General features: G+C 45.4%; 2 protein-coding genes across 2 annotated transcripts; one reads left to right on the top strand and one right to left on the bottom strand.

The window, feature by feature from the left end:
• Nucleotides 1–25,327: 25,327 nt before the first annotated feature.
• Nucleotides 25,328–61,820, bottom strand: LOC141041488 (uncharacterized). The gene is made up of 2 exons (XM_073507740.1): nucleotides 58,211–61,820; nucleotides 25,328–25,695 (listed from the first exon to the last, which is right to left on the bottom strand). The coding sequence occupies exons 1-2, from the start codon at nucleotides 61,818–61,820 to the stop codon at nucleotides 25,553–25,555; spliced, it is 3,753 nt and encodes a 1,250-aa protein (XP_073363841.1). The 3' UTR covers nucleotides 25,328–25,552.
• Nucleotides 61,821–62,187: 367 nt separating this feature from the next.
• Nucleotides 62,188–66,302, top strand: LOC120967174 (uncharacterized). Its single transcript, XM_040393777.3, has 7 exons — nucleotides 62,188–62,781; nucleotides 62,875–62,937; nucleotides 63,031–63,093; nucleotides 63,191–63,253; nucleotides 63,335–63,571; nucleotides 63,706–63,812; nucleotides 65,836–66,302. Exons 1-7 carry the CDS (start codon nucleotides 62,302–62,304, stop codon nucleotides 66,032–66,034), a joined length of 1,212 nt encoding a protein of 403 aa, XP_040249711.1. The 5' UTR covers nucleotides 62,188–62,301; the 3' UTR covers nucleotides 66,035–66,302.
• Nucleotides 66,303–72,089: the final 5,787 nt, after the last annotated feature.

Below are 72,089 nucleotides of genomic sequence, written 5' to 3'. Positions count from 1 at the left end.
ATTTATCGATGCAACCCTTTCGGACGGGAGACGCCTAGGTTACGCCAGTTGACTTGAGAATGAAATCTAGTCACATGAAAAAGGAGGTGATGGATTTGTAGCTCACCCTCCGCTGTAGAGGAAGTAGTCGAACAGCAGAGGGATGCTCAGGGACCAACGCGTCGGACAACGGCCACTCCGGTGAAATGTGACACCACAAAGCCTGCAAATTCCACCGGAAAAACAACTTAGATCATCACATCTCAGTCAAGTGTCAAACTTTTGTCTTCTATTCTTTTAACAAGATCATCATGACTATCATTTTTTAGCAAGATCATCACATCTTAGTAAGTTTCAAAATTTTGTCTTCAATTATTTTATCAAGATCATTATGAGTATAAAAAAATAGCAACATCATCACATCGACACCACAAAGCCTGCAAATTCCATCGCGACAAAAATTTAGGACATCACAACTAATAGAGCATATTTAAAACATTTAAACATGCATTCATTTATTTTTGCATCATGTAGGCAAAAAACTGACAACATTAACAATATATTCATCATCGTCATCACGTATTCATCATCATCATTATCACCTATTCGTCATAATCATTGATTCATCTCATCGAACCAAATTTTTTTGCAAGATATGCAACATATAGCATCTCATCTAACCAATTTTTTTTACTACCTATCTCACTATCTATCTAACTATCTACCTATCTAACTATGTATACAACTATCTATCTAACTATGTATCTAACTATCTAAATATCTATCTAAATACCTATCTAACTAGCTACAAAATTACTAAAAAACACTAAAAAATACATAAAATTTTCACCTTCGAGAGGGCCGGCCGGAGTTGGGGCGGGGAGGCGCGGAGTCGGGGTGGGGAGGCCGGCGGGGGGTCGGGGCGGGGCGGCCGGCGTGGGGTCGGGGCGGGGAGGCCGGAGGGGGGTCGGGGCGGGGCGGCCGAAGGGGGGTCGGGGCGGGACGGCGCGGGGTCGGGGCAGGGAGGCCGGAGGGGGGCGGAGCGGGGCGGCCGGCGCGGGGCGCCGCGGAGTCGGGGCGGGGTGGCTCGGGGTCAGGGCTGGGAGGCACGGGCGGCGGCGGGCTCAGGGTGGGGCGGCGCGGGTCGGAGCGGGGAGGCGCGGGCGCCGGCGTGCTCAGGGCGGCGCGGGCGGTGGCGTGCTCAGGGCGGGCGGCGGAGGAGGTGGGCGCGGCGGTAGGGGTCGGGGTCGGGTGCCGTGAGCGAGGGAGAGCAATGAGTGGAGGAGGAGGGTGGTCGAGGGGATAAAGGTTGGCCCTATGCCGACGGCATGGCCGTCGGCATAGGCTTGGCCCACATGTCAGCAGCCCGAGGGGAGTGGATAACGTGGACATATGCCGACGGCCCGGCCGTCGGCATAGATGGGAGGCCTATGCCGACGGCTAAGCCGTCGGCATAGATGGCAACTACTTTTTTTAAAAAATAGTCCCACCTTGCCGAGGGAAAAGCAATTTGACCTGTTTAAATAGTTCACTAATCCATACGTTATAAGCTCTGGTATTCATTAGACTTATATGAAGAAAATGGACAATTGCTGTGAACTTTTCAGTGCTCGGGCACCGGGCGTGCCCGGGCAGCCGGCCCGGTGCCCGAGCACTAAAAGGTTCACAGCAATTGTACATTTTCAATGATGAATACCGGAGTTTTTAATCAATTCAATTATTACATTTTTAGATTCTTAGTTTACCGTCTGTATGGGACCCGGTACCCGGCACCTGGAGGGGGGAAACGGACGCGTCGGGTCTACACGGAGGGGATCTTGCCGTGGGTCTGGCCCGGATGTTGCTCCAAAGTGTTCCTATGGGCTGACCTACCACAACCGGGTGGATAGGTCCACTGCTCAAAGCCCGTCCGTGCAAAGTCAAAGGGCTAGATCCCGTGGTCAAACGCTACAGGGTTAGGCGGGACGGGGGCCCTGGGGGTAGCAATGCCACCCGAGCGTCGCACCGGGCCCTCATACATGCGGGGTGGTGTGGTGGCATGTCCCAAGAGGCGGCACGCGTCTCCGGGGTGTGCCCCCCCCTCACGGACGGCGCCGTCGCCGGCACCTGGAGGGGGGAAACGGGCGCGTCGGGTCTACACGGAGGGGATCTTGCCGTGGGTCTGGCCCGGATGTTGCTCCAAAGTGTTCCTATGGACTGACCTAACACAACCGGGTGGATAGGTCCACTGCTCAAAGCCCGTCCGTGCAAAGTCAGAGGGCTAGATCCCGTGGTCAAACGCTACAGGGTTAGGCGGGACGGGGGCCCTGGGGGTAGCAATGCCACCCGAGCGTCGCACCGGGCCCTCATACATGCGGGGTGGTGTGCTGGCATGTCCCAAGAGGCGGCACGCGTCTCCGGGGTGTGCCCCCCCTCACGGACGGCGCCGCTGCCGGCACCTGGAGGGGGGAAATGGGGGCGTCGGGTCTACACGGAGGGGATCTTGCCGTGGGTCTGGCCCAGATGTTGCTCCAAAGTGTTCCTATGGACTGACCTACCACAACCGGATGGATAGGTCCACTGCTCAAAGCCCGTCCGTGCAAAGTCAAAGGGCTAGATCCCGTGGTCAAACGCTACAGGGTTAGGCGGGACGGGGGCCCTAGGGGGTAGCAATGCCACCCGAGCGTCGCACCGGGCCCTCATACATGCGGGGTGGTGTGGTGGCATGTCAGAAGAGGCGGCACGCGTCTGCGGGGTGTGCCCCCTCACGGACGGCGCCGCCGCCGGCACCTGGATGGGGGAAACGGGCGCGTCGGGTCTACACAGAGGGGATCTTGCCGTGGGTCTGGCCCGGATGTTGCTCCAAAGTGTTCCTATGGACTAACCTAACACAACCGGGTGGATAGGTCCACTGCTCAAAGCCCGTCCGTGCAAAGTCAAAGGGCTAGATCCCATGGTCAAACGCTACAGGGTTAGGCGGGACGGGGGCCCTGGGGGGTAGCAATGCCACCCGAGCGTCGCACCGGGCCCTCATACATGCGGGGTGGTGTGGTGGCATGTCCCAAGAGGCGGCACGCGTCTCCGGGGTGTGCCCCCCTCCAAGTGACGGCGGCACTGCCTTGCGTGCAGGGGGGCACACCGCGGAGCCCCAAGACGGGCGTCTACGCATGCCTGAACACTTTCACATATGCATCGGGACCCGTGCGATGTTTCGGTGACATAGCTACACCCCGAATCCCCCCACCAACTAGAATTCCCTCCGTGTCGACCGTTTCCCCCCTCCGTGACACGGCGATAGCGACGTTCGTAATGGGGGCAATCGATATACAATCAGGGTATGTTTTTTTAGATAAGGCATAATTATCTTATGCAAAAACAAAAACTAAAATAAAGTAAAAATGAGAAAATAAAGTAAAAATAAAAAATAGTATGCCGACGGCGAGGCCGTCGGCATATATGTGCACACACGGAGGTGCAGTCCCACGGATCGATGACGTGGCATGGCACACGGATCGATGACGTGGCAGAGGGGCCTATGCCGACGGCTATACCGTAGGCATATAATTGCCATAGGTAGTATAAAGCAAAATTTAAAATAAAACTAAATAAATGTATGCCGACGGCTAGGCCGTCGACATATCTGTGCACACACGGAGGTGCAGTCCCACGGATCGATGACGTGGCATAGCACACGGATCGATGACGTGGCAGAGGGGTATGGGCCAGGTCTATGCCGACGGCATAGGGCTGGCACGGATATGCCGACGGCCGCCGTTACCACCCGTCGGCGTAGGCTCAACGTCGTCAAACGGTCAGCGCTGACCTTGTATCTGGGCAAGGGCTATGCCGACGGCTGCTCCTATGCCGACAGGCCCCGTAGGCGTATCTCGAGCGGTCCCGACGGCCTCGTCTATGCCGACGGCCCCGTCGGCATATATGGATTTATGCCGACGGCTTTTCTACGCCTACGGCCTGACCTTGGCCGTCGGCATAGCTCCATTTATGCCGACGGGTGCCGTCGGCATAGATTTGGCCGTCGGCAAACCAAGTTTTTCTGGTAGTGATTGATCGCTTCCGTTGCGACGGCCAACTATGCCCCTTCAGAGTCTCCCAGTGCGTGTTATAAGCTCATCGTCACGCAGCGTAGGATGCTATATTTTTCTGTTGTAATAATGTGTGGATGGGCCTGATGTGACAGCCGCATGCACGCACTCCTTCTTTCTCATTGTTTCTCTCCCGTTCAGCACATATCACCATGTGAAGGAGTCGTGGGATGGCGCGACTTCACCGGATCACAGCGAGCAAGCCGGGAGGTTAGCTAGTTAGTTGTTTTCACTCAATGTAACTAAGACTAGTCGAATGTCCGTACGTCACCACGAAACAACAAACTTAGAGGCAGGGAACAACAAACTTAGAGCAACTCTAGCAGAGTCTGTCGTATTGACAACATCTATAACATGTATGGAGCGCACTCCATAATAATTAATACACCTTATATGTTTGAATGGAGTGAGTACATTTCAATTAATCATTACAGAAGAATAAACTTCACAACGTGATGCCGCATTTAGAGATTTGGGCAAGGTGTGTTCTATGTGGGCCTTTAGTTTTTTATTGAACCGCAAACTTTAAATACAAAACCGGTACATTCCTTTATGAAGGAAAAGGTATTATCTTCTACTGTGTAGTATTCTCAAATCCCAAACAGATATATGAGCACTTGTGTGCATATCAACTTGTGCATATTCGATTTTGCATTTGTCCTTAGATAATAAACACTGTCTGTTCATTTGCACATACATCCCTTTTGTACAGCTGGGGTAGAAATTGAGCTAATACCAACAAATATGTCATAGGTAAAATCTCCTTCTCTTGAAAACGGAAACCAAATCTGATAGGTCCATGCTCAGTATTGAATTCATGTAGACCAAACCATAGACAAATCTAAATGTAGCGCCAGACTCGACTGACTGGTTAACTTAAGTCACTATATCCCTTTTCCATGCTAGAATCTCAAACTTTGAGACTCTAAATTCATTTGAGATCGCCTCAACTTTTTTCACTGTTGTTTGAATCCTTGGATTTGTTTTCCGAACATAAGCACAACAGAAAATTTTAGCTCAATAATTGAAGTGGGTATACTATTCTAAAATGCTCTGAATCATTCTAGATGGCTACATGTTCACTAAATTCTTTTTCCAGTGCCTACAGCTTACAAGTCTGGTGTCAACTAATTTTAGCCTATTCTCATGTAGAAGTTGCATGTCCTCGGCTCATATGCTTAAAATGAGTAAACATTTAGGAGCAGTATAAAGGTAAGGGCAAATTATGGGCAGGACCTTGTACACATATGATACATATGAACTATATGCTAAAAGTGAGCAATCATTTACCTGTAGTAACAATTAAAGTAGGTATGGCAGGACTTGATCATATGATATATAAGTATATGCTAAAGATGAGCAAGTTTTTAGGGGCAGTAAAGCTAAAAGTAAAAAATGGCCAAGACCTAGCACTTACAAGAATATATGATCTATGAAGTAAAGTATGTAAATGCAGCTGAATGCTATGTGAATTATGTTGTGCATTAAGCACTTTGCTCCAAATTAAGTATCCATGATAGTGTAGGAATTAGGATAATAGAGAGTTTGTCGAGAACAAAAGAAAAGTATGAGCAGCCTTACATCATAGATAACCTTTGCTTTGACCCAACCTGTTCATAAAAAGCACTATCGGTAACAAGATCAAAGATAAATGAAGCAAGAAAAAGAACAACATGACATAAGAAACAACTATGATTACGTACTGAGCGCACATTATGTTACAAGGAGATGTACTGCAGGAAGATTGTACTTTCCTGCGAAACAGGCTAGTCTAGATAATGAGTGAACTTACTCAGTCAGTCAATCAATGACTCGCTGTGGAGAATAACTGCCTACTTGCCAATGCCTTAAATGACCAGTGGCAAAGTAAGTGCCGGTAAAAAGATATACTATTATATTTTACACTAAAAGTGAAGAATAAGTCTGTCAGAAGCATCATCAGCAATAATTTTTTTCTTCAACTTAAGTTGAAAGAAGCATGTGGGCAAAACACAAAATGTAGAGTTCATTGTTTTATTCACCCCAAAGCATAGATAATGAGATGTCCAATTCAAGCTTCCCCAATCGACATCACCTGCAAGACGATCACGCCAGGCTTGACCGCCGGATGGGCTTTGACTAGTGGACGCTTCGACCTGGTTGCATTAGGTCGGCCCACAGGAACACCCCCGAACACAGTCTGGACCTAACCCATCACTAGCTAGATTCCCTCCGGTTCTACCCGACGCGCATGATTCCCTCCTCCAAGTAACGATGGTAGTGCCGTCCGTGGAGGGGGGCCACACCCCGGAGTCCCAAGACGGGCGTCTACGCATGCCACATCACTTTCACACATGCATGAAGACCCGTGCGATGTTTCGGTCGCATAGCTACATCCCAAAGCCCCGTTGACCAGGAGATCTAGCCCTTTGACAATCGCGAGATGGGCTCTGGCTAGTGGACGCTTCCACCTGGTTGCGTTTGGTAGGCCCACAGGAACACCCCCGAACACGGTCTGGACCCAACCCACCACTAGATTCCCTCCGGTTCTACCCGACGCACACGATCCCCTTCCCCCTCCAAGTCACGGCGGCAGTGTCGTCCGTGGAGTGGGCCACACCCCAGAGCCCCAAGACGGGCGTCTACACATGCCACATCACTTTCACACATGCATGAGGACCCGTGCGATGTTCCGGTCGCATAGCTACACCCTGAAGCCCCGTTGACCAATGGACTCTGACTATCGCCGGATGGACTCTGACCAGTTGATGCTTCCACCTGGTTGCGTCAGGTCGGCCCATAGGAACACCCCCGAACACGGTCTGGAGCCAACCCACCACTAGATTCACTTTGGTTCTACCCGATGTGCATGATTCCCCCCTCCAAGTCACGGCGGCAGTGCCGTCTGTGGAGGGGGCCACACCCCGGAGCCCCAAGACGGGCGTCTACGCATGCCACATCACTTTCACACATGCATGAGGACCCGTGCGATGTTTCGGTCGCATAGCTACACCCCGAAGCCCCGTTGACCAGGAAATCTAGCCCTTTGACTATCGCCGGATGGGCTCTGACCAGTGGACGCTTCCACCTAGTTGCGTTAGCTCGGCCCACAGGAACACCCCTGAACACGGTCTGGACCCAACCCACCACTAGATTCCCTCCAGTTCTACCCGACGCGCATGTTTCCCCCCTCCAAGTCATGGCGGCAGTGCCGTCTGTGGAGGGGGGCCACGCCCCGGAGCCCCAAGACGGGCGTTTACGCATGCCACATCACTTTCACACATGCATGAGGACCTGTGTGATGTTTCGATCGCATAGATACACCCCGAAGCCCCGTTGACCAGGAGATGTTGTCCTTTGACTATCGTCGAATGGGCTTTGACTAGTGGACACTTCCACCTGATTGCTTTAGGTCGGCCCACAGGAACACCCCCGAACACGGTCTGATCCAACCCACCACTAGATTCCCTCCGGTTCTACCCGACGTGCACGATTCCCCCCTCCATGGAGGGGGGCACACCGGGTTGTCATAGCCCAGCCCATAGCTACACCCCCGAACATGGTCCGGGCCCAACCCCAACCCATCGCAAGATTCCCTCCGTGTCGGCCCGACGTGGCCGTTTCCCCCCTCCGTGAGACGGCGGCAGCGACGTCAGTGAGGGGGGTCACACCCAGAGCCGCGTGTCGGGTGCTTGCACCTGCCACCACGCTTCCACACGCGTAAGACGGCCCACCGCAAGACCTGGCGGCATAGCTCCCGCCCCCAAGTACCCCGTCCCGTCTAACCCTGACACAGTCGACCAGCGGATCTAGGCCTTTAACTTTCGCCAGACGGGGTTTGACTATGGACCTTTTCACCGGGTTGTCACAGCCCAGCCCATAGCTACACCTCCGAACATTGTCTGGGCCCAACCCACCACAAGATCCCCTCCGTATCGGCCCGACGTGGTCCTTTCCCCCCTCTGTGAGACAGTGGCAGCGACGTCCGTGAGGGGGGGGGCACCCCCCGGAGCCGCGTGCCGGGTGCTTGCACCTGCCACCACGCTTCCACACGTGTAAGACGGCCCACCACAAGACCTGGCGGCATAGCTACCCCCTCCCCCAAGTACCCCGTCCATCTAACCCTGACACAGTCGACCGACAGATTTAGGCCTTTGACTTTCGCTAGACGGGGTTTGACCGATGGACCTTTTCACCGGGTTGTCATAGCCCAGCCCATAGCTACACCCCCGCCATAGCTACACCCCCGAACACGGTCCGGGCCCAACCCACCGCAAGATTCCCTCCGTGTCGGCCCGCGTGGCCATTTCCCCCCTCCATGAGACAGCGGCAGCGACGTCCGTGAGAGGGGTCACACCCCGGAGCCGCGTGTCGGGTGCTTGCACCTGCCACCACGCTTCCACACGTGTAGGACGGCCCACCCACTACTAGGAAAAGGGCTATAGATGATATGGCCACTAATGGCGCACCAGACATGTGGTGCGCCATTACTATATACTAATGGCGCACCATGTGTTGGCGCGCCATTAGTGTGAAAATACTAATGGCGCACCACATCCACGGTGCGCCATTAGTAGTTGGCGCACCGTGGATGTGGTGCGCCATTAGTAGTTCAACTAGTAATGGCGCACCATCCCACGATGCGCCATTAGTAATTATGTTTCAAATTTTTTTTTCAAATTTTTTTTATTTTTATTTTTTAAACTACTAATGGCGCACCACACCCACGGTGCGCCATTACTAGTTGAACTACTAATGGCGCACCACCCCCACGGTGCGCCATTAGTAACTTGGCCCATTCCACCGAATGCACCCCCCCCGGACCGCCTTTTCAGTTTAAAAAAAATAAAAGAAAATGATGGAAATGTCAAAAAAAATAAAATAAAATAAGTTTCCCATGTGATATGTGGTCTAGTTGTTGGGAAAATTAACAAATATGAATTTCGACTTTATTTGCAAAATCTCTCTGGAATTTCTTAAAATGGGCATAACTTTTGCATACGAACTCGGATGAAAAAGTTTTTTATATGATCTGGAGAGGCAAAAAAATTCAAAAAAAATCAAACTTACTAATGGCGCACCTGCCCATGGTGCGCCATTACTATCTTCCCACCTTCAAAATTCAAAATAAATTAAAAAATAAAAAAAGTTACTAATGGCGCACCTGCCCATGGTGCGCCATTAGTATCTTCCCGCCTTCAAAATTCAAAATAAATCAAAAAAATAAAAAAAAAAGTTACTAATGGCGCACCTGCCCATGGTGCGCCATTAGTATCTTCCCGCCTTCAAAATTCAAAATAAATAAAAAAATAAAAAAAATAGTAATGGCGCACCTGCCCACGGTGCGCCATTACTATGCCGTATATATGGCTGGGCGTGTCCTCTCCTCCTTACCTCTTCATTCTTCTCCTCCACTCCACCTCTCCTCCACTTCATCTCCTTCTCCCTCCTCTCCGGTGAGCTCCTCCTCCCTCCTCTCCGGTGAGCTCCTCCTCCCTCCTCTCCGGTGAGCTCCTCCTCCCTCCTCCCCGGTGAGCTCCTACTCCCTCCTCTTCGGTGAGCTCCTACTCCCTCCTCTTCGGTGAGCTCCTACTCCCTCCTCTTCGCTGAGCTCCTCCTCCCCCCTCTTCGGTGAGCTCCCCTCATGGTTTCTCCTTCCTCCTCTCCGATGCTCCGGTGAACTCCTCTCCGGCGACCTCCTCCTCCTCTCCGGCGATGTAGGCGAGCACCTCTCCGGCGACCTCCTCCTCCTCCTCTCCGGCGAACTCCTCTCCGGCAAAAGAACGTACAAGATCCAAAAACAGGAACAAAATTTGAAATAATATCGTGCAAAAAAACGAGCCAAAAGAACGAGCAACAAATGGGCAAAAAAATCGCGATCCAGATCCAAATTCAAAATTCAAAAATAGCAATGGCGCACGGTGGGGGTTAGACGGTGCGCCACTACTATTTTCCCGCCTTCAAAATTCAAAAATACTAATGGCGCACCGTGGCCTATACTAATGGCGCACCAGTGGCCTATACTAATGGCGCACCATGGCATATACTAATGGCGCACCAGTGGTGCGCCATTAGTATACCAGATACTAATGGCGCACCAGTGGTGCGCCATTAGTAAAATATACTAATGGGGTGGCACTAATGGCGCACCACTAATGCGCCATTAATGGCCAAATTAGGTGCGCCATTAGTAGGCCTTTTCCTAGTAGTGACCGCAAGACCTGGTGGCATAGCTACCCCCCTTCCCAAGTACCACATCCGTCTAACCCTGACACAGTCGACCGGCGGATCTAGACCTTTGACTTTCGCCGGACGGGGTTTGTCCGATGGACCTTTTCAACGGGTTGTCATAGCCCAGCCCATAGCTAGAACCCCAAACATGGTTCGGGCCCAACCCACCGTAAGATTCCCTCTGTGTTGGCTCGACGTGGTCGTTCCCCCCTCCGTGAGACGGCGGCAGCGACATCCGTGAGGGGGGCAATCGATATCTAATTTAGGTATGTTTTTTGTTTAGATAAGACACATTTAAGTTAGTCAAATTAGTTTAGAAAAATAGAAAAATATAAAAATATAGAAAAATAACACAAATCGATGCCGACGGCAAGGCCGTCGACATAGCTATGCCCCCGGCTCGAGGAGGGCCTCAGATCGATGACGTGTCAGACGCCGTGGATCGATGATGTGGCAGAGGCCGGGGGTCAGACCTATGCCAACGGTGAGGCCGTCAGCATATCTATGCCACCCCACGGACCGGCGAGGGGCTCGAATCGATGATGTGTCACGTCCCTCGGATCGATGATGTGGGTCACTTCCTATCCGACGGCTTTGGCGTCGGCATAGCTATGCTGACGCCCCCCTCCCCCCCGTTAGTGCTGTCGACGTAGATATAACGCCGCAAACGCCCGTCGTCCACCGGGTAGCGGTGCCCACGTATATGCGGACGGCCTCACCTATGACGACGGCCACCGTAGGCATAGAGCCAGTACTGCTGACGGCCGAGCTATGTCGATGGCACCCGTCGGCATATGTTGACGTACGCCGACGGTTTGACCTAGGCCGTCGGGATACCTCCAGATATGCTGACGGGTGCCGCCGGCATAGTTTAGGCTGTCGGGATTTGGGAAAATTCCGGTAGTAAAATACGGTTAATGTATCAAATATGACAAATGAACCTGAAAAAAACCGCCAAATTTGGACATGTAACATGTAATGGTAGATTCAAGTTCAAACGATGAAGCAATGGTCATTTGCCTTCAAAAATGACATGTTCCCTCTCGAAATCATGAGTCTTCCTCGAAGATAGTTTGGTTTCTAAGCAACGTGCATAATTTTTTTTCCAAAACTTCTCAAAATTTTACCACAACCTCTAGGTGTCCATATAATGATAGCATATATGACACCACTCTAAGTTTCATGTTTTTAGACTTTTTTTGAAAAGGAGGATAACCCCCGGCCTCTGCATCAGAACGGCGCATGTAGCCATATATTATTAAAACGCAAAATCCAAGAGCCGAACAAACTCCACTCGGAAATAAGACTGAAAACAAACCCTGAGGCCAAATACCTCGCGACCGAAACTTCCCCAGATAGCCACTAACCCTATGTTACAAGACACAATAGTGACGAAAAATACACAACTCCTAGGCAACGCCTTCAAGAAGGAATCACCGCACGTGCGCCAATGATGGCGATGTTGGAAATATGCCCTAGAGGCAATAATAAAATGGTTATTATTGTATTTCCTTGTTCATGATAATTGTCTGTTGTTCATGCTATAATTGTATTAACTGGAAACCGTAATACATGTGTGAATACATAGACCACAACATGTCCCTAGTAAGCCTCCAGTTGACTAGCTCGTTGATCCATAGATGGTTATGGTTTCCTGACCATGGACATTGGATGTCATTGATAACGGGATCACATCATTAGGAGAATGATGTGATGGACAAGACCCAATCCTAAGCACAGCACAAGATCCTGTAGTTCGTTTGCTAGAGCTTTTCTAATGTCAAGTATCATTTCCTTAGACCATGAGATTATGCAACTCCCGGATACCGTAGGAATGCTTTGGGTGTACCAAACGTCACAACGTAACTGGGTGGCTATAAAGGTGCACTACAGGTATCTCCGAAAGTGTCTGTTGGGTTGGCACGAATCGAGACTGGGATTTGTCACTCCGTATGACGAAGAGGTATCTCTGGGCCCACTCGGTAATGCATCATCATAATGAGCTCAATGTGACTAAGGAGTTAGCCACGGGATCATGCGTTACGGTACGAGTAAAGTGACTTGCCGGTAACGAGATTGAACAAGGTATTGGGATACCGACGATCGAATCTCGGGCAAGTAACGTACCGATTGACAAAGGGAATTGTATACGGGATTGATTGAATCCTCGACATCGTGGTTCATCCGATGAGATCATCGTGGAACATGTGGGAGCCAACATGGGTATCCAGATGCCGCTGTTGGTTATTGACCAGAGAGTCGTCTCGGTCATGTCTGCATGTCTCCCGAACCCGTAGGGTCTACACACTTAAGGTTCGGTGACGCTAGAGTTGTAGAGATATTAGTATGCGGTTAACCGAAAGTTGTTCGGAGTCCCGGATGAGATCCCGGACGTCACGAGGAGTTCCGGAATGGTCCGGAGGTAAAGATTTATATATGGGAAGTCCTATTTTGGCCACCGGAAAATGTTCGGGATTTTTCGGTATTGTACCGGGAGGTTCTAGAAGGTTCCGAAATGGGGCCCACCTGCATGGGGGGACCCACATGAACGTGTGTAGTGGGGGCAAGGCCCCACACCCCTGATCAACGCGCACCAAGATCCCACCTTAGAAGGAATAAGATCATATCCCGAAGGGATAAGATCAAGATCCCTAAAAAAGGGGGATAACAATCGGTGGGGAAGGGAAATGATGGGATTTCTTTTCCCCACCTTTGCCAACGCCCCAATGGACTTGGAGGGCAAGAAACCAGCCCCCTCCACCCCTATATATAGTGGGGAGGTGCATGGGAGCAGCACCCCAAGCCCTGGCGCCTCCCTCCCTCCCGTGACACCTCTTCCTCCCCGCTTGCGCTTGGCGAAGCCCTGCCGGGATCCCGCTACTTCCACCACCACGCCGTCGTGCTGCTGGATCTCCATCAACTTCTCCTCCCCCCTTGCTGGATCAAGAAGGAGGAGACGTCCCCGCTCCGTACGTGTGTTGAACGCGGAGGTGCCGTCCGTTCAGCGCTAGGATCATCGGTGATTTGGATCACGACGAGTACGACTCCATCAACCCCGTTCTCTTGAACGCTTCCGCGCGCGATCTACAAGGGTATGTAGATGCACTCCTCCCCTCTCATTGCTAGCATCTCCTAGATTGACCTTGGTGACACGTAGGAAAATTTTGAATTTCTGCTACGTTCCCCAAAAGTGGCATCATGAGCTAGGTCTATGCGTAGATTCTATGCACGAGTAGAACACAAAGTAGTTGTGGGCGATGATTTGTTCAATTTGCTTGCTGTTACTAGTCATATCTTGATTCGGCGGCATCGTGGGATGAAGCGGCCCGGACCGACCTTACACGTACTCTTACGTGAGACAGGTTCCACCGACTGACATGCACTTGATGCATAAGGTGGCTAGCGGGTGTCTGTCTCTCCCACTTTAGTCGGATCGGATTCGATGAAGAGGGTCCTTATGAAGGGTAAATAGCAATTGGCATATCACCGTTGTGGCTTTTGCGTAGGTAAGAAATGTTCTTGCTAGAAACCCATAGCAGCCACGTAAAACATGCAACAATAATTAGAGGACGTCTAACTTGTTTTTGCAGGGTATGCTATGTGATGTGATATGGCCAAAAGGATGTGATGAATGATATATGTGATGTATGAGATTGATCATGTTCTTGTAATAGGAATCACGACTTGCATGTCGATGAGTATGACAACCGGCAGGAGCCATAGGAATTGTCTTAATTTATTGTATGACCTGCGTGTCAACGAAAAACGCCATGTAATTACTTTACATTATTGCTAACCGTTAGCCATAGTAGTAGAAGTAATAGTTGGCGAGACAACTTCATGAAGACACGATGATGGAGATCATGGTGTCATGCCGGTGACGAAGGTGATCATGTCGCGCCTCGAAGATGGAGATCAAAAGGCGCAAGATGATATTGGCCATATCATGTCACTTTATGATTTGCATGTGATGTTTGTCATGTTTACATCTTATTTGCTTAGAACGACGGTAGCATAAATAAGATGATCCCTCACTAAAATTTCAAGAGATGTGTTCCCCCTAACTGTGCACCGTTGCGAAGGTTCGTTGTTTCGAAGCACCACGTGATGATCGGGTGTGATAGATTCTAACGTTCGCATACAACGGGTGTAAGCCAGATTTACACATGCGAAACACTTAGGTTGACTTGACGAGCCTAGCATGTACAGACATGGCCTCGGAACACAAGAGACCGAAAGGTCGAACATAAATCGTATAGTAGATACGATCAACATGGAGATGTTCACCGATGATGACTAGTCCGTCTCACGTGATGATCGGACACGGTCTAGTCGATTCGGATCATGTATCACTTAGATGACTAGAGGGATGTCTATCTAAATGGGAGTTCATTAAATAATCAGATGAACTTAATTATCATGAACATAGTCAAAAGGTCTTTGCAAATTATGTCGTAGCTTACGCTTTAGTTCTATTAAGATATGTTCCTAGAGAAAATTTAGTTGAAAGTTGATAGTAGCAATTATGCGGACTGGGTCCGTAAACTGAGGATTGTCCTCATTGCTGCACAGAAGGCTTATGTCCTTAATGCATCGCTTGGTGTGCTGAACCTCGAGCGTCGTTTGTGGATGTTGCGAACATCTGACATACACGTTTTGATGACTACGTGATAGTTCAGTGCGTAATGTTGAACTGTTTAGAATTGAGGCACCAAAGACATTTTGAAACGTCGCGGAACATATGAGATGTTCCAAGAGCTGAAATTGGGATTTTAGGATCGTGCCCACGTCAAGAGGTATGAGACCTCTGACAAGTTTCTTAAGCCTGTGAACTAAGGGAGAAAAGCTCAACCATTGAGCATGTGCTCAGATTGTCTGAGTACTACAATCGCTTGAATCGAGTGGGAGTTAATCTTCCAGATGAGATAGTGATGGTTCTCCATAGTCACTGCCACCAAGCTATTAGAGCTTCGTGATGAACTATAACATATCAGGGATAGACATGATGATCCTTGAGCAACTCGTGATGTTTGACACCGTGAAAGTAGAAATCAAGTAGGAGCATCAATTGTTGATGGTTAGTAAAACCACTAGTTTCAAGAAGGGCAAGGGAACCCAAACCCGAGACTAAGTGCTTCTGTAATGAGGGGAACGGTCACTGAAGCAGAACTACCCTAGATACTTGGTAGATGAGAAGGCTGGTATGGTCGACAGAAGTATATTGGATATACATTATATTAATGTGTACTTTACTAGTACTCCTAGTAGCACCAGGGTATTAGATACCGGTTCGGTTGCTAAGTGTTGGTAACTCGAAATAAAAGGCTACGGAATAAACGGAGACTAGCTAAAGGTGAGATGACGATATGTGTTGGAAGTGTTTCCAAGGTTGATGTGATCAAGCATCGCATGCTCCCTCTACCATCGAGATTGGTGTTAAACCTAAATAATTGTTATTTGGTGTTTGCGTTGAGCGTAGACATGATTGGATTATGTTTATCGCAATACGATAATTCATTTAAGGAGAATAATGGTTACTCTGTTTATTTGAGTAATACCTTCAATGGTCTTGCACCTAAGATGAATGGTTTATTGAATCTCGATCGTAGTGATACACATGTTCATGCCAAAAGATATAAGATAGTAATGATAGTACCACATACTTGTGGCACTGCCATTTGAGTCATATTGGTATGAAACGCATGAAGAAGCTCCATGTTGATGGATCTTTGGACTCACTCGTTTTTGAAAAGATTGAGACATGCGAACCATGTCTATTGGTATAATGCATGAAGAAACTCCATACAGATGGATCGTTTGGACTCACTTGATTTTGAATCACTTGAGACATGCAAATCATACCACATGGGCAAGATGACTGAAAGGCCTCATTTTCAGTAAGATGGAACAAGAAAGCGACTTGTTGGAAGTAATACATTTTGATGTGTGCAGTCCAATGAGTGCTGAGGCACGCAGTGGATATCATTATGTTCTTACTTCACAGATGATTTGAGTAGATGCTGAGTATATTTACTTGATGAAACACAAGTCTGAATTATTGACAGGTTCAAGTAATTTCAGAGTGAAGTTGAAGATTGTCGTGACAAGAGGATAAAATGTCTGTGATATGATCATAGAGATGAATATCTGAGTTACGAGTTTGGCACACAATTAAGACATTGTGGAAATTGTTTCACAACTAATACCGCCTGGAACACCATAGTGTGATGGTGTGTCCGAACATCATAACTGAACCCTATTGGATAAGGTGCATACCATGATGTCTCTTATCAAATTACCACTATCGTTTATGGGTGAGGCATTAGAGACAACCGCATTCACTGTAAATAGGGCACCACGCAATTCCGTTGAGACGACGCCGTATGAACTATGGTTTAGAGAAACCTAAGCTGTCATTTCTTAAAAGTTTGGGGCTGCGACGCTTATGTGAAAAAGTTTCAGGCTGATAAGCTCAAACCCAAAGCGGATAAATGCATCTTCATAGAATACCCAAAACAGTTGGGTATACCTCCTATTTCAGATCCGGAAGCAAAGTGATTGTTTCTAGAAACAGGTCCTTTCTCGAGGAAAAGTTTCTCTCGAAAGAATTGAGTGGGAGGATGGTGGAGACTTGATGAGGTTATTGCCGTCACTTCAACTAGTGTGTAGCAGGGCACAAGAAGTTGTTCCTGTGGCACCTACACCAATTGAAGTGGAAGCTTATGATAGTGATCATGAAACTTCGGATCAAGTCACTACCAAACCCCGTAGGACGACAAGGATGCGTACTACTTCAGAGTGGTACGTAATCCTGTCTTGGAAGTCATGTTGCTAGACAACAATGAACCTACGAGCTATGGAGAAGCGATGGTGGGCCCGGATTCCGACTAATGGCTCGAGGCCATAAAATCCGAGAGAGGATCCATGTATAAAAACAAAGTATGGACTTTGGAAGAACTACTTGATGGTCGTAAGGCTGTTGGGTGCAGATGGATTTTAAAAGGAAGACAGACAATGATGGTAAGTGTCACCATTAAGAAAGCTCGACTTGTCGTTAAGATGTTTTCTGACAAGTTCAAGGAGTTGACTACGATGAGATTTTCTCACTCGTAGCGATGCTAAGAGTCTGTTGGAATTATATTAGCAGTTACTGCATTATTTATGAAATCTTGCAGATAGGATGTCAAAAACCATTGTTTCCTCGATGATTTTCTTGAGGAAAGGTTGTATGTGATACAACCAGAAGGTTTTGTCAATCCTGAAAGATGCTAACAAGTATGCAAAGCTCCAGCAATCCTTCTAAGGACTGGAGTAAGCATCTCGGAGTTGGAATGTACGCTTTGATGAGATGATCAAAGATTTTGGGTTTTTACAAAGTTTATGAGAAACTTGTAATTCCAAAGAAGTGAGTGGGAGCAATATAGAATTTCTGATGAGTATATGTTGTTGACATATTGTTGATCGGAAATGATGTAGAATTTCTGGAAAGCATATAGGGTTATTTGAAAAGTGTTTTTCAATGGAAGACCTGGATTAAGCTACTTGAACATTGAGCATCAAGATCTATAAGGATAGATCAAAAACGCTTAATAGTACTTTCAAATTAATACATACCGTGACAAGATTTTGAAGGAGTTCAAAATAGATCAGCAAAGAAGGAGTTCTTGGCTGTGTTACAAGGTGTGAGTATTGAATAAGACTCAAGACCTGACCACGGCAGAAGAGAGAGCAAGGACGAAGGTCGTCCCCTATGCTTTAGACGTAGGCTCTACAGTATGCTATGCTGTGTACTGCACCTGAAGTGTGCCTTGCCATGAATTAGTCAAGGGGTACAAGAGTGATCCAGGAATGGATCACATGACAGCGGTCGAACTTATCCTTAGTAATTAGTGGACTAAGGAATTTTCTCGATTATGGAGGTGGTAAAAGAGTTCGTCGTAAAGGGTTACGTCGATGCAAACTTTGACACTAATCCGGATGACTCTGAGTAGTGAACCGGATTCGTATAGTAGAGCAGTTATTTGGAATAGCTCCAAGTAGCGCGTGGTAGCTGCATCTACAAGGTGACATAGAGATTTGTAAAGCACACACAGATCTGAATGTTACAGACCCGTTGACTAAAACCTCTCTCGTAAGCATAACATGATCAAACCCTAGAACTCATTGAGTGTTAATCACATGGTGATGTGAACTAGATTATTGACTCTAGTAAACTCTTAGGTATTAGTCACATGGCGATGTGAACTTTGAGTGTTAATCACATGGTGATGTGAACTAGATTATTGACTCTAGTGCAAGTGGGAGACTGTTGGAAATATGCCCTAGAGGCAATAATAAAATGGTTATTATTGTATTTCCTTGTTCATGATAATTGTCTGTTGTTCATGCTATAATTGTATTAACTGGAAACCGTAATACATGTGTGAATACATAGACCACAACATGTCCCTAGTAAGCCTCTAGTTGACTAGCTCGTTGATCCATAGATGGTTATGGTTTCCTGACCATGGACATTGGATGTCATTGATAACGGGATCACATCATTAGGAGAATGATGTGATGGACAAGACCCAATCCTAAGCATAGCACAAGATCGTGTAGTTCATTTGCTAGAGCTTTTCTAATGTCAAGTATCATTTCCTTAGACCATGAGATTATGCAACTCCCGGATACCGTAGGAATGCTTTGGGTGTACCAAACGTCACAACGTAACTGGGTGGCTATAAAGGTGAACTACAGGTATCTCCGAAAGTGTCTGTTGGGTTGGCACGAATCGAGACTGGGATTTGTCACTCCGTATGACGGAGAGGTATCTCTGGGCCCACTCGGTAATGCATCATCATAATAAGCTCAATGTGACTAAGGAGTTAGCCACGGGATCATGCGTTACGGTACGAGTAATGTGACTTGCCGGTAACGAGATTGAACAAGGTATTGGGATACCGACGATCGAATCTCGGGCAAGTAACGTACCGATTGACAAAGGGAATTGTATACGGGATTGATTGAATCCTCGACATCGTGGTTCATCCGATGAGATCATCGTGGAACATGTGGGAGCCAACATGGGTATCCAGATCCCGCTGTTGGTTATTGACCAGAGAGTCGTCTCGGTCATGTCTGCATGTCTCCCGAACCCGTAGGGTCTACACACTTAAGGTTCGGTGACGCTAGAGTTGTAGAGATATTAGTATGCGGTTAACCGAAAGTTGTTCGGAGTCCCGGATGAGATCCTGGATGTCACGAGGAGTTCCGGAATGGTCCGGAGGTAAAGATTTATACATGGGAAGTCCTATTTTGGCCACCGGAAAATGTTCGGGATTTTTCGGTATTGTACCGGGAAGGTTCTAGAAGGTTCCGAAGTGGGGCCCACCTGCATGGGGGGACCCACATGAACATGGGTAGTGGGGGCAAGGCCCCACACCCCTGGTCAAGGCGCACCAAGATCCCACCTTAGAAGGAATAAGATCATATCCCGAAGGGATAAGATCAAGATCCCTAAAAAAGGGGGATAACAATCGGTGGGGAAGGGAAATGATGGGATTTCTTTTCCCCACCTTTGCCAACGCCCCAATGGACTTGGAGGGCAAGGAACCAGCCCCCTCCACCCCTATATATAGTGGGGAGGTGCATGGGAGCAGCACCCCAAGCCCTGGCGCCTCCCTCCCTCCCGTGACACCTCTTCCTCCCCGCTTGCGCTTGGCGAAGCCCTGCCGGGATCCCGCTACTTCCACCACCACGCCGTCGTGCTGCTGGATCTCCATCAACTTCTCCTCCCCCCTTGCTGGATCAAGAAGGAGGAGACGTCCCCGCTCCGTACGTGTGTTGAACGCGGAGGTGCCGTCCGTTCACCGCTAGGATCATCGGTGATTTGGATCACGACGAGTACGACTCCATCAATCCCGTTCTCTTGAACGCTTCCGCGCGCGATCTACAAGGGTATGTAGATGCACTCCTCCCCTCTTGTTGCTAGCATCTCCTAGATTGATCTTGGTGACACGTAGGAAAATTTTGAATTTCTGCTACGTTCCCCAACAGGCGAGTCCACCACAAGGTTGAACTCCGAATTCTCATCCCTAAAGCCAAGCTTCAATCCATCACCTTCAATAAGGACACGACGCAGGCACGCGACGACATAGCCCGATCTGAGATCTTGTGTTTCCACCGGAGTGCATAAAATCGTCGATGAAGCCCTTGTACCATCCGCCCTTATCCGTCTACCGACGCCTCGATAGCCGGATACCTCTAGAGAAGACAACCGAAGACAAAGATGTCCCATACCGCCTGCCTCCCGCTACTGCCGCACCACCTTTGATCAAACAGCAACAGGCTAAACATGAGCCCTCCACCGGAGCCATCATGCATCACCTGCCGATAGCAGGCATGACTTGACATCTCCACATATGACGCCGTGTGTAACATCCGCCGGTAGCGCATCCACCGGTGGCTTCACCTGCTGGCGACAGGCACTGCCTGACAACTCCAGAAGAGTCACATGTGTCACCTGCCGAGCCGCATCAAACCCGATCTGTTGATGGAAGGGACGTCCCTTACCGCCACCAGCCTCAAAGGCCGTCACCACCTCGAGATCCAGACTCCGAGCCGCCCACACGACCACGAATTCCGCCGGCGTTCATCAAGAGGGGCCGCCGCCCCGATTCCAGGTGCTATAGGGAGCAACCGCCGCCGCAATCCCACTTCAAGCGCCGTCGACGCGGGAGGAAGCTCCGGCCGTCACGTGCGTCCTGCGACAAGCACAGAAATGGGATCCCAAGATCCGCCGCCACCGGCACCGCCACAAGAACCCTGGCCCGTCATCCCCGGCGGAGGGGACGCCGCCACCACCATGGCCGGATCCAGGCCAGCCGTCACCGTCGCCACGCCCAGCCCCACCTCCATCCTCTCGCCAAATCCAGCCGATCGCCACATCCGCCAAGCGCTGCTGCCGGGAGCCGCTGCGCCGTCGTGCCTTGGATCAGGATGGCACCATCGCCGAAGCCGCCGTCCCGCGCTGCACGGCATTGAGCGAGGGGAGGAGAGATCCCCACCGCCGCCTACGCAGACCAAATCGGCGGCGGCGAGGGAGGGAGCTGGAGGAGGCCTAGCCCCGACGGCAGCTAGGGTTTGCCCCCTCGGTCGCTCGCATTTTTTAGACTTAGTTTTCATTTTTTGTAAATTTAAAACCAATAAGCTCCCTGTTCTGGATCGAGTCTTGCCCTGACCCCCCCCCCCCACCACACACACACACACAAATGTTTGGAATTCCTCTTGTTTTCTTTGATACGGCCTAAACATACACTCGTTAACATAAATAAGATTTTCCAACCCCTTTTCGATAACTTTTTCATGCACTTGCAGTTCAATTTTGAGTTATATCCGTTAAATGACTAGAAAACATAACGGGTTAAATGTAGCAACCAAACCAAGAAAATGCAAAATTTTGACATGTAATATGTGATGGTATATGCTGAGTGTAGAAAAAGCTTTAAGGTCAAATGATGAAGTAAGCGACACTTCGTCTTCAAACCTGACGTGTTCCTTCTCAAAACAATGATTCTTCCTCCATTTTCTAAGCAATGTACATCATAACTTTTGTGAAAGCTTATCAAAATTTTATCACAACCTTTCGGGACCATATAACACTGGTAGTAAAAAGGCCTTTAGTCCCGGTTTGCAAAGGCCTTTAGTCCCGGCTATGCAACCGGGACTAAATATGCGCGACTAAAGACCTCCCCCCTTTAGTCGCGCCTCTTATGAACCGCGACTAAAGGCTTTAGTCCCGGTTCTTGTGGCTGACCGGGACTAAAGGCCCGTCCTTTAGTCCCGGTTCTCGTGGCTGACCGGGACTAAAGGGCTCCTCCGCAGGTTTAAACCTGGTTTTTTTGCGAATTTTTTTTATTTTTTTTATTTTCAAATTTCTGAATTATTTTAACCTCTAATCTCTAATCACCACCCCTCATCACTGCTCAATTTATCCTCTAATCTCTAATCACCCCTCATCATTCCAAATCATCTAACTTCCCGGACGGTCACCCATCCTCTCACTACTCCAGCCTGAGCACGCTTAACTTCCGGATTCTATTCTCCCTCGTTTCCAAGTCTGCACTTGTTGTTTTCCTGACAATAGTAGGATGTCAATTCTATTAACCCTCAGGAATTTAGCTTGAGCATGAAGTGACACATTTAACTGTTTGAGTTTCAAACTATTGTTTTAAAAAACAATAATTATTTAGTAACACTAATATTTCTGGAATAATTAGTTTGACCATTGTTTGACCACAGTTTGACCACAATTTGACCAGATTTGACCAAAATTTAAAAAAAATGAAATAATTATTTAGTAACACTAAAATTCTAGAATAATTATTTTGACCATTGTTTGACCACAATTTGTACCAACTGTAATTTTTGTAAATATATATGTAAGTATATATATAGTCCTATACATTTTTTTTAAAAAGGGGGATCTCCCCGGCCTCTGCATCAGAATGATGCATACGGCCATCTTATTAACGAAATAAAAGGTTCCAACAAGGTTCCAAAGTCTCCGACTGAAAAGTAATAAAAAGACAGCTCACATAGAGCTAAAGAGGCTGGACACACAGACTAGCCAAGATCAGACGCCACAACCGGCTGGCTAAAGAAAAATAGGTAAACTAATTGCCTATCCTATTACATGACCCGCCATCCAAACCGGTTGAAGATATCCCGAGCTACCATCTCCCAGCGGATAGATCCAGTAACCAAATGCTCCCTGGCCTCCATCAGAGTGAGTAGCGACCATGATCGGATCACGGCCGTGGCTCGGAAAATAACCTGCAAAAAGTGAATACGTGATATTCTGTTAAAAACCAAATCATTTCTGCAAGTCCATATAGTCCACAACAAAGCGCAAACTCCAACACGAATATGTCTCGCTAATTCAGGCTCAATCCCAGTGAGCCATGTCCCAAATAACGTAGTGACAGAATTCGGTGTTGCAATATTAAAAGCAATGTGAACCGTCCGCCAAAGAACTCTGGCAAACGGGCAATCAAAAAAGAGATGTTTGATCGTCTCGTCCCGATCACAGAAGCTACAGCTCGTAGGTCCTGTCCAATTACGCTTAATCAAGTTATCCTTGGTTAAAATAACCTGTTTATGGACAAACCACATAAACACTTTTATTTTCAAAGGAACTTTGACAGCCCAAACATGCTTGGAGGTAGGAATGGAGCTTGAATTAATTACATCAATATACATTGATTTAACCGTGAATACTCTAGACCTAGTCAGTTTCCAGCGTAATTCATCGGGTTGAGCCTGAATTAGCGAGTTCATATAAAAAAGCTAGACCTAGTCAGTTTCGAGTAGATGATTTTTTATATAAAAAACTTTTTCATCCGAGTTCGTATGCAAAAGTTATGCCCATTTTAAGAATTTCCAGAGAGATTTTGCAAATAAAGTCGAAATTCATATTTGTTAATTTTCCCAACAACTAGACCACATATCACATGGAAAACTTATTTTATTTTATTTTTTTGACATTTCCGTCATTTTCTTTTGTTTTTTCTAAAACTGAAAAGGCGATCCACCGGCGGGGGTAGAGTTTGAAAATGAGGCCTCCTTTAGTCCCGGTTGGTCTGGCCAACCGCGACTAAAGGTTCGGGCCATTAGTCACGGTTGGCCAGACCAACCGGGACTAAAGGTCTAACCTTTAGTCCCGGTTGGCCTGGCCAACCGCGACTAAAGGCCTTCGGGCCAGCCTGAGGACCTTTAGTCCCGGTTGGCCAGGCCAACCGGGACTAAAGCCCCTCCCGTCCGCCAGCGCGCGCTGGGCCCAGATAGTTGGTCGCGGGCCTCCTCCCGAACCGCGACTAAAGACCCCTTTAGTCGCGGTTCGATTATTTTGGGGACTAATGGGGGCGTATGGAAGCCTCTTTTTCTACTAGTATAATGACACCATGTCAGGTTTCACATTTTCAGAATTCGTTTGCATTTTTTAGAATTAAAAAACCAATAAGCTCTGATCCATGTTCGAGGAAGTCTTGGCACCCTAATATTTGGAATTCCTCTTGTTTTCTTGGATAAGGTTTAAACATAGACTCATTAACACAAATGAGATTTTTAACACATTTTTTCCAACCTTTTCATGTTACATAAAGGAAGAAAAAGAAGAGAAAAGAAAATAAATAAACGGATGAAAATACAGAAAAGGGAAGAAATAAAACAAAGTTGACTAAAGTAAAATATTTAAAATGAAAACAATTATTTAGCCAATTGTTTTATACAAAGCACTCGAGAAAGGTTTGACTTTGCCGAGTGCTTTTTGTTTGCCCAGTATAACACAAGGCGAACCTGGAGCTTACCGAGTGTTATTTCTTTGCCATGTGTATTTCCCTACGAACTCAGCAAAGGGTCCGTTTGCCGAGTGCCCGAGAAAAGACACTCGGGGAACAGGCATGCACTCGGCAAATAGGCCGATTTCGGTAGCGTGTATGATAGTCATCAACATAGTTTGCAGATGCCAGTCGTAGGGATCCACCTAGGTGGTTTTGGAATTACCTATCTTCACATTCTTCTTTGGCAGAGACTTGAGCCCACACATTAGGCTATTAGGAAACCTCATAATTGATACAGGGCACTGAAAAATTGATTCAAGGATTGCTTTACGCCTAGCCAACCAGATTGCCCATAAAATAACGGGCACCTTGATGAACTCTTCAGCTCCATTAGTCATTCCCGTGGGTCACTAGTGGCACTTCTCGAGATGAGCCCACTCAACTCTTCATCAGCTAAACCACATACACACCGTGCAATTGTACAGCTAATCAGGGAGTGTGTTCCCAGGAGCCTTATCCATCTCCGCATGCAGATGGTGCAAAACATCTAGGCCATTAGATTGGATTGATGGTTGTGAATAAGGAATTAATGGTGGAACAACCAAGTCTAAATATGGGGCATTAGCTCAGGTAACTAATTATCATTTATTATTTGCCAACATAAAGTTAGTAGCTTTTCAGTACCAACTGTAATTTTTGTAAATATATATGTAAGTATATATATAGTCTTATACATTTTTTTCGAAAAGGGGGATCTCCCCGGCCTCTGCATCAGAATGATGCATACGGCCATCTTATTAACGAAATAAAAGGTTCCAACAAGGTTCCAAAGTCTCCGACTGAAAAGTAATAAAAAGACAGCTCACATAGAGCTAAAGAGGCTGGACACACAGACTAGCCAAGATCAGACGCCACAACCGGCTGGCTAAAGAAAAATAGGTAAACTAATTGCCTATCCTATTACATGACCGCCATCCAAACCGGTTGAAGATATCCCGAGCTACCATCTCCCAGCGGATAGATCCAGTAACCAAATGCTCCCTGGCCTCCATCGGAGTGAGTAGCGACCATGATCGGATCACGGCCGTGGCTCGGAAAATAACCTGCAAAAAGTGAATACGTGATACTGTTAAAAACCAAATCATTTCTGCAAGTCCATATAGTACACAACAAAGCGCAAACTCCAACACGAATATGTCTCGCTAATTCAGGCTCAATCCCAGTGAGCCATGTCCCAAATAACGTAGTGACAGAATTCGGTGTTGCAATATTAAAAGCAATGTGAACCGTCCGCCAAAGAACTCTGGCAAACGGGCAATCAAAAAAGAGATGTTTGATCGTCTCGTCCCGATCACAGAAGATACACCTGGTAGGTCCTGTCCAATTACGCTTAATCAAGTTATCCTTGGTTAAAATAACCTGTTTATGGACAAACCACATAAACACTTTTATTTTCAAAGGAACTTTGACAGCCCAAACATGCTTGGAGGTAGGAATGGAGCTTGAATTAATTACATCAATATACATTGATTTAATCGTGAATACTCTAGACCTAGTCAGTTTCCAGCGTAATTCGTCGGGTTGAGCCTGAATTAGCGAGTTAATGTAGAAAACCTAGACCTAGTCAGTTTCGAGTAGATGATTTTTCATATAAAAAACTTTTTCATCCGAGTTCGTATGCAAAAGTTATGCCCATTTTAAGAATTTCCAGAGAGATTTTGCAAATAAAGTCGAAATTCATATTTGTTAATTTTCCCAACAACTAGACCACATATCACATGGAAAACTTATTTTATTTTATTTTATTGACATTTCCATCAGTTTCTTTTGTTTTCTCTAAAACTGAAAGGGCGATCCACGGGGGGGGGGGGGGGGGGGGGGGTAGAGTTTGAAAATGAGGCCTCCTTTAGTCCCGGTTGGTCTGGCCAACCGCGACTAAAGGTTCGGGCCATTAGTCGCGGTTGGCCTGGCCAACCGTGACTAAAGGCCTTCGGGCCAGCCTGAGGACCTTTAGTCCCGGTTGGCCAGGCCAACCGGGACTAAAGCCCCTCCCGTCCGCCAGCGCGCGCTGGGCCCAGATAGTTGGTCGCGGGCCTCCTCCCGAACCGCGACTAAAGACCCCTTTAGTCGCGGTTCGATTATTTTGGGGTCTAATGGGGGCGTATGGAAGCCTCTTTTTCTACTAGTGTAATGACACCATGTCAGGTTTCACATTTTCAGAATTCGTTTGCATTTTTTAGAATTAAAAAACCAATAAGCTCTGATCCATGTTCGAGGAAGTCTTGGCACCCTAATATTTGGAATTCCTCTTGTTTTCTTGGATAAGGTTTAAACATAGACTCATTAACACAAATGAGATTTTTAACACATTTTTTCCAACCTTTTCATGTTACATAAAGGAAGAAAAAGAAGAGAAAAGAAAATAAATAAACGGATGAAAATACAGAAAAGGGAAGAAATAAAACAAAGTTGACTAAAGTAAAATATTTAAAATGAAAACAATTATTTAGCCAATTGTTTTATACAAAGCACTCGAGAAAGGTTTGACTTTGCCGAGTGCTTTTTGTTTGCCAAGTATAACACAAGGCGAACCTGGAGCTTACCGAGTGTTATTTCTTTGCCATGTGTATTTCCCTACGAACTCAGCAAAGGGTCCGTTTGCCGAGTGCCCGAGAAAAGACACTCGGGGAACAGGCATGCACTCGGCAAACAGGCCGATTTCGGTAGCGTGTATGATAGTCATCAACATAGTTTGCAGATGCCAGTCGTAGGGATCCACCTAGGTGGTTTCGGAATTACCTATCTTCACATTCTTCTTTGGCAGAGACTTGAGCCCACACATTAGGCTATTAGGAAACCTCATAATTGATACAGGGCACTGAAAAATTGATTCAAGGATTGCTTTACGCCTAGCCAACCAGATTGCCCATAAAATAACGGGCACCTTGATGAACTCTTCAGCTCCATTAGTCATTCACGTGGGTCACTAGTGGCACTTCTCGAGATGAGCCCACTCAACTCTTCATCAGCTAAACCACATACACACCGTGCAATTGTACAGCTAATCAGGGAGTGTGTTCCCAGGAGCCTTATCCATCTCCGCATGCAGATGGTGCAAAACATCTAGGCCATTAGATGGGATTGATGGTTGTGAATAAGGAATTAATGGTGGAACAACCAAGTCTAAATATGGGGCATTAGCTCAGGTAACTAATTATCATTTATTATTTGCCAACATAAAGTTAGTAGCTTTTCAGTACCAACTGTAATTTTTGTAAATATATATGTAAGTATATATATAGTCCTATACATTTTTTCGAAAAGGGGGATCTCCCCGGCCTCTGCATCAGAATGATGCATACGGCCATCTTATTAACGAAATAAAAGATTCCAACAAGGTTCCAAAGTCTCCGACTGAAAAGTAATAAAAAGGCAGCTCACATAGAGCTAAAGAGGCTGGACACACAGACTAGCCAAGATCAGACGCCACAACCGGCTGGCTAAAGAAAAATAGGTAAACTTGCCTATCCTATTACATGACCGCCATCCAAACCGGTTGAAGATATCCCGAGCTACCATCTCCCAGCGGATAGATCCAGTAACCAAATGCTCCCTGGCCTCCATCGGAGTGAGTAGCGACCATGATCGGATCACGGCCGTGGCTCGGAAAATAACCTGCAAAAAGTGAATACGTGATATTCTGTTAAAAACCAAATCATTTCTGCAAGTCCATATAGTCCACAACAAAGCGCAAACTCCAACACGAATATGTCTCGCTAATTCAGGCTCAATCCCAGTGAGCCATGTCCCAATTAACGTAGTGACAGAATTCGGTGGAGCAATATTAAAAGCAATGTGAACCGTCCGCCAAAGAACTCTGGCAAACGGGCAATCAAAAAAGAGATGTTTGATCGTCTCGTCTCGATCACAGAAGCTACACCTCGTAGGTCCTATCCAATTACGCTTAATCAAGTTATCCTTGGTTAAAATAACCTGTTTATGGACAAACCACATAAACACTTTTATTTTCAAAGGAACTTTGACAGCCCAAACATGCTTGGAGGTAGGAATGGAGCTTGAATTAATTACATCAATATACATTGATTTAACCGTGAATACTCTAGACCTAGTCAGTTTCCAGCGTAATTCATCGGGTTGAGCCTGAATTAGCGAGTTCATATAAAAAACCTAGACCTAGTCAGTTTCGAGTAGATGATTTTTCATATAAAAAACTTTTTCATCCGAGTTCGTATGCAAAAGTTATGCCCATTTTAAGAATTTCCAGAGAGATTTTGCAAATAAAGTCTAAATTCATATTTGTTAATTTTCCCAACAACTAGACCACATATCACATGGAAAACTTATTTTATTTTATTTTTTTGACATTTCCATCATTTTCTTTTGTTTTTTCTAAAACTGAAAAGGCGATCCACCGGCGGGGGTAGAGTTTGAAAATGAGGCCTCCTTTAGTCCCGGTTGGTCTGGCCAACCGCGACTAAAGGTTCGGGCCATTAGTCGCGGTTGGCCAGACCAACCGGGACTAAAGGTCTAACCTTTAGTCCCGGTTGGCCTGGCCAACCGCGACTAAAGGCCTTCGGGCCAGCCTGAGGACCTTTAGTCCCGGTTGGCCAGGCCAACCGGGACTAAAGCCCCTCCCGTCCGCCAGCGCGCGCTGGGCCCAGATAGTTGGTCGCGGGCCTCCTCCCGAACCGCGACTAAAGACCCCTTTAGTCGCGGTTCGATTATTTTGGGGACTAATGGGGGCGTATGGAAGCCTCTTTTTCTACTAGTGTAATGACACCATGTCAGGTTTCACATTTTCAGAATTCGTTTGCATTTTTTAGAATTAAAAAACCAATAAGCTCTGATCCATGTTCGAGGAAGTCTTGGCACCCTAATATTTGGAATAACTCTTGTTTTCTTGGATAAGGTTTAAACATAGACTCATTAACACAAATGAGATTTTTAACACATTTTTTCCAACCTTTTCATGTTACATAAAGGAAGAAAAAGAAGAGAAAAGAAAATAAATAAACGGATGAAAATACAGAAAAGGGAAGAAATAAAAGAAAGTTGACTAAAGTAAAATATTTAAAATGAAAACAATTATTTAGCCAATTGTTTTATACAAAGCACTCGAGAAAGGTTTGACTTTGCCGAGTGCTTTTTGTTTGCCCAGTATAACACAAGGCGAACCTGGAGCTTACCGAGTGTTATTTCTTTGCCATGTGTATTTCCCTACGAACTCAGCAAAGGGTCCGTTTGCCGAGTGCCCGAGAAAAGACACTCGGGGAACAGGCATGCACTCGGCAAACAGGCCGATTTCGGTAGCGTGTATGATAGTCATCAACATAGTTTGCAGATGCCAGTCGTAGGGATCCACCTAGGTGGTTTCGGAATTACCTATCTTCACATTCTTCTTTGGCAGAGACTTGAGCCCACACATTAGGCTATTAGGAAACCTCATAATTGATACAGGGCACTGAAAAATTGATTCAAGGATTGCTTTACGCCTAGCCAACCAGATTGCCCATAAAATAACGGGCACCTTGATGAACTCTTCAGCTCCATTAGTCATTCCCGTGGGTCACTAGTGGCACTTCTCGAGATGAGCCCACTCAACTCTTCATCAGCTAAACCACATACACACCGTGCAATTATACAGCTAATCAGGGAGTGTGTTCCCAGGAGCCTTATCCATCTCCGCATGCAGATGGTGCAAAACATCTAGGCCATTAGATGGGATTGATGGTTGTGAATAAGGAATTAATGGTGGAACAACCAAGTCTAAATATGGGGCATTAGCTCAGGTAACTAATTATCATTTATTATTTGCCAACATAAAGTTAGTAGCTTTTCAATACCAACTGTAATTTTTGTAAATATATATGTAAGTATATATATAGTCCTATACTTTTTTTCGAAAAGGGGGATCTCCCCGGCCTCTGCATCAGAATGATGCATACGGCCATCTTATTAACGAAATAAAAGGTTCCAACAAGGTTCCAAAGTCTCCGACTGAAAAGTAATAAAAAGACAGCTCACATAGAGCTAAAGAGGCTGGACACACAGACTAGCCAAGATCAGACGCCACAACCGGCTGGCTAAAGAAAAATAGGTAAACTAATTGCCTATCCTATTACATGACCGCCATCCAAACCGGTTGAAGATATCCCGAGCTACCATCTCCCAGCGGATAGATTCAGTAACCAAATGCTTCCAGGCCTCCATCGGAGTGAGTAGCGACCATGATCGGATCACGGCCGTGGCTCGGAAAATAACCTGCAAAAAGTGAATACGTGATATTCTGTTAAAAACCAAATCATTTCTGCAAGTCCATATAGTCCACAACAAAGTGCAAACTCCAACACGAATATGTCTCGCTAATTCAGGCTCAATCCCAGTGAGCCATGTCCCAAATAACGTAGCGACAGAATTCGGTGGAGCAATATTAAAAGCAATGTGAACCGTCCGCCAAAGAACTCTGGCAAACGGGCAATCAAAAAAGAGATGTTTGATCGTCTCGTCCCGATCACAGAAGCTACACCTCGTAGGTCCTGTCCAATTACGCTTAATCAAGTTATCCTTGGTTAAAATAACCTGTTTATGGACAAACCACATAATAACTTTTATTTTCAAAGGAACTTTGACAGCCCAAACATGCTTGGAGGTAGGAATGGAGCTTGAATTAATTACATCAATATACACTGATTTAACCGTGAATACTCTAGACCTAGTCAGTTTCCAACGTAATTCATCGGGTTGAGCCTGAATTAGCGAGTTCATATAGAAAACCTAGACCTAGTCAGTTTCGAGTAGATGATTTTTCATATAAAAAACTTTTTCATCCGAGTTCGTATGCAAAAGTTATGCCCATTTTAAGAATTTCCAGAGAGATTTTGCAAATAATTAATTTTGCCAACAACTAGACCACATATCACATGGAAAACTTATTTTATTTTATTTTTTTGACATTTCCATCATTTTCTTTTGTTTTTTCTAAAACTGAAAAGGCGATCCACGGGGGGGCGGGGGGGTAGAGTTTGAAAATGAGGCCTCCTTTAGTCCCGGTTGGTCTGGCCAACCGCGACTAAAGGTTTGGGCCATTAGTCGCGGTTGGCCAGACCAACCGGGACTAAAGGTCTAACCTTTAGTCCCGGTTGGCCTGGCCAACCGCGACTAAAGGCCTTCGGGCCAGCCTGAGGACCTTTAGTCCCGGTTGGCCAGGCCAACCGGGACTAAAGCCCCTCCCGTCCGCCAGCGCGCGCTGGGCCCAGATAGTTGGTCGCGGGCCTCCTCCTGAACCGCGACTAAAGACCCCTTTAGTCGCGGTTCGATTATTTTGGGGACTAATGGGGGCGTATGGAAGCCTCTTTTTCTACTAGTGTAATGACACCATGTCAGGATTCACATTTTCAGAATTCGTTTGCATTTTTTAGAATTAAAAAACCAATAAGCTCTGATCCATGTTCGAGGAAGTCTTGGCACCCTAATATTTGGAATAACTCTTGTTTTCTTGGATAAGGTTTAAACATAGACTCATTAACACAAATGAGATTTTTAACACATTTTTTCCAACCTTTTCATGTTACATAAAGGAAGAAAAAGAAGAGAAAAGAAAATAAATAAACGGATGAAAATACAGAAAAGGGAAGAAATAAAAGAAAGTTGACTAAAGTAAAATATTTAAAATGAAAACAATTATTTAGCCAATTGTTTTATACAAAGCACTCGAGAAAGGTTTGACTTTGCCGAGTGCTTTTTGTTTGCCAAGTATAACACAAGGCGAACCTGGAGCTTACCGAGTGTTATTTCTTTGCCATGTGTATTTCCCTACGAACTCAGCAAAGGGTCCGTTTGCCGAGTGCCCGAGAAAAGACACTCGGGGAACAGGCATGCACTCGGCAAACAGGCCGATTTCGGTAGCGTGTATGATAGTCATCAACATAGTTTGCAGATGCCAGTCGTAGGGATCCACCTAGGTGGTTTCGGAATTACCTATCTTCACATTCTTCTTTGGCAGAGACTTGAGCCCACACATTAGGCTATTAGGAAACCTCATAATTGATACAGGGCACTGAAAAATTGATTCAAGGATTGCTTTACGCCTAGCCAACCAGATTGCCCATAAAATAACGGGCACCTTGATGAACTCTTCAGCTCCATTAGTCATTCCCGTGGGTCACTAGTGGCACTTCTCGAGATGAGCCCACTCAACTCTTCATCAGCTAAACCACATACACACCGTGCAATTGTACAGCTAATCAGGGAGTGTGTTCCCAGGAGCCTTATCCATCTCCGCATGCAGATGGTGCAAAACATCTAGGCCATTAGATGGGATTGATGGTTGTGAATAAGGAATTAATGGTGGAACAACCAAGTCTAAATATGGGGCATTAGCTCAGGTAACTAATTATCATTTATTATTTGCCAACATAAAGTTAGTAGCTTTTTAGTACCAACTGTAATTTTTGTAAATATATATGTAAGTATATATACAGTCCTATACATTTTTTTCGAAAAGGGGGATCTCCCCGGCCTCTGCATCAGAATGATGCATACGGCCATCTTATTAACGAAATAAAAGGTTCCAACAAGGTTCCAAAGTCTCCGACTGAAAAGTAATAAAAAGACAGCTCACATAGAGCTAAAGAGGCTGGACACACAGACTAGCCAAGATCAGACGCCACAACCGGCTGGCTAAAGAAAAATAGGTAAACTAATTGCCTATCCTATTACATGACCGCCATCCAAACCGGTTGAAGATATCCCGAGCTACCATCTCCCAGCGGATAGATCCAGTAACCAAATGCTCCCTGGCCTCCATCGGAGTGAGTAGCGACCATGATCGGATCACGGCCGTGGCTCGGAAAATAACCTGCAAAAAGTGAATACGTGATATTCTGTTAAAAACCAAATCATTTCTGCAAGTCCATATAGTCCACAACAAAGCGCAAACTCCAACACGAATATGTCTCGCTAATTCAGGCTCAATCCCAGTGAGCCATGTCCCAAATAACGTAGCGACAGAATTCGGTGGAGCAATATTAAAAGCAATGTGAACCGTCTGCCAAAGAACTCTGGCAAACGGGCAATCAAAAAAGAGATGTTTGATCGTCTCGTCCCGATCACAGAAGCTACACCTCGTAGGTCCTGTCCAATTACGCTTAATCAAGTTATCCTTGGTTAAAATAACCTGTTTATGGACAAACCACATAAACACTTTTATTTTCAAAGGAACTTTGACAGCCCAAACATGCTTGGAGGTAGGAATGGAGCTTGAATTAATTACATCAATATACATTGATTTAACCGTGAATACTCTAGACCTAGTCAGTTTCCAACGTAATTCATCGGGTTGAGCCTGAATTAGCGAGTTCATATAAAAAACCTAGACCTAGTCAGTTTCGAGTAGATGATTTTTCATATAAAAAACTTTTTCATCCGAGTTCGTATGCAAAAGTTATGCCCATTTTAAGAATTTCAACAGAGATTTTGCAAATAATTAATTTTCCCAACAACTAGACCACATATCACATGGAAAACTTATTTTATTTTATTTTTTTGACATTTCCATCATTTTCTTTTGTTTTTTCTAAAACTGAAAAGGCGATCCACGGGGGGCGGGGGGTAGAGTTTGAAAATGAGGCCTCCTTTAGTCCCGGTTGGTCTGGCCAACCGCGACTAAAGGTTCGGGCCATTAGTCGCGGTTGGCCAGACCAACCGGGACTAAAGGTCTAACCTTTAGTCCCGGTTGGCCTGGCCAACCGCGACTAAAGGCCTTCGGGCCAGCCTGAGGACCTTTAGTCCCGGTTGGCCAGGCCAACCGGGACTAAAGCCCCTCCCGTCCGCCAGCGCGCGCTGGGCCCAGATAGTTGGTCGCGGGCCTCCTCCCGAACCGCGACTAAAGACCCCTTTAGTCGCGGTTCGATTATTTTGGGGACTAATGGGGGCGTATGGAAGCCTCTTTTTCTACTAGTGTAATGACACCATGTCAGGTTTCACATTTTCAGAATTCGTTTGCATCTTTTAGAATTAAAAAACCAATAAGCTCTGATCCATGTTCGAGGAAGTCTTAGCACCCTAATATTTGGAATTCCTCTTGTTTTCTTGGATAAGGTTTAAACATAGACTCATTAACACAAATGAGATTTTTAACACATTTTTTCCAACCTTTTCATGTTACATAAAGGAAGAAAAAGAAGAGAAAAGAAAATAAATAAACGGATGAAAATACAGAAAAGGGAAGAAATAAAACAAAGTTGACTAAAGTAAAATATTTAAAATGAAAACAATTATTTAGCCAATTGTTTTATACAAAGCACTCGAGAAAGGTTTGACTTTGCCGAGTGCTTTTTGTTTGCCAAGTATAACACAAGGCGAACCTGGAGCTTACCGAGTGTTATTTCTTTGCCATGTGTATTTCCCTACGAACTCAGCAAAGGGTCCGTTTGCCGAGTGCCCGAGAAAAGACACTCGGGGAACAGGCATGCACTCGGCAAATAGGCCGATTTCGGTAGCGTGTATGATAGTCATCAACATAGTTTGCAGATGCCAGTCGTAGGGATCCACCTAGGTGGTTTCTGAATTACCTATCTTCACATTCTTCTTTGGCAGAGACTTGAGCCCACACATTAGGCTATTAGGAAACCTCATAATTGATAAAGGGCACTGAAAAATTGATTCAAGGATTCCTTTACGCCTAGCCAACCAGATTGCCCATAAAATAACGGGCACCTTGATGAACTCTTCAGCTCCATTAGTCATTCACGTGGGTCACTAGTGGCACTTCTCGAGATGAGCCCACTCAACTCTTCATCAGCTAAACCACATACACACCGTGCAATTGTACAGCTAATCAGGGAGTGTGTTCCCAGGAGCCTTATCCATCTCCGCATGCAGATGGTGCAAAACATCTAGGCCATTAGATGGGATTGATGGTTGTGAATAAGGAATTAATGGTGGAACAACCAAGTCTAAATATGGGGCATTAGCTCAGGTAACTAATTATCATTTATTATTTGCCAACATAAAGTTAGTAGCTTTTCAGTACCAACTGTAATTTTTGTAAATATATATGTAAGTATATATATAGTCCTATACATTTTTTTCGAAAAGGGGGATCTCCCCGGCCTCTGCATCAGAATGATGCATACGGCCATCTTATTAACGAAATAAAAGGTTCCAACAAGGTTCCAAAGTCTCCGACTGAAAAGTAATAAAAAGACAGCTCACATAGAGCTAAAGAGGCTGGACACACAGACTAGCCAAGATCAGACGCCACAACCGGCTGGCTAAAGAAAAATAGGTAAACTAATTGCCTATCCTATTACATGACCGCCATCCAAACCGGTTGAAGATATCCCGAGCTACCATCTCCCAGCGGATAGATCCAGTAACCAAATGCTCCCTGGCCTCCATCGGAGTGAGTAGCGACCATGATCGGATCACGGCCGTGGCTCGGAAAATAACCTGCAAAAAGTGAATACGTGATATTCTGTTAAAAACCAAATCATTTCTGCAAGTCCATATAGTCCACAACAAAGCGCAAACTCCAACACGAATATGTCTCGCTAATTCAGGCTCAATCCCAGTGAGCCATGTCCCAAATAACGTAGCGACAGAATTCGGTGGAGCAATATTAAAAGCAATGTGAACCGTCCGCCAAAGAACTCTGGCAAACGGGCAATCAAAAAAGAGATGTTTGATCGTCTCGTCCCGATCACAGAAGCTACACCTCGTAGGTCCTATCCAATTACGCTTAATCAAGTTATCCTTGGTTAAAATAACCTGTTTATGGACAAACCACATAAACACTTTTATTTTCAAAGGAACTTTGACAGCCCAAACATGCTTGGAGGTAGGAATGGAGCTTGAATTAATTACATCAATATACATTGATTTAACCGTGAATACTCTAGACCTAGTCAGTTTCCAACGTAATTCATCGGGTTGAGCCTGAATTAGCGAGTTCATATAAAAAACCTAGACCTAGTCAGTTTCGTGTAGATGATTTTTCATATAAAAAACTTTTTCATCCGAGTTCGTATGCAAAAGTTATGCCCATTTTAAGAATTTCCAGAGAGATTTTGCAAATAATTAATTTTCCCAACAACTAGACCACATATCACATGGAAAAATTATTTTATTTTATTTTTTTGACATTTCCATCATTTTCTTTTGTTTTTTCTAAAACTGAGAAGGCGATCCACGGGGGGGCGGGGGGGTAGAGTTTGAAAATGAGGCCTCCTTTAGTCCCGGTTGGTCTGGCCAACCGCGACTAAAGGTTCGGGCCATTAGTCGCGGTTGGCCAGACCAACCGGGACTAAAGGTCTAACCTTTAGTCCCGGTTGGCCTGGCCAACCGCGACTAAAGGCCTTCGGGCCAGCCTGAGGACCTTTAGTCCCGGTTGGCCAGGCCAACCGGGACTAAAGCCCCTCCCGTCCGCCAGCGCGCGCTGTGCCCAGATAGTTGGTCGCGGGCCTCCTCCCGAACCGCGACTAAAGACCCCTTTAGTCGCGGTTCGATTATTTTGGGGACTAATGGGGGCGTATGGAAGCCTCTTTTTCTACTAGTGTAATGACACCATGTCAGGTTTCACATTTTCAGAATTCGTTTGCCTTTTTTAGAATTAAAAAACCAATAAGCTCTGATCCATGTTCGAGGAAGTCTTGGCACCCTAATATTTGGAATTCCTCTTGTTTTCTTGGATAAGGTTTAAACATAGACTCATTAACACAAATGAGATTTTTAACACATTTTTTCCAACCTTTTCATGTTACATAAAGGAAGAAAAAGAAGAGAAAAGAAAATAAATAAACGGATGAAAATACAGAAAAGGGAAGAAATAAAAGAAAGTTGACTAAAGTAAAATATTTAAAATGAAAACAATTATTTAGCCAATTGTTTTATACAAAGCACTCGAGAAAGGTTTGACTTTGCCGAGTGCTTTTTGTTTGCCAAGTATAACACAAGGCGAACCTGGAGCTTACCGAGTGTTATTTCTTTGCCATGTGTATTTCCCTACGAACTCAGCAAAGGGTCCGTTTGCCGAGTGCCCGAGAAAAGACACTCGGGGAACAGGCATGCACTCGGCAAATAGGCCGATTTCGGTAGCGTGTATGATAGTCATCAACATAGTTTGCAGATGCTAGTCGTAGGGATCCACCTAGGTGGTTTCGGAATTACCTATCTTCACATTCTTCTTTGGCAGAGACTTGAGCCCACACATTAGGCTATTAGGAAACCTCATAATTGATACAGGGCACTGAAAAATTGATTCAAGGATTGCTTTACGCCTAGCCAACCAGATTGCCCATAAAATAACGGGCACCTTGATGAACTCTTCAGCTCCATTAGTCATTCCCGTGGGTCACTAGTGGCACTTCTCGAGATGAGCCCACTCAACTCTTCATCAGCTAAACCACATACACACCGTGCAATTGTACAGCTAATCAGGGAGTGTGTTCCCAGGAGCCTTATCCATCTCCGCATGCAGATGGTGCAAAACATCTAGGCCATTAGATGGGATTGATGGTTGTGAATAAGGAATTAATGGTGGAACAACCAAGTCTAAATATGGGGCATTAGCTCACGTAACTAATTATCATTTATTATTTGCCAACATAAAGTTAGTAGCTTTTCAGTACCAACTATAATTTTTGTAAATATATATGTAAGTATATATATAGTCCTATACATTTTTTTCGAAAAGGGGGATCTCCCCGGCCTCTGCATCAGAATGATGCATACGGCCATCTTATTAACGAAATAAAAGGTTCCAACAAGGTTCCAAAGTCTCCGACTGAAAAGTAATAAAAAGACAGCTCACATAGAGCTAAAGAGGCTGGACACACAGACTAGCCAAGATCGGACGCCACAACCGGCTGGCTAGAGAAAAATAGGTAAACTAATTGCCTATCCTATTACATGACCGCCATCCAAACCGGTTGAAGATATCCCGAGCTACCATCTCCCAGCGGATAGATCCAGTAACCAAATGCTCCCTGGCCTCCATCGGAGTGAGTAGCGACCATGATCGGATCACGGCCGTGGCTCGGAAAATAACCTGCAAAAAGTGAATACGTGATATTCTGTTAAAAACCAAATCATTTCTGCAAGTCCATATAGTCCACAACAAAGCGCAAACTCCAACACGAATATGTCTCGCTAATTCAGGCTCAATCCCAGTGAGCCATGTCCCAAATAACGTAGCGACAGAATTCGGTGGAGCAATATTAAAAGCAATGTGAACCGTCCGCCAAAGAACTCTGGCAAACGGGCAATCAAAAAAGAGATGTTTGATCGTCTCGTCCCGATCACAGAAGCTACACCTCGTAGGTCCTATCCAATTACGCTTAATCAAGTTATCCTTGGTTAAAATAACCTGTTTATGGACAAACCACATAAACACTTTTATTTTCAAAGGAACTTTGACAGCCCAAACATGCTTGGAGGTAGGAATGGAGCTTGAATTAATTACATCAATATACATTGATTTAACCGTGAATACTCTAGACCTAGTCAGTTTCCAACGTAATTCATCGGGTTGAGCCTGAATTAGCGAGTTCATATAAAAAACCTAGACCTAGTCAGTTTCGTGTAGATAATTTTTCATATAAAAAACTTTTTCATCCGAGTTCGTATGCAAAAGTTATGCCCATTTTAAGAATTTCCAGAGAGATTTTGCAAATAATTAATTTTCCCAACAACTAGACCACATATCACATGGAAAAATTATTTTATTTTATTTTTTTGACATTTCCATCATTTTCTTTTGTTTTTTCTAAAACTGAGAAGGCGATCCACGGGGGGGCGGGGGGGTAGAGTTTGAAAATGAGGCCTCCTTTAGTCCCGGTTGGTCTGGCCAACCGCGACTAAAGGTTCGGGCCATTAGTCGCGGTTGGCCAGACCAACCGGGACTAAAGGTCTAACCTTTAGTCCCGGTTGGCCTGGCCAACCGCGACTAAAGGCCTTCGGGCCAGCCTGAGGACCTTTAGTCCCGGTTGGCCAGGCCAACCGGGACTAAAGCCCCTCCCGTCCGCCAGCGCGCGCTGTGCCCAGATAGTTGGTCGCGGGCCTCCTCCCGAACCGCGACTAAAGACCCCTTTAGTCGCGGTTCGATTATTTTGGGGACTAATGGGGGCGTATGGAAGCCTCTTTTTCTACTAGTGTAATGACACCATGTCAGGTTTCACATTTTCAGAATTCGTTTGCCTTTTTTAGAATTAAAAAACCAATAAGCTCTGATCCATGTTCGAGGAAGTCTTGGCACCCTAATATTTGGAATTCCTCTTGTTTTCTTGGATAAGGTTTAAACATAGACTCATTAACACAAATGAGATTTTTAACACATTTTTTCCAACCTTTTCATGTTACATAAAGGAAGAAAAAGAAGAGAAAAGAAAATAAATAAACGGATGAAAATACAGAAAAGGGAAGAAATAAAAGAAAGTTGACTAAAGTAAAATATTTAAAATGAAAACAATTATTTAGCCAATTGTTTTATACAAAGCACTCGAGAAAGGTTTGACTTTGCCGAGTGCTTTTTGTTTGCCAAGTATAACACAAGGCGAACCTGGAGCTTACCGAGTGTTATTTCTTTGCCATGTGTATTTCCCTACGAACTCAGCAAAGGGTCCGTTTGCCGAGTGCCCGAGAAAAGACACTCGGGGAACAGGCATGCACTCGGCAAATAGGCCGATTTCGGTAGCGTGTATGATAGTCATCAACATAGTTTGCAGATGCTAGTCGTAGGGATCCACCTAGGTGGTTTCGGAATTACCTATCTTCACATTCTTCTTTGGCAGAGACTTGAGCCCACACATTAGGCTATTAGGAAACCTCATAATTGATACAGGGCACTGAAAAATTGATTCAAGGATTGCTTTACGCCTAGCCAACCAGATTGCCCATAAAATAACGGGCACCTTGATGAACTCTTCAGCTCCATTAGTCATTCCCGTGGGTCACTAGTGGCACTTCTCGAGATGAGCCCACTCAACTCTTCATCAGCTAAACCACATACACACCGTGCAATTGTACAGCTAATCAGGGAGTGTGTTCCCAGGAGCCTTATCCATCTCCGCATGCAGATGGTGCAAAACATCTAGGCCATTAGATGGGATTGATGGTTGTGAATAAGGAATTAATGGTGGAACAACCAAGTCTAAATATGGGGCATTAGCTCACGTAACTAATTATCATTTATTATTTGCCAACATAAAGTTAGTAGCTTTTCAGTACCAACTATAATTTTTGTAAATATATATGTAAGTATATATATAGTCCTATACATTTTTTTCGAAAAGGGGGATCTCCCCGGCCTCTGCATCAGAATGATGCATACGGCCATCTTATTAACGAAATAAAAGGTTCCAACAAGGTTCCAAAGTCTCCGACTGAAAAGTAATAAAAAGACAGCTCACATAGAGCTAAAGAGGCTGGACACACAGACTAGCCAAGATCGGACGCCACAACCGGCTGGCTAGAGAAAAATAGGTAAACTAATTGCCTATCCTATTACATGACCGCCATCCAAACCGGTTGAAGATATCCCGAGCTACCATCTCCCAGCGGATCGATCCAGTAACCAAATGCTCCCTGGCCTCCATCGGAGTGAGTAGCGACCATGATCGGATCACGGCCGTGGCTCGGAAAATAACCTGCAAAAAGTGAATACGTGATATTCTGTTAAAAACCAAATCATTTCTGCAAGTCCATATAGTCCACAACAAAGCGCAAACTCCAACACGAATATGTCTCGCTAATTCAGGCTCAATCCCAGTGAGCCATGTCCCAAATAACGTAGCGACAGAATTCGGTGGAGCAATATTAAAAGCAATGTGAACCGTCCGCCAAAGAACTCTGGCAAACGGGCAATCAAAAAAGAGATGTTTGATCGTCTCGTCCCGATCACAGAAGCTACACCTCGTAGGTCCTATCCAATTACGCTTAATCAAGTTATCCTTGGTTAAAATAACCTGTTTATGGACAAACCACATAAACACTTTTATTTTCAAAGGAACTTTGACAGCCCAAACATGCTTGGAGGTAGGAATGGAGCTTGAATTAATTACATCAATATACATTGATTTAACCGTGAATACTCTAGACCTAGTCAGTTTCCAACGTAATTCATCGGGTTGAGCCTGAATTAGCGAGTTCATATAAAAAACCTAGACCTAGTCAGTTTCATGTAGATGATTTTTCATATAAAAAACTTTTTCATCCGAGTTCGTATGCAAAAGTTATGCCCATTTTAAGAATTTCCAGAGAGATTTTGCAAATAATTAATTTTCCCAACAACTAGACCACATATCACATGGAAAAATTATTTTATTTTATTTTTTTGACATTTCCATCATTTTCTTTTGTTTTTTCTAAAACTGAGAAGGCGATCCACGGGGGGGCGGGGGGGTAGAGTTTGAAAATGAGGCCTCCTTTAGTCCCGGTTGGTCTGGCCAACCGCGACTAAAGGTTCGGGCCATTAGTCGCGGTTGGCCAGACCAACCGGGACTAAAGGTCTAACCTTTAGTCCCGGTTGGCCTGGCCAACCGCGACTAAAGGCCTTCGGGCCAGCCTGAGGACCTTTAGTCCCGGTTGGCCAGGCCAACCGGGACTAAAGCCCCTCCCGTCTGCCAGCGCGCGCTGTGCCCAGATAGTTGGTCGCGGGCCTCCTCCCGAACCGCGACTAAAGACCCCTTTAGTCGCGGTTCGATTATTTTGGGGACTAATGGGGGCGTATGGAAGCCTCTTTTTCTACTAGTGTAATGACACCATGTCAGGTTTCACATTTTCAGAATTCGTTTGCCTTTTTTAGAATTAAAAAACCAATAAGCTCTGATCCATGTTCGAGGAAGTCTTGGCACCCTAATATTTGGAATTCCTCTTGTTTTCTTGGATAAGGTTTAAACATAGACTCATTAACACAAATGAGATTTTTAACACATTTTTTCCAACCTTTTCATGTTACATAAAGGAAGAAAAAGAAGAGAAAAGAAAATAAATAAACGGATGAAAATACAGAAAAGGGAAGAAATAAAAGAAAGTTGACTAAAGTAAAATATTTAAAATGAAAACAATTATTTAGCCAATTGTTTTATACAAAGCACTCGAGAAAGGTTTGACTTTGCCGAGTGCTTTTTGTTTGCCAAGTATAACACAAGGCGAACCTGGAGCTTACCGAGTGTTATTTCTTTGCCATGTGTATTTCCCTACGAACTCAGCAAAGGGTCCGTTTGCCGAGTGCCCGAGAAAAGACACTCGGGGAACAGGCATGCACTCGGCAAATAGGCCGATTTCGGTAGCGTGTATGATAGTCATCAACATAGTTTGCAGATGCTAGTCGTAGGGATCCACCTAGGTGGTTTCGGAATTACCTATCTTCACATTCTTCTTTGGCAGAGACTTGAGCCCACACATTAGGCTATTAGGAAACCTCATAATTGATACAGGGCACTGAAAAATTGATTCAAGGATTGCTTTACGCCTAGCCAACCAGATTGCCCATAAAATAACGGGCACCTTGATGAACTCTTCAGCTCCATTAGTCATTCCCGTGGGTCACTAGTGGCACTTCTCGAGATGAGCCCACTCAACTCTTCATCAGCTAAACCACATACACACCGTGCAATTGTACAGCTAATCAGGGAGTGTGTTCCCAGGAGCCTTATCCATCTCCGCATGCAGATGGTGCAAAACATCTAGGCCATTAGATGGGATTGATGGTTGTGAATAAGGAATTAATGGTGGAACAACCAAGTCTAAATATGGGGCATTAGCTCACGTAACTAATTATCATTTATTATTTGCCAACATAAAGTTAGTAGCTTTTCAGTACCAACTATAATTTTTGTAAATATATATGTAAGTATATATATAGTCCTATACATTTTTTTCGAAAAGGGGGATCTCCCCGGCCTCTGCATCAGAATGATGCATACGGCCATCTTATTAACGAAATAAAAGGTTCCAACAAGGTTCCAAAGTCTCCGACTGAAAAGTAATAAAAAGACAGCTCACATAGAGCTAAAGAGGCTGGACACACAGACTAGCCAAGATCGGACGCCACAACCGGCTGGCTAGAGAAAAATAGGTAAACTAATTGCCTATCCTATTACATGACCGCCATCCAAACCGGTTGAAGATATCCCGAGCTACCATCTCCCAGCGGATAGATCCAGTAACCAAATGCTCCCTGGCCTCCATCGGAGTGAGTAGCGACCATGATCGGATCACGGCCGTGGCTCGGAAAATAACCTGCAAAAAGTGAATACGTGATATTCTGTTAAAAACCAAATCATTTCTGCAAGTCCATATAGTCCACAACAAAGCGCAAACTCCAACACGAATATGTCTCGCTAATTCAGGCTCAATCCCAGTGAGCCATGTCCCAAATAACGTAGCGACAGAATTCGGTGGAGCAATATTAAAAGCAATGTGAACCGTCCGCCAAAGAACTCTGGCAAACGGGCAATCAAAAAAGAGATGTTTGATCGTCTCGTCCCGATCACAGAAGCTACACCTCGTAGGTCCTGTCCAATTACGCTTAATCAAGTTATCCTTGGTTAAAATAACCTGTTTATGGACAAACCACATAAACACTTTTATTTTCAAAGGAACTTTTGCAGCCCAAACATGCTTGGAGGTAGGAATGGAGCTTGAATTAATTACATCAATATACATTGATTTAACCGTGAATACTCTAGACCTAGTCAGTTTCCAACGTAATTCATCGGGTTGAGCCTGAATTAGCGAGTTCATATAGAAAACCTAGACCTAGTCAGTTTCGAGTAGATGATTTTTCATATAAAAAACTTTTTCATCCGAGTTCGTATGCAAAAGTTATGCCCATTTTAAGAATTTCCAGAGAGATTTTGCAAATAATTAATTTTCCCAACAACTAGACCACATATCACATGGAAAACTTATTTTATTTTATTTTCTTGACATTTCCATCATTTTCTTTTGTTTTTTCTAAAACTGAAAAGGCGATCCACGGGGGGGGGGCGGGGGGGTAGAGTTTGAAAATGAGGCCTCCTTTAGTCCCGGTTGGTCTGGCTAACCGCGACTAAAGGTTCGGGCCATTAGTCGCGGTTGGCCAGACCAACCGGGACTAAAGGTCTAACCTTTAGTCCCGGTTGGCCTGGCCAACCGCGACTAAAGGCCTTCGGGCCAGCCTGAGGACCTTTAGTCCCGGTTGGCCAGGCCAACCGGGACTAAAGCCCCTCCCGTCCGCCAGCGCGCGCTGGGCCCAGATAGTTGGTCGCGGGCCTCCTCCCGAACCGCGACTAAAGACCCCTTTAGTCGCGGTTCGATTATTTTGGGGACTAATGGGGGCGTATGGAAGCCTCTTTTTCTACTAGTGTAATGACACCATGTCAGGTTTCACATTTTCAGAATTCGTTTGCATTTTTTAGAATTAAAAAACCAATAAGCTCTGATCCATGTTCGAGGAAGTCTTGGCACCCTAATATTTGGAATTCCTCTTGTTTTCTTGGATAAGGTTTAAACATAGACTCATTAACACAAATGAGATTTTTAACACATTTTTTCCAACCTTTTCATGTTACATAAAGGAAGAAAAAGAAGAGAAAAGAAAATAAATAAACGGATGAAAATACAGAAAAGGGAAGAAATAAAAGAAAGTTGACTAAAGTAAAATATTTAGAATGAAAACAATTATTTAGCCAATTGTTTTATACAAAGCACTCGAGAAAGGTTTGACTTTGCCGAGTGCTTTTTGTTTGCCAAGTATAACACAAGGCGAACCTGGAGCTTACCGAGTGTTATTTCTTTGCCATGTGTATTTCCCTACGAACTCAGCAAAGGGTCCGTTTGCCGAGTGCTCGAGAAAAGACACTCGGGGAACAGGCATGCACTCGGCAAACAGGCCGATTTCGGTAGCGTGTATGATAGTCATCAACATAGTTTGCAGATGCCAGTCGTAGGGATCCACCTAGGTGGTTTCGGAATTACCTATCTTGACATTCTTCTTTGGCAGAGACTTGAGCCCACACATTAGGCTATTAGGAAACCTCATAATTGATACAGGGCACTGAAAAATTGATTCAAGGATTGCTTTACGCCTAGCCAACCAGATTGCCCATAAAATAACGGGCACCTTGATGAACTCTTCAGCTCCATTAGTCATTCCCGTGGGTCACTAGTGGCACTTCTCGAGATGAGCCCACTCAACTCTTCATCAGCTAAACCACATACACACCGTGCAATTGTACAGCTAATCAGGGAGTGTGTTCCCAGGAGCCTTATCCATCTCCGCATGCAGATGGTGCAAAACATCTAGGCCATTAGATGGGATTGATGGTTGTGAATAAGGAATTAATGGTGGAACAACCAAGTCTAAATATGGGGCATTAGCTCAGGTAACTAATTATCATTTATTATTTGCCAACATAAAGTTAGTAGCTTTTCAGTACCAACTGTAATTTTTGTAAATATATATGTAAGTATATATATAGTCCTATACATTTTTTTCGAAAAGGGGGATCTCCCCGGCCTCTGCATCAGAATGATGCATACGGCCATCTTATTAACGAAATAAAAGGTTCCAACAAGGTTCCAAAGTCTCCGACTGAAAAGTAATAAAAAGACAGCTCACATAGAGCTAAAGAGGCTGGACACATAGACTAGCCAAGATCAGACGCCACAACCGGCTGGCTAAAGAAAAATAGGTAAACTAATTGCCTATCCTATTACATGACCGCCATCCAAACCGGTTGAAGATATCCCGAGCTACCATCTCCCAGCGGATATATCCAGTAACCAAATGCTCCCTGGCCTCCATCGGAGTGAGTAGCGACCATGATCGGATCACGGCCGTGGCTCGGAAAATAACCTGCAAAAAGTGAATACGTGATATTCTGTTAAAAACCAAATCATTTCTGCAAGTCCATATAGTCCACAACAAAGCGCAAACTCCAACACGAATATGTCTCGCTAATTCAGGCTCAATCCCAGTGAGCCATGTCCCAAATAACGTAGCGACAGAATTCGGTGGAGCAATATTAAAAGCAATGTGAACCGTCCGCCAAAGAACTCTGGCAAACGGGCAATCAAAAAAGAGATGTTTGATCGTCTCGTCCCGATCACAGAAGCTACACCTCGTAGGTCCTGTCCAATTACGCTTAATCAAGTTATCCTTGGTTAAAATAACCTGTTTATGGACAAACCACATAAACACTTTTATTTTCAAAGGAACTTTTGCAGCCCAAACATGCTTGGAGGTAGGAATGGAGCTTGAATTAATTACATCAATATACATTGATTTAACCGTGAATACTCTAGACCTAGTCAGTTTCCAACGTAATTCATCGGGTTGAGCCTGAATTAGCGAGTTCATATAGAAAACCTAGACCTAGTCAGTTTCGAGTAGATGATTTTTCATATAAAAAACTTTTTCATCCGAGTTCGTATGCAAAAGTTATGCCCATTTTAAGAATTTCTAGAGAGATTTTGCAAATAATTAATTTTCCCAACAACTAGACCACATATCACATGGAAAACTTATTTTATTTTATTTTCTTGACATTTCCATCATTTTCTTTTGTTTTTTCTAAAACTGAAAAGGCGATCCACGGGGGGGGCGGGGGGGTAGAGTTTGAAAATGAGGCCTCCTTTAGTCCCGGTTGGTCTGGCCAACCGCGACTAAAGGTTCGGGCCATTAGTCGCGGTTGGCCAGACCAACCGGGACTAAAGGTCTAACCTTTAGTCCCGGTTGGCCTGGCCAACCGCGACTAAAGGCCTGCGGGCCAGCCTGAGGACCTTTAGTCCCGGTTGGCCAGGCCAACCGGGACTAAAGCCCCTCCCGTCCGCCAGCGCGCGCTGGGCCCAGATAGTTGGTCGCGGGCCTCCTCCCGAACCGCGACTAAAGACACCTTTAGTCGCGGTTCGATTATTTTGGGGACTAATGGGGGCGTATGGAAGCCTCTTTTTCTACTAGTGTAATGACACCATGTCAGGTTTCACATTTTCAGAATTCGTTTGCATTTTTTAGAATTAAAAAACCAATAAGCTCTGATCCATGTTCGAGGAAGTCTTGGCACCCTAATATTTGGAATTCCTCTTGTTTTCTTGGATAAGGTTTAAACATAGACTCATTAACACAAATGAGATTTTTAACACATTTTTTCCAACCTTTTCATGTTACATAAAGGAAGAAAAAGAAGAGAAAAGAAAATAAATAAACGGATGAAAATACAGAAAAGGGAAGAAATAAAAGAAAGTTGACTAAAGTAAAATATTTAGAATGAAAACAATTATTTAGCCAATTGTTTTATACAAAGCACTCGAGAAAGGTTTGACTTTGCCGAGTGCTTTTTGTTTGCCAAGTATAACACAAGGCGAACCTGGAGCTTACCGAGTGTTATTTCTTTGCCATGTGTATTTCCCTACGAACTCAGCAAAGGGTCCGTTTGCCGAGTGCTCGAGAAAAGACACTCGGGGAACAGGCATGCACTCGGCAAACAGGCCGATTTCGGTAGCGTGTATGATAGTCATCAACATAGTTTGCAGATGCCAGTCGTAGGGATCCACCTAGGTGGTTTCAGAATTACCTATCTTCACATTCTTCTTTGGCAGAGACTTGAGCCCACACATTAGGCTATTAGGAAACCTCATAATTGATACAGGGCACTGAAAAATTGATTCAAGGATTGCTTTACACCTAGCCAACCAGATTGCCCATAAAATAACGGGCACCTTGATGAACTCTTCAGCTCCATTAGTCATTCCCGTGGGTCACTAGTGGCACTTCTCGAGATGAGCCCACTCAACTCTTCATCAGCTAAACCACATACACACCGTGCAATTGTACAGCTAATCAGGGAGTGTGTTCCCAGGAGCCTTATCCATCTCCGCATGCAGATGGTGCAAAACATCTAGGCCATTAGATGGGATTGATGGTTGTGAATAAGGAATTAATGGTGGAACAACCAAGTCTAAATATGGGGCATTAGCTCAGGTAACTAATTATCATTTATTATTTGCCAACATAAAGTTAGTAGCTTTTCAGTACCAACTGTAATTTTTGTAAATATATATGTAAGTATATATATAGTCCTATACATTTTTTTTTTGAAAAGGGGGATCTCCCCGGCCTCTGCATCAGAATGATGCATACGGCCATCTTATTAACGAAATAAAAGGTTCCAACAAGGTTCCAAAGTCTCCGACTGAAAAGTAATAAAAAGACAGCTCACATAGAGCTAAAGAGGCTGGACACAGAGACTAGCCAAGATCAGACGCCACAACCGGCTGGCTAAAGAAAAATAGGTAAACTAATTGCCTATCCTATTACATGACCGCCATCCAAACCGGTTGAAGATATCCCGAGCTACCATCTCCCAGCGGATAGATCCAGTAACCAAATGCTCCCTGGCCTCCATCGGAGTGAGTAGCGACCATGATCGGATCACGGCCGTGGCTCGGAAAATAACCTGCAAAAAGTGAATACGTGATATTCTGTTAAAAACCAAATCATTTCTGCAAGTCCATATAGTCCACAACAAAGCGCAAACTCCAACACGAATATGTCTCGCTAATTCAGGCTCAATCCCAGTGAGCCATGTCCCAAATAACGTAGTGACAGAATTCGGTGGAGCAATATTAAAAGCAATGTGAACCGTCCGCCAAAGAACTCTGGCAAACGGGCAATCAAAAAAGAGATGTTTGATCGTCTCGTCCCGATCACAGAAGCTACACCTCGTAGGTCCTGTCCAATTACGCTTAATCAAGTTATCCTTGGTTAAAATAACCTGTTTATGGACAAACCACATAAACACTTTTATTTTCAAAGGAACTTTTGCAGCCCAAACATGCTTGGAGGTAGGAATGGAGCTTGAATTAATTACATCAATATACATTGATTTAACCGTGAATACTCTAGACCTAGTCAGTTTCCAACGTAATTCATCGGGTTGAGCCTGAATTAGCGAGTTCATATAGAAAACCTAGACCTAGTCAGTTTCGAGTAGATGATTTTTCATATAAAAAACTTTTTCATCCGAGTTCGTATGCAAAAGTTATGCCCATTTTAAGAATTTCCAGAGAGATTTTGCAAATAATTAATTTTCCCAACAACTAGACCACATATCACATGGAAAACTTATTTTATTTTATTTTTTTGACATTTCCATCATTTTCTTTTGTTTTTTCTAAAACTGAAAAGGCGATCCACGGGGGGGGGGGCGGGGGGGTAGAGTTTGAAAATGAGGCCTCCTTTAGTCCCGGTTGGTCTGGCCAACCGCGACTAAAGGTTCGGGCCATTAGTCGCGGTTGGCCAGACCAACCGGGACTAAAGGTCTAACCTTTAGTCCCGGTTGGCCTGGCCAACCGCGACTAAAGGCCTTCGGGCCAGCCTGAGGACCTTTAGTCCCGGTTGGCCAGGCCAACCGGGACTAAAGCCCCTCCCGTCCGCCAGCGCGCGCTGGGCCCAGATAGTTGGTCGCGGGCCTCCTCCCGAACCGCGACTAAAGACCCCTTTAGTCGCGGTTCGATTATTTTGGGGACTAATGGGGGCGTATGGAAGCCTCTTTTTCTACTAGTGTAATGACACCATGTCAGGTTTCACATTTTCAGAATTCGTTTGCATTTTTTAGAATTAAAAAACCAATAAGCTCTGATCCATGTTCGAGGAAGTCTTGGCACCCTAATATTTGGAATTCCTCTTGTTTTCTTGGATAAGGTTTAAACATAGACTCATTAACACAAATGAGATTTTTAACACATTTTTTCCAACCTTTTCATGTTACATAAAGGAAGAAAAAGAAGAGAAAAGAAAATAAATAAACGGATGAAAATACAGAAAAGGGAAGAAATAAAAGAAAGTTGACTAAAGTAAAATATTTAGAATGAAAACAATTATTTAGCCAATTGTTTTATACAAAGCACTCGAGAAAGGTTTGACTTTGCCGAGTGCTTTTTGTTTGCCAAGTATAACACAAGGCGAACCTGGAGCTTACCGAGTGTTATTTCTTTGCCATGTGTATTTCCCTACGAACTCAGCAAAGGGTCCGTTTGCCGAGTGCTCGAGAAAAGACACTCGGGGAACAGGCATGCACTCGGCAAACAGGCTGATTTCGGTAGCGTGTATGATAGTCATCAACATAGTTTGCAGATGCCAGTCGTAGGGATCCACCTAGGTGGTTTCGGAATTACCTATCTTCACATTCTTCTTTGGCAGAGACTTGAGCCCACACATTAGGCTATTAGGAAACCTCATAATTGATACAGGGCACTGAAAAATTGATTCAAGGATTGCTTTACGCCTAGCCAACCAGATTGCCCATAAAATAACGGGCACCTTGATGAACTCTTCTGCTCCATTAGTCATTCCCGTGGGTCACTAGTGGCACTTCTCGAGATGAGCCCACTCAACTCTTCATCAGCTAAACCACATACACACCGTGCAATTGTACAGCTAATCAGGGAGTGTGTTCCCAGGAGCCTTATCCATCTCCGCATGCAGATGGTGCAAAACATCTAGGCCATTAGATGGGATTGATGGTTGTGAATAAGGAATTAATGGTGGAACAACCAAGTCTAAATATGGGGCATTAGCTCAGGTAACTAATTATCATTTATTATTTGCCAACATAAAGTTAGTAGCTTTTCAGTACCAACTGTAATTTTTGTAAATATATATGTAAGTATATATATAGTCCTATACATTTTTTTCGAAAAGGGGGATCTCCCCGGCCTCTGCATCAGAATGATGCATACGGCCATCTTATTAACGAAATAAAAGGTTCCAACAAGGTTCCAAAGTCTCCGACTGAAAAGTAATAAAAAGACAGCTCACATAGAGCTAAAGAGGCTGGACACACAGACTAGCCAAGATCAGACGCCACAACCGGCTGGCTACAGAAAAATAGGTAAACTAATTGCCTATCCTATTACATGACCGCCATCCAAACCGGTTGAAGATATCCCGAGCTACCATCTCCCAGCGGATAGATCCAGTAACCAAATGCTCCCTGGCCTCCATCGGAGTGAGTAGCGACCATGATCGGATCACGGCCGTGGCTCGGAAAATAACCTGCAAAAAGTGAATACGTGATATTCTGTTAAAAACCAAATCAATTCTGCAAGTCCATATAGTCCACAACAAAGCGCAAACTCCAACACGAATATGTCTCGCTAATTCAGGCTCAATCCCAGTGAGCCATGTCCCAAATAACGTAGTGACAGAATTCGGTGGAGCAATATTAAAAGCAATGTGAACCGTCCGCCAAAGAACTCTGGCAAACGGGCAATCAAAAAAGAGATGTTTGATCGTCTCGTCCCGATCACAGAAGCTACACCTCGTAGGTCCTGTCCAATTACGCTTAATCAAGTTATCCTTGGTTAAAATAACCTGTTTATGGACAAACCACATAAACACTTTTATTTTCAAAGGAACTTTTGCAGCCCAAACATGCTTGGAGGTAGGAATGGAGCTTGAATTAATTACATCAATATACATTGATTTAACCGTGAATACTCTAGACCTAGTCAGTTTCCAACGTAATTCATCGGGTTGAGCCTGAATTAGCGAGTTCATATAGAAAACCTAGACCTAGTCAGTTTCGAGTAGATGATTTTTCATATAAAAAACTTTTTCATCCGAGTTCGTATGCAAAAGTTATGCCCATTTTAAGAATTTCCAGAGAGATTTTGCAAATAATTAATTTTCCCAACAACTAGACCACATATCACATGGAAAACTTATTTTATTTTAGTTTTTTGACATTTCCATCATTTTCTTTTGTTTTTTCTAAAACTGAAAAGGCGATCCACAGGGGGGGGGGCGGGGGGGTAGAGTTTGAAAATGAGGCCTCCTTTAGTCCCGGTTGGTCTGGCCAACCGCGACTAAAGGTTCGGGCCATTAGTCGCGGTTGGCCAGACCAACCGGGACTAAAGGTCTAACCTTTAGTCCCGGTTGGCCTGGCCAACCGCGACTAAAGGCCTTCGGGCCAGCCTGAGGACCTTTAGTCCCGGTTGGCCAGGCCAACCGGGACTAAAGCCCCTCCCGTCCGCCAGCGCGCGCTGGGCCCAGATAGGTTGTCGCGGGCCTCCTCCCGAACCGCGACTAAAGACCCCTTTAGTCGCGGTTCGATTATTTTGGGGACTAATGGGGGCGTATGGAAGCCTCTTTTTCTACTAGTGTAATAACACCATGTCAGGTTTCACATTTTCAGAATTCGTTTGCATTTTTTAGAATTAAAAAACCAATAAGCTCTGATCCATGTTCGAGGAAGTCTTGGCACCCTAATATTTGGAATTCCTCTTGTTTTCTTGGATAAGGTTTAAACATAGACTCATTAACACAAATGAGATTTTTAACACATTTTTTCCAACCTTTTCATGTTACATAAAGGAAGAAAAAGAAGAGAAAAGAAAATAAATAAACGGATGAAAATACAGAAAAGGGAAGAAATAAAAGAAAGTTGACTAAAGTAAAATATTTAGAATGAAAACAATTATTTAGCCAATTGTTTTATACAAAGCACTCGAGAAAGGTTTGACTTTGCCGAGTGCTTTTTGTTTGCCAAGTATAACACAAGGCGAACCTGGAGCTTACCGAGTGTTATTTCTTTGCCATGTGTATTTCCCTACGAACTCAGCAAAGGGTCCGTTTGCCGAGTGCTCGAGAAAAGACACTCGGGGAACAGGCATGCACTCGGCAAACAGGCCGATTTCGGTAGCGTGTATGATAGTCATCAACATAGTTTGCAGATGCCAGTCGTAGGGATCCACCTAGGTGGTTTCGGAATTACCTATATTCACATTCTTCTTTGGCAGAGACTTGAGCCCACACATTAGGCTATTAGGAAACCTCATAATTGATACAGGGCACTGAAAAATTGATTCAAGGATTGCTTTACGCCTAGCCAACCAGATTGCCCATAAAATAACGGGCACCTTGATGAACTCTTCAGCTCCATTAGTCATTCCCGTGGGTCACTAGTGGCACTTCTCGAGATGAGCCCACTCAACTCTTCATCAGCTAAACCACATACACACCGTGCAATTGTACAGCTAATCAGGGAGTGTGTTCCCAGGAGCCTTATCCATCTCCGCATGCAGATGGTGCAAAACATCTAGGCCATTAGATGGGATTGATGGTTGTGAATAAGGAATTAATGGTGGAACAACCAAGTCTAAATATGGGGCATTAGCTCAGGTAACTAATTATCATTTATTATTTGCCAACATAAAGTTAGTAGCTTTTCAGTACCAACTGTAATTTTTGTAAATATATATGTAAGTATATATATAGTCCTATACATTTTTTTCGAAAAGGGGGATCTCCCCGGCCTCTGCATCAGAATGATGCATACGGCCATCTTATTAACGAAATAAAAGGTTCCAACAAGGTTCCAAAGTCTCCGACTGAAAAGTAATAAAAAGACAGCTCACATAGAGCTAAAGAGGCTGGACACACAGACTAGCCAAGATCAGACGCCACAACCGGCTGGCTAAAGAAAAATAGGTAAACTAATTGCCTATCCTATTACATGACCGCCATCCAAACCGGTTGAAGATATCCCGAGCTACCATCTCCCGGTGGATAGATCCAGTAACCAAATGCTCCCTGGCCTCCATCGGAGTGAGTAGCGACCATGATCGGATCACGGCCGTGGCTCGAAAAATAACCTGCAAAAAGTGAATACGTGATATTCTGTTAAAAACCAAATCATTTCTGCAAGTCCATATAGTCCACAACAAAGCGCAAACTCCAACACGAATATGCCTCGCTAATTCAGGCTCAATCCCAGTGAGCCATGTCCCAAATAACGTAGTGACAGAATTCGGTGGAGCAATATTAAAAGCAATGTGAACCGTCCGCCAAAGAACTCTGGCAAACGGGCAATCAAAAAAGAGATGTTTGATCGTCTCGTCCCGATCACAGAAGCTACACCTCGTAGGTCCTGTCCAATTACGCTTAATCAAGTTATCCTTGGTTAAAATAACCTGTTTATGGACAAACCACATAAACACTTTTATTTTCAAAGGAACTTTGACAGCCCAAACATGCTTGGAGGTAGGAATGGAGCTTGAATTAATTACATCAATATACATTGATTTAACCGTGAATACTCTAGACCTAGTCAGTTTCCAGCGTAATTCATCGGGTTGTTGAGAAAGATGGACATCCATTAGTCTCCGAACTAGACGGAGCCAATCTTCCCAACGATTGCCCACTAACGACCTTCTGAACTGAATAGGGGGATGGATTGAAACACCGTAGCAACGAACACCTCACGTCGTTGAACAATGCGATATAAAGACGGATATTGAATGGCCAAGGGTGTCTCGCCGAGCCAAGTATCCTCCCAGAATCGTGTACTAGCGCCGTTGCCAATAACAACCTTTGTCCTATTAAACATAGATTGTTTGACTTTCATCAGACCTTTCCAGAAAGGCGAGTCAGTTGGCCTGACTGTGACCTGGGACAAGGACTTTGTCTGTAGGTACTTGCTGCGAAGGATTTGGGCCCACATGGCATCAGTCTCAAAAGAAAGCTTCCACAGCCACTTGCTAAAAAGGCATCTGTTCTTAACTTCAAGATTCTCAATACCAAGACCCCCTTGGTCTTTCGGTCTACAGATGATATCCCATTTTGCAAGTCTGTATTTTCTTTTTAGCTCAACACCCTGCCAAAAGAAACGCGATCGATAAAAGTCCAGTCTTTTCCTAACACCAACTGGGACTTGAAAGAACGATAAGAGAAACATAGGCATACTCGTGAGCACCGAATTAATCAGAATTAATCGGCCTCCATATGACATGAGCTTGCCCTTCCAGCAACTCAGTTTCTTCTCAATCCGGTCTTCGATGCACTTCCATTCTCTATTGGTCAGCTTTCGATGGTGGATTGGAATACCTAGGTAAGAGAAAGGTAAATCTCCCAAGTTGCACCCAAACAATTGCCTATAAGCCTGCTGTTCGTCTTTGGCTCTACCAAAGCAGAACAGCTCGCTCTTATGAAAGTTAATCTTTAACCCGGTCAATTGTTCGAAAAGGCATAACACCAGCTTCATATTTCTCGCCTTGGCCAGGTCATGCTCCATAAAGATGATTGTATCATCAGCGTACTGAAGGATGGATACACCTCCATCAACCAGATGAGGTACCAAGCCACCCACTTGACCATTCTCCTTAGCCCTTCCTATCAAGATGGCTAACATACCAACCACAATGTTAAACAGGATAGGGGACATCGGATCTCCTTGTCTTAGGCCTTTATGTGTCTGGAAGTAATGACCAATATCGTCATTCACTCTAATTCCCACACTCCCTTTTTGCGTAAATGATTCAACCTGGCGTCGCCAGGCTTCATCAAAACCTTTCATACGCAATGCCTGTTGGAGAAATGGCCATTTGACCTTATCGTACGCTTTCTCGAAATCCACCTTAAAAATGACACCATCTAACTTCTTGGAATGGATTTCATGGAGCGTTTCATGAAGGACGACCACCCCTTCAAGGATGTTTCTATCCGGCATGAAAGCAGTTTGGGAGTGCTGCACCACAGAATGCGCAATCTGTGTGAGCCTATTAGTCCCGACCTTGGTGAATATTTTAAAACTAACATTGAGAAGGCAGATCGGCCAGAACTGCTCAATTCTCACAGCATCCGTCTTCTTAGGAAGCAGTGTGATAGTTCCAAAATTCAAGTGAAATAATTGAAGCTGTCCAGAGAACAGATCATGAAACATAGGTAGCAAATCCCCCTTAATAATATGCCAGCACTTCTTGTAGAACTCCACCGAAAATCCATCCAGTCCGGGAGCCTTATTATTTTTCAACTGTGCTATAGCATCAAACACCTCCTTTTCCGAAAACGGGGCAACCAGAATATCATTTTCAGCAGCCGAAAGTTGAGGCACATCCTCAGTTCTGGACTCATCGAGAGATACACAATTATCCTCCGAAGGTCCAAATAACTGCCTATAATACTCGGTTATATATGTTTTTAGGTTATCCTGTCCTACAATAGTGCCCTCATCTTGTTCAAGTTGGAATATTCTCTTCTTTCTGTGCTTACCATTAGCAATCATATGAAAGAATTGAGTATTCGCGTCCCCTTGGACCACTTTGCGAACCTTAGCCCGCAAAGCCCACATCAATTCTTCTTCGCGGAGAAGTTCTTTCAACCTCTTCTCTGCTTCAGTTTTAACCTGGAGCTCAGCAGGCATCAAAATCGTGGATTCTGCCTTAACGTCCAGATTCTGTATAAGAGAGAGGAGCCTGTCCTTCTCAATCTTATACACCCCACTAAGGTGCTTAGCCCAACCCCGTAAGAAGCTTCTCAAACTCCTAATATTATTTTGCCAACGCTCAACCGCGGTCCTACCTCCAACACCCTTCGCCCATTCCCTAGCGATGAGGTCTAGGAACCCTTCGCGTTCGAACCAGGCCATCTCAAAAGAAAAGGTGTTTTTGTTCCCTACGTGGTTCGGCTCCCCTGAGTCAACGAACAGGGGTGTGTGATCGGAAAAACCCCGTGAAAGAGCTTGAACCGTCACAAGCGGGAACTTCTGTTCCCACTCCACACTCGCAAGAACGCGATCAAGCTTTTCGTAAGTCGGGTTGGGCAAAGAGTTAGCCCAGGTAAACTTTCTACCAGAAAGCTCTATCTCCCTTAGATCCAAGCTTTCAATAATAGTATTGAACATGAACGACCACCTGCCGTCAAAGTTATCATTATTCTTCTCCTCTCTCCTCCTAATGATGTTGAAATCACCCCCTACTAAGATGGGAAGCTGCTCGGACCCACAAATCCGAACAAGATCCGCCAAAAATTCCGGTTTAAGCTCGGGCTGTGCAGCACCATAAACCGCCACCAACGCCCAGTTGAAACCATCAACCTTAGACCTCACTCGAAACTTAACCGCGAAGTCGCCCATCACTACACTATGGACTTCAAGCGAATCGCATCTCACACCCAGCAAGATACCACCCGATCTTCCTCGCGGAGGGAGGCAATGCCAATCAAAATCAACACCACCCGCAAGAGAGGAAAGAAACTGGGGCGCAAAGTTGTCTCTACCAGTTTCCGATAGAGCAATAAAATCTAAACGATGCTCCAGAGATGCCTCAGCAAGAAACCTTCGTTTAGCCAAGTCTTTCAGACCTCTGCTATTCCAAAAGATTCCTTTCATCACTCATCATGAAATTTTTTAGTGGTCCGAATCCTAGCACTCCTACGAACTGCAGAATCGGGGTAAATTTTCCGTTTCCACTTACGCTTGGGTTTACTAGGTCCTGACTCCCGATCCTCATAACCGGGCTCAGCGGAAGAAACAACTGCATTTTCTATGGGCATATCATCGTCCTCAGACTCATGATTGGATGGTGCTAGATCCATACACATATTATCGAGCACTCTAACCCCTAATGCATCAATCTCATTATCATTCATGGGTTTAACCGCAGCAAGATTACGAATAGTTTCTAAGGCACGCTCCGCCTCCAAATCTAACAAATCATTCACCGAATTGGAAATCTCACTATCTGTAGCCCCGAGTGAAACTCCTAATTGGTTTGCATTATTTATAATTTCCTCGTTAGAAAAATGCAGTAAAGAATTAGATATGTTGACGGACATACCAGTAGAGATCGCAGCATCATGAAGCTTGGCCGCCCTCATAGCGCACCTCTGCTGCATGTCATCAACCTCCGGAAGCTCCTGAATGCGAGCACTCATCCGCCTCCCCGTCGAGGCCGGGTCCGGGATCCCGCCAAAAGCAACGACCTCCTCCCTAGTAACTCCTCGTGCTGACACCCGCGAAGGGTCAACCAAGGATACCGGAAGAGGCGGCTGCGGGCTCCCATACCCCTCGGACAAGTGCCCCAATCCGAGACCCATAGCAATGGGTACACTGGGAGGAGGCTCGGATCTCCTGACCGCTGACGAGGAAGGAGGAGTCAGGGCCGCCTGCCCCAAACCCCCCTCCCCCGACTCCACAAAAGACGCGGGCGCCGCCACAGCCGAAGGAGAAGCGGTCCTCCTGACCGCCGGCGAGGAAAGAGGAGTCAGGGCCGCCTGCCCCACACCCCCCTCCCCCAACGCCACAGAAGGCGCGGGCGCCGCCACAACCGAAGGAGATGCGGTCCTCCTGACCGCCGGCGAGGAAGGAGGAGTCAGGGCCGCCTGCCCCAAACCCCCCTCCCCCAACGCCACAGAAGGCGCGACCGCCACCGCCACGCCCGAAGGAGAGAGAGCCGAGGCCGCCTGCCTCGGGCCTCCTCTCCCATCATCTGCCGGTCCCGTCATGACCAGCGATGCCGATGTCGGGATAGTGAAGGTGGAGGTGGGAGCCACCTGCCCAGACCCCCCTCCCCCACGCCCCACCTCAGCCGTTAGGGCCGAAACATCGACCTCCGGTGGAGCAACCACCGACTCCCCGTCACCGGAACCAACCAAAGTCCTCACCGACGATGTCCGCAGCAGGCATCCAGCCAGTGGCCCACCGGCATCGTCGAACACCAACAAAGGTAGTGACTCCTCAAACGCATCATCAGAATCTACCCGGTCACTCCAAAGTCTGGGAGGGGCAGAGGCTGGCTCAAAGGACCCGAACCGCAACGAAGTCATAGGCACCGATGGCGAAGGTGCCGGCTCAACCCCGGTTCCATCCCCGGTCTGAGCCACAGGACGAGAGCCGTTAGTCCCCTCACGAGTCGACTCGTCAGTCGGTGCCTCCTCAGCTCCCGCACTGTCGTCCCCCTCGTGCATGTCAACATCATTCCCAATCATTGCCTCAGCAAACAGGGCAGCGTCCTCAACCTCGATCTCAAGAGGAAACACCTCTCCTCTATAAGTCCAGTTAACCACGTCAGGCACGAACTCAATATCCAAAACGCTCACTAAGATGCGGGCCACTCCATGTGCACGAGTGAAGGCCATATCCACTTTCTCCGTCTTGCCAACCATAATGCCCATACTGGCCACGACACGAACATCCTGCAAAGGCTTAGATGGAGCCCCCGAAAACCGCAACCAGACCTGCGTAAGCGGCTTTCCTTTAGGTTCCACCTGCTGCCACTCATGGAACTCCAGAATGCACCTAGTGCCAGGAACTCTGCATAAACCAAAACTCAACAATCGCTGCAGATCGTCCACTGAAGGAAACTCCACCTTAAAAACCTTGGCCTTGAGAGGAACGAGCTCCCAATGGAAGTCTCTTGGTGCCAGTTCCTGAAGCCTCTGCACAATCTGAGCCTCCGAAACCTCACCCTGAGTAGCTTTGACAACCCCGGTGGTCAAGCTCAAAGTCTCCTCCGGAGTCTCTCTCGCTGCCGGGGACTCAAAGAACATTAGCTCAGCACAATAAACTCCATACATTGTCAAAGACGGAGCCTGGTCACGCAACAACGGGCAATCCCCCGAGGCATGTGCCGGCTTACCACAGGACTCACACAGCTCTGCCACGCATTCAGCAATGAAGTGGCCCTTCTCACCACAACGATAGCAAAGCATCCTTTCCTTCTTGCACGCCCACTTGGACGCCCTCTCAGCCTCACACCTGTCGGTAACCTCAGTCACACTCCCAGTCGCCGGAACCTCAACATTGGCTAAAGCCGCTACCACCTCCATTGCCTGGGGAGGGAGCTCCGTGGAAGCGCAATCGGTCTCCAGTACTGACTCCACTTGGTCAACAACTGCCGAAGGCGGAGGCGGTCTGCGATGATACCTCCCGCGGCCACCGCCCCGACCACCGCGATGTCCACGGCGACCCCCTCTCTGGCGGTGATCCGGACCGGAAGCACCCTCAACAAAACCTCCTGGAGGCCCGAGAAACGGTCTCTCAGCAGTCCCGTCACTCTGCCAGGCATAACCACGCCCCCCTCCCGTGGATGAGGAACCCCGGTGCTGTCCATCGCCATACACATCTAACCCATCGTCCCCCCATTGGCCTCGGGGCGGAGCATGGGAATCTTTAGAGCTAGAAATCTGTCGCGTCTGAGATGGTCCCGACCGGTTTTGGGCCGGCCGCGCGACGAAGTTAGGCGGAGGCGCGCCCTGAGACTGACCTCTGCCAGTACCGGCTGCACCAGCCACGCCCAGCGTTGGGGGCCTAGGCCCGCCTCTACCCGCTGCCTGCGGAGCGACGGGCGCCGGAGGCCTGAGCCCGCCCTTCCCTGCCGCCGGTTGCAGGGACGCCACCGGCGCTGGAGGTCTAGGCCCACCTCGGCCTGCTACCGGATGAGCAACGGGCGCCGGCGGCCTCCCGCCCGAAGGAGCATTACCTCGGCCCGGTCCCAGTGGAACGCCAGCCGGCTGCCTCTGCCCTGGTGGCCCGAGTGTACCGCACCCGGCCCCCGCCGCCGGAGGCGGCTCCTCCCCGCCCCGCCCAGCAGGAGCGGCCGAGGCGATCCTCTTCGGTGGAGGCGGCGCAGCCCCTCGACCGGCCATGGGCAAGAGCGGTCGGATTCTACGCGCCCGACGAGCACCACGCGTGGGGAAACCCCTAGTCCCTCGCCTGCGAACCCTAGCCGCGACAGAGACAGACGACGGCGCACGACAGGAAGGAAACCGATCCCTCTCGTACGTGCATGTGATTGCATTGCGGGATGGAGGCTGGTCCGGTTCAGCATGGGCCACATACCCATCTGACCTAGGCCCAACTCCTCGTGGACTCGACTCCCTCCGAGCCGGCCCAATGTAGCCCAACAAGCTGTTCAAACGCCGCGCTCTCTCCTCCGCGGTCCCCATCGCCGGCGCTGCCAAGATCGGCGCCGCCGGTGCCTGACAACCGCCGATCCGCCTCGCATTCTTCCTCTTCTTAACAGTGATCCACGACTCCGGCCGAATCATATCGAAAAGCGTAAGATTCGGAAGACTCACCTTAGGTATGGGACCCTTCCAAGGTCGAATCGCAGATGCCGCCGTCCTCCGATGTACTACACGTCGAATCATCTCTGTCGTCTCGTCCGCGCGAAGACCGATTCGCGCCGGATCCTCCAATGGCAGAACGCGATCAATCGTCATAGCCACCTCATCTTCGGTATAACCTGAACGAAAAAATTCGCAAATGAGATCTGAAGGAGTCGGTGAAGGCAGGGAGTCCACCGGAGGATCCCCATCGTCGTCCACGTCTTCTTCGTCCGAGTCGGCGAGCGCCCAAAATCTCCCGCCGACCCGCCGGCGGTCGCTGGACGCGGAGGTCACCGTCGCGGGCGCAGTCGCCTGGCCAGTCGCCCGGTCTCCTTTCATTTCGCCTGGCCAGTCGCCCGGTCTCCTTTCATCTCAGTCCTATACATAGAGAGTACCAACTCTATTTTTACACAGAGTACCAACTGTCTTTTCACAGAGTACATAGGAACGCTTTAAATAGCATTAAATAATGAATATTTTCATAGAATTTTTATAACTCGCTATACAAGTCTCATGATAAACTTGGTGATTTTGTAGAGATTACCAGCAAGGTGACGCATGCAAAAGAAACAAAAATCAGCAATTATTTGGCAAGTGTGCCTACAATGTACTGCCATTAATGAGTAAGACTGTCAACAGTTTGCTTTTTTTGTCGCCTCTGCCTATCTTCTACTCATACTTTGGGAGGCATTAAAGTCCCAATTAACATCCGCTTGAACCTTATATGCATTTACTTAAATGATAAGCTAGTCCACATACCTTCTTCTTCCTCGTATGTATTTGTTGATTCAAAACTAGCAACTCTTCTATACACTCCTGTATGCCTTCCACACCTTCCATGGCACCAGATCCACTGAATAATGCTTCAAATTCTTACTATATGCTACTTCGAGTGTTGTTCTTTCGTTTGGTCCTTGGTCTTCAAGTTGAGTCTTCCCTTTCCATGGAGATAATTGCCTTTTGGTTGTGGCTCCAACAAGGGAATGGCCAAGTTCATTACCTTCAGCACATATACTCTCTTGGTGACAACCATTTTCGCGCAATTGTTTCTTCTGCAAAACGTTTTCTAGAAGTTCTCCATTTTGCGTTCGATGGTTCAGAGGCCAGATCTATACCAAGAAGTGACTTTCAGAACCAAGCTGTTGAAGGAATTTCTCTCTACCTCAATACTATCTGTTATGAGGCCTTAGAAGATCTTCGAGAAAGGATAGAGATGAATTTTGTCCGTAATCAGATGGCATACCTGCACCAAGAAGCCTATGGACAGTCCAGGACTGATCGGGTTCCTGCTGCAAGCTCAGTAAGACTGGGGTTAATATTTAGTTATCCAAGATCTGATTTGTTAGTAGTAGAAGATTTTACCCTTTTGTGTTTTGCTTTATCATCTATGCAGATGACGGATCTATACCAAGAGGCCTATGGAGAATCATCGCATGAACAGATTCCTAATATCTTAGTAAGACTAGTGTTCATATTTAGTTATTCAAGATCAGATCAGTTACTAGTACAAGGTTTTACCCGTTTGTGATTTGCTTTATCATCTATGCAGATGACAGATCTATACCAAGAGGCCTATGGAGAATCATCGCATGAACAGATTCCTAACATCTCAGTAAGACTAGTGTTCATATTTAGTTATTCAAGATCAGATCTATTACTAGTACAAGGTTTTACCCTTTTGTGATTTGCTTTATCATCTATATATGTAGATGACAGATCTATACCAAGAGACCTATGGAGAATCATCGCATGAACAGATTCCTAATAGTTCGGTGAGAGTAATGAAAGATCTATTAATAGTTTGTGAAGTATTTTCTCCTCCTTCTGATTCACCAAATTAATCATCTATGCAGAAACACCTTCTTACCAAGATCAAGGCTTTGTATGCTAACACTCCGAAGCATCATGGAGAAGGCACAAGTTCTAGAAATATCCATGTTCAAACAAGTCAAATGCATCATGGAGAATGCTCAAGTTCAAGAAACATCCATGCTCAAACAAGTCATGTGCTCCGCCATGACTATCAGTCCACCTCCCGTTTGGCGGCATTGCTGGATAAGTTGAGCTTAAGAGAGAACCATAATGATGCAGTAAGAAAGTCATCGTCACTAGTCATTTTGTGCATGTCCATTCAGTTATTTTCCAATAAGACTTGATAGTTTTCATCCAAATACTTAGTGCAGTTCCTAGCTTGAAGAGAAAATAATAATATGTTTCTCTGCAGATCACGCAACAACTATCTGATATTCCACCTGATGAGAGAACTTTGTTCGTGACATTTTCCAATGGCTACCCACTGACCAAAGATGAACTACATGATTTTTTTATGAGGTATGCCTATCGTTTCAGATTTTATTACATAGGTAAATTCACCATTATGTATATGGAGAGTGGTATGGTTATTGATCGCTGTTAATAAACAGTGTAATATCGAAAAGCTGAATGCTGGTAATAAACAGTGTAAATTCACCATTTTGTCGAAGGTAGTTAATAATATCGTACGTCGTTGTGTTCTAAGAATATTCCATAGGAGTTTGTGGTGAAAGATGCCTAGCGACCATCTTGATGTCCAGAATGACATAGTTTTTCTCTTTTGAAATGGAGGCAAAATATTTCCTTCATCTCATTAATTAGTAAGAGTTTTACATTAATTTCAAGTTAGCCGAAGCATGGCACATAAACATCTACCTTCACCTCAACATGATCGACTTCCAATGCTTTGCACCCTCCGCCCCCCAAAACGTGGCATCCCTTTTTACCTTGCGCAAAATGACACTAGATTTGGTTGAAAGATTCATAAAAACCCTCGCATTCCACTGATTCCAAATTTCCCACGAAGTAAACATGAAGAAGGAAGTGACCCACCTAATTGTGTTTCTGTTGATGTTGATCACAGAATACCCCATTCGTCGGTGTTAACATTAATAAGCCCAAACAACACTTTTATCGCATTATAAATCCGCCACATGAACCTACACTTGAATAATAAAAGTTTCGGCCACTCTGGCCCCCCTTTCACAAATTGAGACAAGTCAACCTCTACACTGTACTCTATCAGCTGTCCACACCCTTTCTTGCAAGATAAGACAATAATATTTTATGCTCTTAGATGATAATCAATTTTTCCAAAAAAAAGTCAACTTCATCAACTAAACACTTTTTGGAGTCGAGTGGAGCGGAATATACCAGTGGTGTCTAGTACTCTACCAAAGTAGTAAGGTTCCGAACAGTTTAATTCTTGTTGTCATCACTTGAGTGTCTTGCAAACTGACCCAAAGCAAAAATAATAATCAATGATGTGTTTCACAAAGAGCCCAAAATTTATCTTAGTGTTGTTGTTCCATCAATCATACTCCAAAGACTCTATCTGCTCCACGGTTATCCTATACATGTAAATTTCAAAAATGGATGGCGCAATGTCTTTCCGTTTGCGGCCCCCAAGCCAAGTTGCATGCCAAAAGGCTGCAGTTTTACCATGTCCAATAGTGCTCGTGGTAACATCATAGAAGAGGTATGTATCAATGGCGTCCCAAGGGTGTCCCAACCCTACCCCCTATCCTGGTCTTCCCATGAAAGCCATGAGCAACATAGTCACAAAAGCTCTCCAGAATTTCTCTAGTTCAACTATGCCAGCCCGCCCATAGATGGCGGCGGACAACGAGCTCCCACTTGATTTGTATTTCCCTCTCGACACCTTGTCGAACTTGACCCACAAAAGTGCCTGCTTCAACTTAACTACAGTCTTCATGATTCCTTTAGGCAAAACCAGAGGAGTAAAGTGGTACATAGCTTGTGAATTAAGGATTGATAACCATGCGTTTCTCTCTGCCATGACATGCAAGTTAATTAATACATTTGCACATGATGTTGTACACGCATTGACAGAGGAAGACCTAAGTGTGGCAGTGGGAATTGAGTGCAAATGTCCCAAAAATCAAGAGGGATGCCATTGGGATCGATACACGAACAAGGGTAGTAGGCACTAAGATTTTGTGCGCATTGCTAACAAGACTGGTAACCTCATCAAAGCCTGAAAACACGTTTCTGTTATCTTCTTTGATAGGAACCATAAAAACCGTAGTGAAGTCCACATACACAGAGAGGTGTGAAGACATACACCCGGACCTCTCATTCTGTGAAGGTGACCAATAGATGTTGCAAAATCTAAAATCTACTAGTTAACGTGGTCAATTTGATAGTACATGATTGACATAAAAGACAGGAAAGGCTATAATAAAGAACACAAAATGAATTTGAGGAGAAAATTTATCTACAGTAGTTTGAATTCATCGCAGTAATTTCGCCTATATAGGACGTTGCTAACTTTATTTCACTAATTTCTTCCTTGTCACAGGCACTATGGAGATATTGAAGAAATAACTGTAGAGGAGCCAATCGAAAGTAGGCCACCACTTTACGCACACGTTACATTTTACTCGCAGATGACACTATTCCGTGTTCTTGATGGGAACAGGAGAGTCAAGTTCATGACCAGGGGAAAACATCTATGGGCTCGACAGTATGTGCCAAAGAAGAAGAAAACTGGTGTCTGATGACCAAAGCCTGATTTCATAAACATTCAAGAACAGTCTATGCCAAGCATTCTGGAAGCATACTCGAATAGAATCTGCACTTGTAAGATTATTCTTGTGCATATCTAATTATTGTGCTTTCTGCACCTTATTACACATTTGTAACCCAGATTTATGGGCATTGTTCTGAACTTCTGATGTACGTATGACATTCTGAGGACTCAAATTTGTACTTGTTAAGGATTATAAATCCATATTATTGATACATATAATGGTGTTAAATTTTAAATTCGCTCCTCGAATGTTTTTGTAATGTATGAGAAAAAGGGTTTCCCCCGCTTTGTATTCCAAAGCAACCAACCGATATATCCAAGGATAGGTGCTGGGGCGGAAGCAGCACAATCACACCTAAAAGAAACGAAAGAGAAACAACAAGAGAAAAGAATGCCGACAACGGCGGATCGACGGAAACGAAGAAGCTTCACGACCACTGCGCCCACCGAAGATCTCCCACCAAGCTCCAAGGCTCCGAAGCACCGGTACCAATCAGCACCTCCAACAAGGACCGCGACGATGACGACGCTGCTGCCAAGGGTTTCACCCGGTACACGAGGCGAGAGGAAGGGTCGCCCCCGACGCCCTCCATGAAGGTCCGGCGGCACCCACCGGCGTCGCCGCGTCGGTGTCGGACAGGCCGACAGGGGTTTCCCCCGATCCCAACCTTCACCTCGGGTGCTCCAGAGCCTGCCACCAAACCGACCACCATCTTGCGCCACCATGGTCAAGAAGCCTCCACGCCGTCTCACCACGGCACCACGAGGTGAGGTCTGCACAACAAGGGATAGGAGCCGGGACTAGGGGCCGCAGCACCGTCGGCACGCGGGAGGGCACAACCTCCACCGTCAACGACGGTAGCCGACCGGACACAATAGCAGGAGCATACCAGGCCCGTGGGCCCACAGGCCCGTGGGCCCACAGGCCCGGCCGGGAACTCCATGCCCGTAAAGCTCCCGCCATCGCGCTGCAGCAGGCACGCCGTCGGCATCGCTGACCCCCGTCCGAGCCGCTCCTCCTCCTCACCACACAAACGACGACGAAGCCACGCCGGGGACCGACCCGCTAGGACCCAGATGGGGCCGGGAGGGCCCAGATCTGGGCCGGGGACGCGCCGCCGGCCACCGCACGCCACCACGCCGCCCGGCTGCCAAGGGCAGCACCGCCACCACGCCTACCGTCGGCGACCACCGCCGGATCGCCGGGCCGCCGCCCAGCCGAGCATCACCACCGCCGTCACCAGCCCCGAAAGGGAGACGAACGCGCGGGTACAGAAGGGACCGCCGCCGCCGGCGGCAGCACCCGGGCCAGCGCCGGGGCACCCGCCGGCGGCGGCGGGGGAGAGCTCACGGGGGTGGGGGCCAGGGGAAGAGAAGGGGCGCGCCGCCCCGGCCACCTCCCGGTGAGGCGGCGCAGGGGCGGGAACGGGAGGGCGAGGGGGAAGAGGGGGGCGGGGAGGGCCGGGGCGCGCGAGCCGGCGGCCTAGCGGTGGCGGGAGGGGGCTAGGGCGGCGGCGGCGGCGGCGGCGGCGGGACCCTAGCGCGGGGGGAGCGGGGATCAGTGGAGTGAATTCACAGGCTTCCGACGTGGGCTCCGTCCGGCGGGTCAACCTCCACAGACAACTGATGATTCCCTCTTCGGATCGTGGCGCTGCATTTAGTCATCGGCCATCGGCTTTTCTACGACGTGCTTTCGTTCGCCAGCGCAACCTTCCAAGCTTGTCTGCTAAGCGCGCTCGGCTTCGCGGTGCTAGCCGCAAACCCGGCCGTGATTTCTCCGCGTTGCCGGGGAGCTTGAGGTTGGGCCGTGACATATGGTGATGTTGCAGCGTCGCTCCTTCTTCTTTTAGCCTTTTTTTGTAAACTCCATCCTTTATGTATTAGATAATATAATGTTCATACGGATACAAATTATAACAAGCAAAGCTGCTATCCACGAGAGCAACTAGTTAACAAGCGCTTTTTCGGGAGCCTCGTAACGATCAGCGCCACTTAGCGTGCTCTCAGCCATTCGTCACGTGTCGCGCTCTGGGCGCTCCCTCCGGATTTATTTTTTTCGCACGCGTTTTCGGTTTTTAAACAGGTTTTTTCGGGTTTTTCGGACGTTTCGGTTTTTTACCAGTCTTCCTTAGCTTTTCAGACAAATAAAATTGAAAAAAAAATTGCACGAAAAAACGCGATTTTTTTTCCCTTTCGTGAGAGTCACAGTTTTGCTTCCGCGAGAGGCACGGTTTTACTTTCGCGAGAGTCACGGCCGTGCCTCTCCAAAAGGAAAAAAACATATTTTCTGGTTTTTTCTTTCGCGAGAGTCACGGTTTTGCTTCCGCGAGAGGCACGGGTGTTTCGCGAGAGTCACGGCCGTGCCTCTCGGAAAGGGAAAAAAGGGCATTTTCTGTTTTTTTCCTTCGCGAGAGTCACGGTTTTGCTTTCGTGAGAGGCATGGTTGTGCTTTCACGAGAGTCACGGCCGTGCCTCCTCGGAAACAAAAAAACGCGTGGCGTGCCTCTTTCGGAAAGGGAAAAAACCCGTGCTCCCGGTTCGGTTTTCTCGTCCGGTTTTTTCGTGAAAAAAATTTGTCAAAACCTATCAACATGGGATCTAGTTTTGAAGATCTCGACGCGAGGAATCCAACGGTAAAAGCGGTTCGAGATTTGGACGCACGGTTTGAGAGATAAAACGTTTTGAATAAACGGATCTACGAAAAAAGTGAAAACTCTCGTGTTGCGACAAGTGGCACGTTGCATGTGCGTCACTTGTCGCAACCAGAGAAATTGGAGTGATCTTTGCAACGAGTACTCCTCAATTAGTGATTTCGGCTAGCCAGACATGACCCTCAGAAGGAAGAGAGGAGGCCGCCTTGGCGGGGGCGTGAGGTGTCTTTGTTTTCCTTTGTTTCTTTCGTCAATTTTCATTGGTTTATTTAACACATGCCAACTTTTCTCAGTACACATTCTGTAATTTTCGTATTCATCAGATACATATTTTATATACACATTTAACATTAGTGAAAAATATTATTAACGTTTTTTGAAAACTAATAATTTTATGAGTAATATTTTTCATACACATTGAACATTTATGGTACTTCTATTATTAAGATTTATAAAAATATAAGATTGAAAATTTAAGTTATTTTTCATACATGTTTAACATTTTGAAAATATAAGATTAATAATTGTTTGAATACATGGTCAACGTTATTTTAATGGAAATAAAAAAATAATACACAATTTACGTTTTATTATACCGCAGGAAAACTTTTATAAACATTTAACATTTTTAAAACATAATCAACATTTTTTTCATACACATTGTATTTGTTTTGTATATATTTTTTGTATACATGACAAATATTTTTTACATACAGATTTAACATTCTAGATATTCTAGATTAAGATTTTTTGAGATTCTTGATTAAGGTTTTTTTTAAATACGCGACCAAAATTTTTCATAAACATTATATATTTTTGATATAGATTTTCCATATACATGATAAATATTTTCTCTATTCACATTTAGCATTTTCTAAAAAATTATCAAAAAAATTATGCACATTATTTTTGTTCTGTATATATTTTTCATATACATGGCAAACATTTTTTCTACACAGATTATATATTTTTTGAATGCTTGATAAATTTTTTTCAAATTTTTTATTAATATTTTTATTCAAATGCTTGAATGATATATTTTTTAAATACGTGATCAACATATTTCACACACATTGTATATTTTTATAATATATTTTTTGTATATATGAGAAATATTTTATCTATACATATTTAACATTTGTTTTAAATGCTATATGTAAATTGTCTTTTAATATATTTATTAAGAATATTTGTAAGTTTAAAAAATAGTAAATAAAGAAATATAAAACAGAAAATATGAAGAAGTAGAAAAAAAAGAGTCAGCGGCATGTGGCCTCTCGCGTTGGGTCAGCCCATTTAGTGTGGCGCCTAATGCGAGCGCAACCTACATCGCGCTATAAGCGAGACATAGGCGCGTCCTTGACCTTTCGGCAAAGAATGCTTCTCGCTGTAATTTTTTCTTCTTCAAAGGTTGGCATCTTACACATGCGCCTCCAATTGTTGTAGGAGGCGAAAACCCCAACACCCCAACAAACAGCGAAATCACTAATCAAGGGCATGCTCGCAAAGATCACTCCCACCCTACTACTCACAAGCAACGCACTACATGTACGCCATTTTCGCTACAAGGGAGTTTTGTCATTTTCATAAAATTATTGTTTGAAAAATTTTATATCTTGAACCATGCGTCCAAATCACGAAATGTTTTCATCATTGAATTTCTCATGTCAAGATCTTTGAAACTAGATCTTATATTAATTGGTACGGAAGAAACGGAAAAAAAATTAGAATTAAAATAAAAACAGAAGAAACCAAAGCTGAAAAAAGATCAAAAGCCGAAAGAAATCGTAAACCCAAAACCAAAACCAAGGATTATGCTTCTTCAAACAACTTTGGGAAGCACAGTTGGAAAAAAAACTAGAATTGTGCTTCTTCAATTTTCTTTAGGGAAGCACAGTTATGCCTTTCCCATTTCGAGAAGCACGACTATGCTTCTCGCAGAATCATATGGTGTGGTTCTTGCGAAAAACCATTGCTTCCTAACTAAATTGCCGTTAAAACCTAGAAAAGAACTAGCAAAAATAATTTTAAAAACTCAAAAACACGTGCAAAAAAACAAAATCCCAACGGTACAACCAATGCGCGACACGTGATGGCGGCTGGGTGCACCACTTGACGCGCTCCCAGGCGCAAGAAAGTGATCGCTATGGGATTAGTTGCTCCCAACAAACGGAAAAAACAAAAAACACAGCCACGAGGTCCAACAAGCGGGATGATATTCCCCGTGCGGGTTGGGTAGAGGAATCAAACATGAACCCCCCCCCCCCTACGGTAATGGGTTAGCCCGTTCATTCGTTTATGCATTTCCCTGATTTGTTTATTCCACCAGTTTTTGTAAGGGTTCTAGAACCTTCTGTGAACCAGTTTTTTCATTTGGGTTTCTTCGATTCTTCATTTCTTATTTTACTTACTTTTACTTTTTCTTATTTTCTTCATTGGCGACCCTTTTTCAAATCTATAAACATTTTTTGTAATTCAGGACCATTTTTTAAAATTCAAAATTTTCTAAAATCCTAGATTTTTTTTTTGAAATTCATAAAAATTAAATTAATGAAAAAATTAATCAATTAATACGGTAATGGAAAAAATGAAATAAAATATTTTAAATTTCATGAAAACAATTAATACGGAAGAATTTGTCAAATTCGCAAACATTTTTTAATTCAAGAACTTTGTTTAATGTTCATTTTTAAAGTTGTGAACAATTTTTTATGTAAGAAAATACTTTTGTAAATTCAAAAAAATCATTTAAAAAATTGGTATTTGTGAACATTTTTATAATTTCTTTTGAATTTTGAAATTTTGGTTTAAAGAAAGTGGAACAATAGAAAGGGGAAAAGGAAAAAAATGTGTCCCATGCTCTCGCTTTGGGCCGTACCAAACCGTGTCGGGCGTTTGCTATTATGCGCCCCACACCACCCTATGCGACAAATAGGAGCACTCGCCCACGGCCCACATCGAATAGAAAACACACGCGACAACCCTCATGAAAAATAAAACACAACTCAACTTGTGTGATTCTTGAGGCAACATGTCAGATGGTTCAGGAGTCAAATGTTCAATAACTAGGGTCTTATACAATGCAAGGTGCTTAGGAGAGGTGCTTGGAGAAATAAATCAGGCTTTCCTTAAGTACCGGTGCTTATTATAGGCGCTTAATTAGGCGTCTCGCCCGTAGAAATAGGCACCGGTGCTTCAAAAAAATTGATTTATTTTTCTAAGCACCTCCTGAAGCATCTAGCATTGTACAATGCCCAAATTCCATCTAGATGTGCTTTAGCAAATAATAATTCAGCCCTATCATTTACAAAACCTGCTAATTAATTCTCTCTCTGCCTCCTGCCCCCCGAATCTCATATGGGTGGAGCCCCT

This window comes from Aegilops tauschii, chromosome 1, assembly GCF_002575655.3.
Source record: "Aegilops tauschii subsp. strangulata cultivar AL8/78 chromosome 1, Aet v6.0, whole genome shotgun sequence".
Classification (NCBI taxonomy): Eukaryota; Viridiplantae; Streptophyta; class Magnoliopsida; order Poales; family Poaceae; genus Aegilops; species Aegilops tauschii.
Note: the sequence above shows the minus strand (reverse complement) of the source record. Positions and strands in the feature narration are given on the sequence as shown.

Coding starts and splice junctions, on each gene's coding strand:
- LOC141041488 (XM_073507740.1), bottom strand. CDS start 61,820: ATGAAAGGAGACCGGGCGACTGGCCAGGCGACTGCGCCCGCGACGGTG. Junction 25,696..58,210: donor TGATGCTGCGATCTCTACTG/GTATGTCCGTCA, acceptor CACTTTTTGCAG/GTTATTTTCCGAGCCACGGC.
- LOC120967174 (XM_040393777.3), top strand. CDS start 62,302: ATGCCTTCCACACCTTCCATGGCACCAGATCCACTGAATAATGCTTCA. Junction 63,254..63,334: donor AACAGATTCCTAATAGTTCG/GTGAGAGTAATG, acceptor TCATCTATGCAG/AAACACCTTCTTACCAAGAT. Junction 63,813..65,835: donor CTACATGATTTTTTTATGAG/GTATGCCTATCG, acceptor TCCTTGTCACAG/GCACTATGGAGATATTGAAG.